Source organism: Odontesthes bonariensis, chromosome 2, assembly GCF_027942865.1.
Source record: "Odontesthes bonariensis isolate fOdoBon6 chromosome 2, fOdoBon6.hap1, whole genome shotgun sequence".
Classification (NCBI taxonomy): Eukaryota; Metazoa; Chordata; class Actinopteri; order Atheriniformes; family Atherinopsidae; genus Odontesthes; species Odontesthes bonariensis.
The window spans coordinates 45,765,231-45,837,319 of NC_134507.1; the positions used below are offsets into that span (position 1 = coordinate 45,765,231).

Genomic DNA, 72,089 nt, shown 5'->3' on the forward strand with positions numbered 1-72,089 from the left:
GATGGCTTCAAAATAACTATTATACACTGTGTTGAGTGAGTCATACAGGGAAATAAGGATCCAAGGGGTCCAGTATGGAGAAGTCTGCGGAAGTATGGAGAAGCATGGGGAAGTATGGAGAAGTATGGAGTAGTATGGGGATGTATGGAGAAGTATGGGGAAGTATGGAGAAGTATGGGGATGTATGGGGAAGTATGGAGAAGTATGGGGAAGTATGGGGATGTCTGGGGAAGTATGGAGAAGTATGGAGAGGTCTGGAGAAGTATGGAGAAGTATGGGGAAGTCTGGGGAAGTATGGGGAAGTATGGGGATGTCTGGGGAAGTATGGGGAAGTATGGAGAAGTCTGCGGAAGTATGGAGAAGTATGGGGAAGTATGGAGAAGTATGGGGATGTATGGGGAAGTATGGGGATGTCTGGGGAAGTATGGAGAAGTATGGAGAAGTATGGGGAGGTCTGGAGAAGTATGGAGAAGTATGGGGAAGTCTGGGGAAGTATGGGGAAGTATGGGGATGTCTGGGGAAGTATGGGGATGTCTGGGGAAGTATGGAGAAGTATGGAGAAGTATGGAGAAGTATGGAGAAGTATGGGGAGGTCTGGGGAAGTATGGAGAAGTCTGGGGAAGTATGGAGAAGTATGGGGAAGTCTGGGGAAGTCTGCAGAAGTATGGAGAAGTATGGGGAAGTCTGCGGAAGTATGGGGAAGTCTGGAGAAGTCTGCGGAAGTATGGAGAAGTATGGGGAAGTATGGGGAAGTATGGAGAAGTATGGGGAAGTATGGAGAAGTATGGAGATGTCTGGGGAAGTATGGAAAAGTATGGAGAAGTATGGGGAGGTCTGGAGAAGTATGGGGAAGTATGGGGATGTCTGGGGAAGTATGGGGAAGTATGGAGAAGTCTGGGGAAGTATGGAGAAGTATGGAGAAGTCTGGGGAAGTATGGGGAAGTAGCTGACAGACAATGATTAGATTCCTCATAATCAGTCAGGAAGTGCCTTGATGGCTTCAAAATAACTATTATACACTGTGTTGAGTGAGTCATACAGGGAAATAAGGATCCAAGGGGTCCAGTATGGAGAAGTCTGCGAAAGTATGGAGAAGCATGGGGAAGTATGGAGAAGTATGGGGAAGTATGGAGTAGTATGGGGATGTATGGAGAAGTATGGGGATGTATGGGGAAGTATGGAGAAGTATGGGGAAGTATGGAGAAGTATGGGGAAGTATGGGGATGTCTGGGGAAGTATGGGGATGTCTGGGGAAGTATGGAGAAGTATGGAGAAGTATGGGGAAGTATGGGGAAGTATGGGGAAGTATGGGGATGTCTGGGGAAGTATGGGGATGTCTGGGGAAGTATGGGGAAGTCTGGGGAAGTATGGGGAAGTATGGGGATGTCTGGGGAAGTATGGGGATGTCTGGGGAAGTATGGAGAAGTATGGAGAAGTATGGAGAAGTATCGGGAGGTCTGGGGAAGTATGGAGAAGTCTGGGGAAGTATGGAGAAGTATGGAGAAGTATGGGGAAGTCTGGGGAAGTCTGCGGAAGTATGGAGAAGTATGGGGAAGTCTGCGGAAGTATGGAGAAGTATGGGGAAGTATGGAGAAGTATGGAGAAGTATGGGGAAGTCTGGGGAAGTATGGAGAAGTCTGGGGAAGTCTGGGGAAGTATGGAGAAGTATGGGGAAGTATGGAGAAGTATGGGGAAGTATGGAGAAGTATGGAGAAGTATGGAGAAGTATGGAGAAGTCTGGGGAAGTATGGAGAAGTATGGAGAAGTATGGAGAAGTATGGAGAAGTCTGGGGAAGTATGGGGAAGTAGCTGACAGACAATGATTAGATTCCTCATAATCAGTCAGGAAGTGCCTTGATGGCTTCAAAATAACTATTATACACTGTGTTGAGTGAGTCATACAGGGAAATAAGGATCCAAGGGGTCCAAAGTGCAAAAGCAAGTTAGCAGCGAGGCTTCAGAGAAGACCCTATCAGCTTCTGCAAACACCCCCCATCAGTACTGTCAGGTAGCTGGAACCCTGATGGGTTGCTGTTTGCAGAGCGTAGCCTGTTGCATATTACCAGACCCCAACTGTGGTGTGTGTTCCGCTGTTAATCATCACCTGGATGCTCTCCAGCTGATAACTAATCCCACTGAGTCAAAGTGGTTTTTCATCTTTCACCTTAGCTTGGTGGTAGTTATACCACGCTACCACACCATAATCCAGCTGATCCTCTTCATCTCAGATCAGCTCTCAGGCTGCCTCTGCAGGACATGAAAACATTTGCTTCATATCATACAGTCACACACTCAAAGGGGCAATGTGGGATTCAGCATGTTGCTGACAGACATCTGACAGCTGGAGGCACTGGGGATCCAACCTCCAACCTCCTGATGACCACTGGAAATGAAATGGAACACATTATTCATTTTTCATCTGGTCTATTCTTCTTTGCCACACTGTCTGAAGGGTAACAGTTCGGATAAATCTGACTCAACAAAAGCCTCGGATTCAGAACGTTTGACAACTGACACATCAGAAATGAAGGTCAATTAGGTGATAGAAATGAAGGATTAAATCAAGCATAATGGCTGCAAACATACAGAGATATGCAGTTGGATTAAGATTTAATAGGTTGGATTTGTACATTTGTAACAGTAATGTGTGCAACAGAAGATTACAGTCGGCCTCAGAGCAGCCAATTCAAAACATAGTTTCCTTCCTTTACATACATGAAATTATGAACAATCTACCACTTTAAGTACGTGAAGATTACAGTACAGTTTCTCTCAAATTAAGCCACTAGATTAGATTGCATGTTTTACTGCCCAGTGTGACTATAATAAACACAAGTGCAGTTCCAAAAGTTCATGCCATGAGTGGTTCAGGTCATCCAAAAACAGAGAAAACAAAAGTGCAGCCACACAATGATTCCACAGCTAAAGTAGCAACACAAGGCAAAGACAGGTTTGTACAGGAGAGGAGGACAGGGCCACAGGGCCACAGGCAGGAGCTGACACAGCTTTGACCCATGTGATGAGCAGCCCTCTGGTATCACTGCAGGCCAATCATTCACTTTACTGAGAGCAAGGCCAGGCTTTCCCCTCAGCGTCTCCTGGCAGGATTAGAACCACCACAACCATCTGTATGGCATCAGAAAGTGAGAAAGCCTAACCCTTACTCTGTCTCTGCATATCCAAGATTATCCGGAATTTATTTCCACTGTTTCTCTACAAATAACTCGCCTGTGACTCCAGTGTGTGAGAGGGATGGTGGTGTTCCATGTGCGTTAAAGTGGATTCCTGCCTGTGGAAACAGATGCAGTCTGAAAGAGCCCCTTCTGTGTGACTGAAAGCAGCTCTGCACAGCTAGGAGATCTGCTGAAAGGCCCGACAACACTGAGCAGGAGATCTGCTGAAAGGCCCGAGAACACTGAGCAGGAGATCTGCTGACAGCCCCGAGAACACTGAGCAGGAGATCTGCTGAAAGCCCCGAGAACACTGAGCAGGAGATCTGCTGACAGCCCCGAGAACACTGAGCAGGAGATCTGCTGACAGCCCCGAGAACACTGAGCAGGAGATCTGCTGACAGCCCCGAGAACACTGAGCAGGAGATCTGCTGAAAGCCCCGAGAACACCGAGCAGGAGATCTGCTGAAAGCACCTGGTACCACAGGCACCTGGTACCCCAGGCACCTGGTACCCCTGTGGTACCCCTGTGGTACCAGGTGCCTGGTACCCTTGGACACTGCTCGCTCAGCACACCTTCCCACTCGTTGGACTGCTACAGTATTTGGGAGTTGTTGCATTTTTTTCTTAACAATGTTTGGATGTTTTTCTGGAGTTTGCTGACTAAAGGAAAGCCCACGAGGAGATGTTGACCCTGTCAGTGTTGTGCAAAGTCCTGGCGGATGTTCTGGCTCCACTGTTCCAGCTGTGGACATCAGCTGGCAGTCCACAGGATGGGTGGGCTTGGAACGGGGGTGCCGATGCAGGGTGCAGGATACAAAGTGTGATCAGTCGGACCTGGAAAGGAAAAGGAAAACTTGAAAGGACACAGAGTCTCATTTCCTGCTGCGGAGCCGTTTGGATTGTCGTGGCAGGTCTGAGCTCTTTCTGCTGCGTTTGAGCGAGGAGCCTCCGTCACTCTGCTGCTCTCTGGGCGAGGCTCCAGACACGCCGTCGCTCACCAGAACCACGGCCGACGTGTTGGCAGCAGACACAGCAGAAGTGCTGGATGTGGAGGGGGCAGCGGTGGCGGGCCTGGACCCCCCCATAGCAGCAGCGCTACTGTCCATGAGCTCGCGGAGCTTGTGCTCCAGCTCAGCCAGGCGGGCGTTCTGCTCCCCGATCACCTGACTCTGCTCCAGCAGCTTCTGCTCCTGGTCCTGCAGCTGCTTCTGCTGCTCCAGCTGCTTCACACGGATCTCCTGCATCTCCCTCCGCAGCACCGTCATGGAGGCACCGTTCACCTTCACCTGCTGCTGCACCTTTGTCATCTCAGAGCGGGAGGGGGTGTTCTTGGCCAGCAGGGACATGGTGGTCAAGGAGGTAGATGGACCTGCCACTGAGAGGGGACAAGACACAAGCCTTCAGAATTTCACAGCTCCACAAAAAACTCAAACAACTTGGAGACAGGAAGTAAAAGTGCATGAATGATCAGTGCTGTGGGAAGAAGAAGAAGATCCTAAATATTCACAGAATACTCCCCAACAGCCACCAACACCAACATCATTCATTCATCCGTCACTCCGAGTAAATAAAGCTTCCTCACTTTCACCAAAAAGAGTCGATGCTTATGAGGGGGGGGCACCTGCTGACGACACCACCCACTAGTTTCACTCCACTTTGAGAGGTACACTTAATCACCGTGATGAGACCGAACAGCACACTTTGTCTTCTGGTTCAAAAAGTGAGTGTCACACTGTGTGAGCACAAGCAACAGATCCAAGAATCCTCACATCTGTGACATCAGAGGCCGGAACACGGTACCCGAGACCAGGCGTGAGCCAAGTAAAAGAATGACGGTGCCGTGGGACTGGTGTCAGACAGCACCGCCTTCCTGCTAAAGCGCAGGCTTCTTTCCACACTTACGGTGCGTTCGCCCAGAGAGCAGCGAATGATCGCACCGCGTTACTCGTGCGAGTGTTGCCGCGGGTGTAATTTGAATTTACTCGCCTCATTCGCGCGAGTAAAAAACGCGGGCTATTTGGCGCCATTCCCTCCATTTCATTCTCTCATCAACCATGGCTGATATATGTACTATAGCGTACTTGTACCTGCGGTGGAAGTCCGAGAAACGCACACGCCGTCGTGTCTGGGTCAGTGACATCATCCGGAGGTGCACTCAGCTCGGAGAATTTCACCGCCTTCTCCAGGAGTTGCGTCTGGATGATGGCCGCTTCCAGCGGTATTTCAGGCTCACCAGGACCCAGTTTGATGACCTGCTCGGGAGGATCGGTGCCGTGATTTCAGGTGATCACGGCACCGTAGCTCCATTTCAGCTGCGGAGCGCCTGTAGTTGGTGTCCTGCCGAGAGATCACGGCACCGATCCTCCCGAGCAGGTCATCAAACTGGGTCCTGGTGAGCCTGAAATACCGCTGGAAGCGGCCGTCATCCAGATTTTATTTTTTTTTTTATTTAGTCAGGGACCATGTGCAAAGTACATTAATTATAAAGTAAAGAGATGACCTGCACCAGATTGTAGCTTAGAAGCTAATTTCCATCTGCAGTCCCATCTGCATGTCACAGACACGACTCCATTTCAGCTGCGGAGCGCCTGTCCATCTGTCTCCACGTCACTGTCGTCCAGAATCTCAATGCTGATAGGCTGTCTGACGCGAATATTTCGCCAAAGTTGGATTTTTTGAACTCGCGCGGATTCGCATCTTTTCACTCGCACGGCGGCATTCGCCTCACCGCGCCTCATCGCGCCGCCGGCTCGAATCCACGTCTATTCGCGTCTTTGCATTGACTTTGTATGTAATCACTCGCGCGACCGCGTCTGGTGTGACTGCACCGTTAGATGGAGCCTACAAAGCATTTTACATTTGTTATTCATTCACACACACACACACACACACACACACACACACACACACACACACACACACACACACACACACACACACACACACACACTCATGCCAATCCTGGGGAGATGTCACACAAAGTTGTGGCCCGCCACCAGGAACAATGCGTGCGAGTTGAGCTGGAACTTTGTTAACTTCAAACTAAATGGCAGCTCTGAGCCAAAAATGGGTCAGAACCATGGGCGAGCTCAGCTATGCCCAAACCAACATCACTGCAGTTTTGTGTCCGAATATTTTTAATAATTCAAACCAGGACACGAAGAACCAAAAGTCTTACCTTCAGCCAACAGATTTTCCTACTATTGCTCAGAAAATACTAAAAGTAAAGCTGAGATCGAATACTTTTTATTCCAGGAATTATGAATACACATTTATATATATTTATATTCTGGCACCCTCTATACTTTCATTACCCCCTACCCGAACCAGGGTTTGTATCCCATTCCTACTTATCTTTACCTCTTCTATTTCTACCCCCTACCCGAACCAGGGTTTGTATCCCCACCCCGCTGTGACTGGTGGGCAGTTGGTGAGAGGCTGTGGTGGCTTGTGGCTGTGGAAAGAATAAAGATGGTTGTTGTGGTGTGAGGAGCAGTGATGGCTGGCATTAGGGGGGTGACTCTGGGACGCCAGTGATCACTCTCTAGCCTCCTGGAGGTGTCGTGGGCCCAACGAGACGAAACACTGATGAAAGGAGGTTCCCACCTGATGACCCCAATGACATGTTGGTCAGCACTGCTCACTGATCTATATTATAGGGAATTATTCACTGAGTCTGGTCCATTTTTTTTTTTCTTTAGCACAAGTTTCTTGTGTTTATCTTAAAACTAGCTTTTGAGAAAAAAGCCTTAGTACATGAGATGAAAGACACAGCGACTTTCTAAGAATCCAAACCTGAGATGAAAAGGAGATCAGCAGGAGGGTTCAGAGAAGACTGTGAGTGGAGCTGCTTCATATCTGCTCAGGAGCTTGGACACAGTAGGCTGGTGAACCTCTGGTGACCCTGCCGCTTAGCAATCATCCTTCAGATCAGGCTCATAGAATTCCAGATAAAAGCAGGAACCACACCATCCAAGCCTCAGAAACGGGCAGTAAAATGGAAGATGTCACAAGTTGAACTCCTGGTGAAGGATTGGTGTAAAACGGTGAGCTCCCTGGCTGCAGCACTGTGTGTCAGTCTGGATATTTTTCCTGTTTGCTTCAGAATAAAAGGCATCTCAATAATCAGCAATAATCAAAGTTTCTAAGTATGCAGCAGACAGAGATGAGCTGATCTTGGCTGGCCTGAACCACTCTTTTATAATCTCCCGTTGGGATGAATGAGTTCTTTCTCATTTCATTTCCTTTTGTCACCTGAGCATAAAATCTGAGGGCATAGTTCCAGCTTCTTTCTTAATGTCACCAGAGGAGGCTCCCAGATGATGTTAATGCTGCTGGTGCAGGGCTCATTAAAACTTCTCTGATATGGAAACGTACACTTTGTTTATTTTAGTGAAGCAGGACACCGTAAAGGATGCATGTGTGGTGCCAGGCTTTAACTGCTCATTTAACTAAGTTTCATGTGCATGCCAATGAAAATCAGTGTCAGGGCTGAGCGGTATGTGCCTCACGGGTAGCCCTGGGGCAGTAAATCAGAAGGGTCCCTTGGAGGACTCCACAGAATAGAGGAGCCTAAGAGAAGGAAGAGCTTCAGAGTAATGGAAATAATTGTGCATAACTTTGTTTTATCTCTTGTGGAGATGGAAATAATTGTGCATAACTTTGTTTTATCTCTTGTGGAGATGGAAATAATTGTGCATAACTTTGTTTTATCTCTTGTGGAGATGGAAATAATTGTCCATAACTTTGTTTTATCTCTTGTGGAGATGGAAATAATTGTCCTTAACTTTGTTTAATCTCTTGTGGAGATGGAAATAATTGTCCTTAACTTTGTTTTATCTCTTGTGGAGATGGAAATAATTGTCCATAATTTTGTTTTATCTCTTGTGGAGATGGAAATAATTGTCCATAACTTTGTTTTATCTCTTGTGGAGATGGAAATAATTGTCCATAACTTTGTTTTATCTCTTGTGGAGATGGAAATAATTGTCCATAACTTTGTTTTATCTCTTGTGGAGATGGAAATAATTGTCCATAACTTTGTTTTATCTCTTGTGGAGATGGAAATAATTGTCCATAACTTTGTTTTATCTCTTGTGGAGATGGAAATAATTGTCCATAACTTTGTTTTATCTCTTGTGGAGATGGAAATAATTGTCCATAACTTTGTTTTATCTCTTGTGGAGATGGAAATGATTGTGCATAATTTTGTTTTCACTCTTGTGGAGATGGAAATGATTGTGCCTAACTTTGTTTTATCTCATCTGGATTACTGTAATTCCCTTTTCACTTGCCTGAGCTGTTCATCTCTGCATGGCCAACAATTGGTCCAGGCTGCAGCTGTCAGACATCCAGAAGGTCCCATAGAACACCAGTCTTGATTTCTTTACATTTGCTCCCCATCAGGTTCAGAGTCCAGTTTAAAATCCTTGTTCCAACATTGGGAGCTTTGCACGGCCAGGCCCCTGTTTATCTGTTAAACTAACTGCACCCCCACACCAACAGGGCTCTGATCAGGGTTGTTGGTTGGCCCTCGATCTCCACTCAGAACAAAGGAGACTGTGCTTTTGGGATTGTTGTCCCTAATCTTTGGAGCTCTCTCCCATTGGACTTAAGATCTGTGAACACGGTGGACACCTTTAAGAAAGGCAGCTTAAGACCCAGTTGTTTAAAACAGGCTTTTGTTCAGTTGTGTCTCATTCATCTTGTTTGATTGCTCATTTTCTTTTTTATCTCTATGAAACATTTTGTTTGTATCTTGACCCGTTTTTTTAAATCTTTCTGAAGCACTTTGTGACATCTGGTCCTATGAATACATTTGACTTACTCTTCCTGTTAAGGACATAACCGGCTTTGTTTAAAAAAAGAAATCCCTTCTTTTCAACACGAAGAAAAACGATTGATAAAACGAAGTCCACCTTCCACAGGTACAGACTACAGAGGGTTAAAACCCTCCGAACCCTCAGTTCTGGTCCAAGTAGGTCCAGAACGGTCACACCCCCGCTCCAGACTTTCAGCTGTAGAGGCTGATGAATCAGCTTCATCATTCATCTTCAACTGTCGACTGTCAAGGGATATCACTCTGGCATTAATCACATGACTCTCTGAAAATGATCACAAGTTGAATGCATTTCGTACCATGTTGAAATTTCACCCAAAAGACAGATTTAAATGCTCAAATCGGGCTGCCGTGTTGAGCAGGTGCCACATGTACAGAGGCTGAACGTCCTGGTCTTAAACCCCCCCCCCCCGTCCTGTCCGCTACTGTCCAAATAAAAGAGAAGAATAAGAAAAAGAATGCAAAAATCCAAGCAAGTGTACTATTACCTGCTGAGCTTTCCCCAAGAAGACAGAGGCCTTGTGGGTGAGCTGATTATGTTTTATCAAGTGAGGAAAATATTCAGAGAGACATGTTGACTACATCCCTCGTTATCAACCATAAGCCTATTTAAGTGTTCAGAAAGTTGCACTGCTAGAAACATGTTGTTTAGAAGTACAGAGTGACAGTGAGTGTGATTGGTTACCCCTGCAGGTTGGATCACCTGTGTCTACTAAACTATGTGGAACGGCGTTAAAGTGAGAAAGTATAAACACATGGGAACTTTATCAGAGCCAAGACGTTTGCTTTGTGAAACAGCCAGAGCTTCATGCATGGTCTACTCATAAACACTCCATTTTTACTGCATTGGTTGTTCATGTTGGAAACTAGGGACACACTTTGTATTTCTCAATGCTTAATCAGCAGCTAATTTATGCATTCAGCTCCCTGCAGGCTGCATTCTTCTTACTAACTCTTTAAGAGCACTTTTATGGGCAACATGTGGAAAATGACCTGGGGCAGAGCCAATGAGGCGGCCGGACAGATCCGTCCCTGGCAGCTTCTTCTTCAGAATGGGAACAATCTTCTCATCAAAGTACTCCATGGCCATAGAGGAGATATCCCTCAACTCCTGGAGAACCTCGTGAGCTCGCTGGGGGGCTCGGGTGGAGTTCACGTAGCGCAGCACACGGTAAATCTCATCTATCACCTGATAACACACAGAGGCACATGGAATAAGACAACCAGACAACACACAAGAGAAATACTAGCAGTGGCTTCATATTCTGGATGTCTCAATGGGGCCTCTCTTGGCCAGGTCTGAGAAATTCTGTCAGTGCCTGTCAAACTTTTCTGAAACATGTCTATGTAATAACAAAGATTGCTTTTAGTGATATACATCACACACACAAGGGATTCCAATATGCTCTTTCAGATAAGCTGTTAAAAAGCAAAAACACCAAGAAATGAATGTGCCTGACACCTCTGTGCATGTTCCAGCCACAGGAAGCGATTCTGCAGCAGCTCTTCCAGGACCTTTTCATCAGCGATAAGAAGCATCTAAAGTGGGGCGGGGTAACTGGAGAGGCCCTAGATGCCTTAGAGCTCCTTTTGTGGGAGAAGGATGTCATGACATGCTCATGACTTCTGGCCTATTTACATCCTGGGCCTTGTTGACTGGTTCATATGAATATGGGTAAAAGGTAGTATGGGCTGTTTACATTTAGGGCAGACGCTCGGCGTCGCAGAAAGAGATTGAGTCCGGATGACGCATGCATGTTATGATTAAACCAGTATAAAGTTGGTTCACAGTATGAAGACGGTGGACATTTTGTACATTCTGTATGCATATTTGCTGTGACAGTTTGTTCAATAAACTCCCCAATGGACGGCTGACCAACGCGGGATTCGACTCTAATTTCTCCACAACATAATGGTGACCCCGAATTCGTGAGAGTTTGCATCTGGATCCCGGCGGAGCGTGTCCTCCGTGCCCCGACAACCGACATCGGCTGTAACAAGCCGGCAGGTGGGATTTTGTTCCTACCATTACGCAGTTGATCTCGGTTAGTGGAGCACAGCTGACGGCTTCTTCCGGCTTCCCCAAATTTAAAAGAACACAGGAGAGAGACGGATCCTGCATTCGGTAAGCTCTTCCATTGCTTTCCTCTGCGCAGGGGGGCTGTTGAAATTGTTTGGGAAATTTTGGGCCAAGAGGAGCCATATGTGTGAATTGGGATAAAAATTGGGTAAACAGTAGCTGATGTGAGTTGTAAAGCAGACAGCTGTGGTCAGTTGGTCTGGCTTGTGTTGTTGTATTTTTGTAATTAAGGAAGACTAGTCGCTAATGCTCGGGCAGGGAATAAATCGATGAGTTTAAACTGGAATAGCGGATACGCTTTTAGAGCGGGCAGAGTGGAAATCACTCGTTCATAGTGATGTCATAGAGCCAACGGCCGACCTTTTATGCATGGGGGGTTCGGGCTACCGTGGGACTATGGTTCGCATTAGTCATTAATATATGTGAAAATTATTCTCACTAGTCAAGGAGTAGACGAATGCTGGTAATTGATTGACTTGCGAACATAAAAGTTTGAAGGTGGAATCAAAAGAGCAGTTCAAGAAAACTCCGAAAAAGTCAATTCCAGTTCTATACGGGCACATTTTAAGTATATATGTTTATATCATTTTATATATCTGCTTAGAACTCTTTGGAGTTATCCGAGACCTCAGTATAAAGACATTTTGAGAAGAAAATTCAAATTCGGTTATGTATTGACCACAGGAGATTTTTATTAAGAGGTCACAGCGAAGCTGATAAATACACGTCAGCATCTGTTGCTTTGGTCAGAGACCATATCACAAGGCTTGTAGGGAAAACACATTTTGTATTCCATATATTGCCGACACCAACATCTCCTGAAAAATTAAGTCTAAATGAAAGAAATTGATAATTTAAAAATGTGAAGATTTGAACGGTGACTGACAAAACTTTGATCGACTGACTTGGTGTGAGTGTGTGTGACCGGTCTCTGTTGTCTGTCAATGTGTGTGAAATCCTGCTGTTTTATGTGAATCTAAAAAAAAAAGAAGAAAAGGAAAAGTTCTGACTCATATCATCCCTTGACTTTTGAGTATTCGTAGTATTTTAAGTTAAACTCAGATTTGCTTCATTGTTATAATTTGCTTCATTGTTATAATTTGCTTAATTGTTATAATTGCCGCATTGATAGTTTGTTGAAATAAGGGGTTGTTACAGTGAAGAGCTGTGATTTTTAAACGCTGAGTGTTTATTTCTTTAAGACTCTGTATTTTCGTTGAGTGCATCTTGTTATTATTGAATTATTGAATACTGCTGTGATTGGTGTTAAGTTTCTAAAGTTCTATTCTCAACAGGCGAGTGAAGGTGTTTTGGCTTTCAGGGGGACAGAGAGTGCTGCGCGTTCACGAGGCTGGTGTGAAGGAGCGTGGTTTGTCCTTGACAGTTTTCTGCTGCTGCAAATGTTCGTGTGTGACCGCATTTTCTTTCCTTGTGTCTTCCAGGGGCACTTTATGGTTGAACTGTAATAATTATTAGTTTTATTTAGGTAATGTGCTAATTGCAGAGTTGTTATCAGTCGAGTAAATGTTGGTTTCGCAATTCCTAAGGGAGAGTTTCTGTCCTTAGGCCATCGATTCATCACGTCGTTCGACGTGAATGTGACATTCCTGATAAAGAAAGTTTTTCGCTTATGCATTGTTTCTGTATCTTTTGATTTGTAGTTTCCCTGTCCACAGCGTGTTAAATTGTATTTCTTTCTCTTTCTTAACAAATGCCATTTTGAGGTGAAGAATAGTGCAACTGTTATTTCTGTGTTAAATTGTATTTCTTCTCTGTCCAGCTGAAAGTTTGTATTTCCTCCTTTTTCTTAACTTGTAACAAAAAGTGTGACAAACGCCATTTTGAGTTGGGGTGTGGTTCAATTGTTATGTCTGGTTCAATTGTTATGCTTGGGAGGAGTTAATAACAGTCTAGGAAGTAGATGTAATGGTGTGTTCATATTTGGTTGGTTAGAAATTCACGTGGTTCATTGGAGGCAGGCTTAGAGGTGTGTTCATATTTTATTGGTTAGTAGTTATGTGTCTCAGACGTGTTTCATTGGAGATATATTTAGAGGTGTGTTTAGATTTCATTGGTCAAAAAAAAAAAAAAATTTTTATTTCATTGGTCAGAATTGACGTAGCTGTGACGTACATTGGATCATCTGGATTGGTGGAGGACATTGTGTGTGGATTGGATCGGCAACATCCGGATGTGAGCAAAAGTTGGGGCAACGCCTTAAGCCTGAGTCACTTCAAACAGAGTAAGCATTAACTGAGCTTTTGATTAGCAATAAATTAACATTGGGTAGCATTAGTAATACAGGAAGTATTGATTAGCAATAATTAGCATTGTTTAGCATTGATTAGCGTTGATTAGCAATCAATAGTATTGATTAGCAATAACGAGCATTGATTAGCAATCACTAGCGTTGAATAGCATAATTAGCATTCAATTAGCATTGGTCAACAAGGAAGCTAGTATTGATTAGCAATAAGTAGCATTGATTAGCAATAGTTAGCATTGGTTAGCATTAGTAGCATTTGTTAGCATTTCGTTAGCCATAATTAGCATTGATCAGAAAGACAATTAGCATTGATTAGCAATAGCAATAAGGCAAATATTGATTTAAATCTTAATTAGCAATGGGTTGGCATTTATTAGCAACAGCTGGGAAGCTAACAGCAATTGGCATTGGTTAGAAGTCAAGAAGCTAAATTAGCCTAACATTGAATTAACATTGGTTCAATTTAAAAAAAAAAAAAAACAACCTAGAGCATGAGCTTTCAGAGCTAACATAGGCTAACCTTAACATTAGCATTGACAATATCCAATCCAATAATTAGCTGCATCTAAGCTAAATTTAGCCGAGCATTAAATTAGCATGGATTAGAGTTAAATAATTAGTTAATTTAAATTGACATTCAAAAAAAAAAAAAAAAAAAAAAAAGGGGGAATACGAATAATAAATAAGGAAAATTTAGAAAATAGATAAGTAAATAAAAAGGAAAAGTCAAAAGTCGATAGAAGGGAGCTAACTAGTTGAAACAATGGATGTGACACCAACAATAACCATTAGCGCCAAACATCCTGAACATTCCAAAGATATTAAAAAGATATCTCTAAAATGGGAAAAACGAACAAAAAATAACGTCTCACCCTGGCCAAAAGGTGGCACTTTCAATGTAACTACCTGTAAGATTATGGAACAAAGGATTAAAGCCTACAAACCAAAGGACAAAAGCAAAAAGAGACAGGAAAAGAGAGAGCTTGAATTAAAAGTTTTACATTTCTTTGAAAATGCAGAGCTATATCCAACACTGCCAGGAGCAGCAAACATACAAGGAGATTCTGAAATAAAAGATCACAAAATATCTCATGAACGTCCAGAACCACAAATAGCTACATCAAGCAGTCATGGAGCTCCTGAGCCAGACGCCATCTGTAATTCAGATCAGGCAAGGGGACAGCTCCCACAATATCAAAAATCACCAGAACTGGCACCTCCAGTTCAAAAGGCATCTTCTGGAGAACATAAGAGTCCAGCAGCGTCAGCACCGAGTTTGGTAGAAATGACGCAGGGACAGTATGTGCCGTGGCAGACGCTCGACCTAGGGGGGCTGGTTGCCAGACTGCCGGACATTCACACAGGTGCAAGTAGATGGATAAGAGCTTTTGAACAAGAGACTGTGCATAAACTGTTGACTGTGGGACACATTAAGGCAGTGTGGGCACTGTGTTTTGGAACTTCTACCATGGAGGGCATTTTGAGACACAGTGAGAATGACTGGATGTTGAGCCACCGAGCTGATGGAACTGACTTTAATGCATATCGAGCTGCACTCTGGAGAGCGTTACGAGCTGAGTTTCCTGTGGGAGTGGACCTCGAAGCATTTAAGGGGGAGCCACTGTCAGGAACAGAGAGTCCGGCTGTGTACATTGCACAACAATTGAAGAAATGGAGACAAGAGTCTGAGGGAGAAATCGAGAAGAGCCCAGCTTGGGTGACATTGTTCAGAGTTTCCATCAAAGAGGCTCTGCCTGCCCCAGTTCAGGGGCGGCTGGAGGATGTGGTGGGGTTGAATTCAATGTCACATGGACAATTCCGAGACCACGTGGTGCATGCAGTAAACAAATACAGAAAAGAACTGAAACGGAAGGAGCAGGAGAAGGATATGCAAAGGGAACTTGCACGGTTGCAGTTAGAAGAACTGCAAGCGAAGCAAGAAGTACGAAATGAGGCCATAACAGCGGGGGCCGCTGAACAGCCATCACAGGGGCAAGTCCATCGTCGACCCTGTCAAGGGTCAAGAAGAGGTGCACCTGGAGGACGAAGGTCCTCGGGGGCATGTTGGGCCTGTGGCGAGAGGGGACACTTTGTTTACAGCTGTCCGAGAGCACCGAGAGGCCCGGGTGTTCGGCAGGGCCGTGGCCAGTCCCTGCGGGGCGGAGCGGGTGGCCCGGCGGGTCCGTGGCGTTCCTCTGGCAGAGGAATCCCAGTGTTGGTTTGCATTGACATATAGAGGTAAGAAGTACACTTACATCAGACGTACTCAAAAGGGTTTAAAAACCACCCTCAGGTGTGTCATCACTACAAAACAAAACAAAGTTTTTAAGTTAAATGTGTCACGACTACTAAGTTTCTAAAACTTGAATTTAAATAGGTCACTGTTACTAGGACACAACAAAACAAAGTTTCTGAATTTAAAATTTAAATGTGCCACTATTACGAAGTTCTAAAATTTGAACGGAACAAAGTTTCTAATTTAAATTTTAGCATTGATAGCCTAAATTAGAGTATCTATTTAGCCCATAGGGAATTATTGGTATCTCTCCATCCCACTTGGAGGGAGTAAGAAAAGCGCCATGTCCAAAATAAATAAATAAATAACAAATGAATAAATAAGTAAAGTTAAAATACAACAAGTATGATCTTCTTTTGGGAGGATTATGCAATAAAATGCGCTTCCTCTGGAAGGAATCATGAAAGATCCAAAGATCAAAGGTTGAAAGCACAACTGGAGAGGACAACCGAGGCTAAGTTAGCCTTTGAAAAGTTGAAACGAAATTAGCAAAAGTCATCCAAAACGGCCAACACTAGTCTAGAAGCCATTTTTCTTATATGTCTCCAATAAAAACCATAAGATTTCAGAACTAATAAATCAGAGTAGGTATGTTGTGACTCGGACAGGATGTTTGCAGGTTGTGCATCTTTTGACACGTCCAGATGTGAGAATACAGAAGTGTACTACATCGGATCCTGCAGATGTCATTCCACGTGAGTTTGAAGGAGAACCACATGAGCGTGTGTCAGAAGCTGTGAGATACATTAAACTGAGACCTGACTTAGGAGCAACTCCACTTGTTCAGGCTGATGTCACTTATGTTGTGCATGGTTCATGTTGTGAGATCATTTGGGTAATCATGCAGGTTTTGCAGTTATGAAACAGGAAGGTGGAAAACTTTGTGACGGTGAAAGCTGAGAAGTGTGAACGGCCATGTTCGGCACAGTTGGCTGAACTGAAGGCACTAACGGAAGCATGTTGACTGGTGAAAGGTAAGGTTACGAATGTATACACAGATTCTGCATATGCTCATGATATTTGCTATTTGTTGGAAGCGGTTTGGAAGCAGAGAGGGTTCAGGAGGTCAGACGGAAGTCCAGTGCGACAGGAGGTCCAAATGAAGGAGCGGATTGCAGTCATCAAAATTGAAAATTGGCAGTGATACAGTGTCAAATAATCGTAGAGGTAACAAAATGGTTGGTAAAGGTAATAACGCGGCTGATGAAGCAGCGAAAGTAGCATCAAAGTGCCAGCTTGCTGTTTTGGCACCAATGGTGTTACTGGAGCCAGATGTCGCGCCATCACAAGGATATTGGTCATACATATTGGATAAATAGTCGTAAATTTTTTTTGGTAAGAGAATTGATTCATCTGTTTGTCATTCCATCAGAGATTAGCTCAAATAATGGTTAAGTGTTTGTTTATAAAAGTGCAAGAGGCATTCTGCAGCAGCTGCGAATCAAGCAGCGCTGTGGGGCCGTTTATCATCCACAGAGTCAAGGGATGGTTGAGAGGATCAAAGGAACCTGGAAAGTGAAATTGAATTGAATCTGTGCTTCAACTGAACTAAACTAGATGCTTTGCTGCTTGCACTAATGAGATGTCCTATGCAGACTCATAGAGTCACGCACTAACACCGCATAAAATGCTAACGGGTCGACCCATGCCGGCACCTCAGCCCCCACTTGAGCAGGTGCAAACAGAGTGGACAGCGTACATGAAGCAACTAACTGCAATCCACAGAACAATCTATCTACAGGAGGAGTCCAGAGACTCAGGTCTCGAACAGCTGGTTGAGAGGCCAGTGGTGCCAGGCGACCAGGTGCACATCAAAGTGTTCCGGAGGAAGTGGCTTGAGCCAAGACGGAAAGGACCGTACACAATGGTGCGAGCAACGCCGACGGCAGTTCAAGTGGAAGGTAGCAACACATGGTACCATTTGAATCACTGCACTAAGGTTCGAACTAAAGACACAGACGGAGTTAAGTCCGAGGGAATGGATGAACAAAAGGAAGAGGTTAAGATTTCTGACACTGTGAGCATCCAGGTATGGGTGTTGGCCGACAGCATGGGCTCAGGAGAACGAAGCCTGGAGATGTTGGACGGGATCCCGCAGACAGGAGAGGCTGGAAGGGTCCCGTGATGAAGCCACCCCGCAGGGAAGTAGCCAGCCTGGGTCAGATGAGTATGATGCAACAATACACACCCACTCAGACCATGCCACGCCACAGACTTTGCCAGCAATTCACACTAGAGCTAGTCGTGAAAGAGGTATCTGCTGCTTGAATTTAAGTACGTGGGAATAAAGGGTGAGGAAGTGTGAGGAAGGATGAGTAAGTAGGGGTAAGTGTGAGGAAGTGTGGATCATGGGTCCGGAGGAGGAGACGACCAAATCACCGCCTCCGGACGCCACAACAAAGGGGCAATCTGGTAAGATCATGTCAGATCGGGTCAGAAGTAGTTGTTCACAATGGTTGTAAGAATAGAAAGATTTTTTGGGGAAGTCTAGGGGGATTTGATACCATTAGCACTACAGGATAGAATAATCATGTTAATCCAAGAACAGACGGAGTGTACATGCACAGGTGGAGTCAGGAAAACAGTGTAACTGTGGAAAATGGGTTAAGGCAGCACAGGATACGTGGTATAGATGGGCATGGTACACTACGAGAGAACTGACAGCGACAGAGTGTCTCATATGCGCAGACGCTCCAGGAGCATTGCCTGTTGTTGTTCCAGAGCCACACACCTTCAGGGACTGTGCGGTGGTCCAGCAACAGGAATGCAGAGAAGGTAGGTTCACATCGGAAGAGGATAAATGGTTATTGTTTCCTATGTGTGGTATTAAATGCAGATTGATGTTTGGGCCAAATAAATTACGGAATTGTTTTCAAAATAAGGGAGGGCCAAAAATTTGAGTCTTCTTGTGCTGAATTTAATCTGAGTACATCACAGGATGGGCCTCCCACTGATTATAGAGTAGATTACGATGGTGAGTTTGAATGCTTTTGGAACTCACGTAGGTAATACTACTGTTGAATGGAACCAATATTTATTAGGATTTATTTATTTGGATCGAATTGTGAAAATATAGAAATGATCATTTTAACTCTATATCTTTTTGGGGATCAGACACACCCAGTAGCTGAGAGTTACTGGATGTGTGGAGATCATGTTTTGTTAAATGTGCTACCCAACAGGTGGATAGGTCTTTGGGCACTGGTGAGGATGAATACATCGGTTGTGTTAGTGTATGACAAGGTAAACGAGATGCGAGGTTTGGATGTGGAAAAAGGGAGAGTTAAAAGATCTAGTGATGGCTACATCAGGGATAAGCACGTTTACTTGGATGCAATATGACAGCCGAGAGGGATTCCTTTGAGCTCAAAGCACGCAGGGAGGTTGCAGCTGGATTTGAGGCTGGTTTGCAGTGGATCACAATTAACAAAATGGGGAGTGGATTAATTACATATAACACAACCAACAGAGGATTCTTAGCTACACGAGTGAAGGGTTTGCAGGCTTTGGAGAACAACTACATGAGACGAGTATGATGGCTTGGTAGAACAGACAAGTTTTAGAATGGATATTAGAAGGGAAAATGGTGTTTGCCAGATGGTTGGGGAAAATGTTGTACATTTATACCCGGGAACACTGCAGCTGATGGAACGTTTACAACGGCCGTGAAGAAGATCAGAGAACGGAGAGAGGAGCTGACGTGTGATGCTGGTGGAGGTGAACGGTGGTGGACTGGTCTGTTTGGGATTTTGGGAGAAAGGGGAGCGATGACAGTTAAGGCGGGAATAGCAATATTGTTGATAGTGAGGATGGTTTCCCTATTGGTGTGTTGCATTATACCCATTCTGAGAAGGTGTGTGCTGCAAGTGATGTTCAAACAAACAGGGGAAGGAATCTGGAGGCAGATGACCATGCGAGACCAGGTCTGAGGACCAACGCATGGGAGAGCGGGTCAACGAATGAAGGTTATCAACGGACGGTTCACAAGTTTCTTTCCTCGAGTGTGGAACCAAGTATAGTCTGACAGGGAGAAGAGATGCTGAAGATCTCTTTGATTGGGAGTGACGTACTGGCGACCTCTCCTCCCAGAGTTAGCTTAGCAGTTCCAGACCCAGCCGGACGGATGTTCGGCCAGGAGCAGATGACACCAGAGTACGGGAGATGGGACGGGACTGGAGGAGCTGCATTACATTGCATTTTATTACTATTGTTGTGTGATAATCCATAATTTTATGTGTTGTACTCGATACAAAACGGTGATTAACTGATTTGAAGGTGGTGTATTCAGTCTATGTGTATTATCAATCAAAACTGATCACTGATATGTGCATTGCCAGTTGTGTTAGTCAACTGTTCGGAGTGCGACCTTGGTAAAGTGGTCGGTCGCCAGTGGGGGGGGCCGTAGGTGAATTTTCCCAAGATAAGAACATGAGTTACGAAAGTAGCAGCCGGTGGGTTTTTCGCACCTATGCACTGCGAACAGTGGACAAGTGTGATGTAAAACTTGTAGTGTTGTTGAATTCAATATCGTGTAATTTAATTTAATCATTTAATGTGATTCGAGTACACGCATATGTATATTCCTCTTCATTTATTCAAAATGGTCCCGTTGATTGATATTGTAGAATTATTAGAATAATTTAGTGTTGATTATGTTAATTAATTCTTAATTAACTATGTGGGATGATTTTCTTTCATTTTAGATTATTTCTTTATTAAATCACTGATAAGTGATTTCAGGGGGGACTATGTGGGAGAAGGATGTCATGACATGCTCATGACTTCTGGCCTAGTTACATCCTGGGCCTTGTTGACTGGTTCATATGAATATGGGTAAAAGGTAGTATGGGCTGTTTACATTTAGGGCAGACGCTCGGCGTCGCAGAAAGAGATTGAGTCCGGATGACGCATGCATGTTATGATTAAACCAGTATAAAGTTGGTTCACAGTATGAAGACGGTGGACATTTTGTACATTCTGTATGCACATTTGCTGTGACGGTTTGTTCAATAAACTCCCCAATGGACGGCTGACCAACGCGGGATTCGACTCTAATTTCTCCACAACACTTTCTGAAAGCCCAGAAAACTATCAGCGCTCTCTCAAATAATCCCATCATGAACAGCTGACACAACACCCAGCAGTCTCTGCATAGATCCATAGCAACATTAATAACTTTGTTTTGGTGCATTTCAAAAACATTGAAGAGTTATGCTGTTGCTTAGGGTCCATAGGAAGGCCATCCAAGTCAATACCTCATAAAACACTGGATCTTTTCTAGGGCTGTGCGTTTTTAGGAAAACATACATGTGCATTATTATTGTTGAATATTGCAATGACAATATGAATTGCATAAGATGTGAAAATAATTAAATATATGGTGTTAGTCTCAGGTGTATTAATGAGGGCTGTATTGTCCTAGTTAGTTTTAAAACCTGTGCAAAAGCAGAACTTTCTTTAAGTGGAATGCAGCTCTCATAAACATATCTGTGCTTGTTCTTTTTGTTTTAGCAATGCTGACATGGCAGCAGTGATAACTTCATTTGTTGGGAGGCCCCAATTTCTTCTTCTTTGCAATTGTAAGAGAGCTCCTCTGCCCATCGTCCATGAGGAAAATCAGACCACTGTCTGGTTCTCCTCACCTCCAGCTACACACCCACTGTGCAGCAACAACAAGAATTCCTTTACTCGTCCCACAGTGGGGAAACTGTTATGTTGCAGCAGCAAGAGATAAAAAAATAAATAAAAAGAACAAAATCATAAAAAATCTAAATAACAATATAAACAATATAGAATATAGAACATACATATGTACTGCAATACAGTTTTTTAATTTACACCATTGCACATTGGAAATATTTCTGGTTGGTATATTATTGCGCATGGATGTAATAACTCCATATTGCACATAGATTAAGATTAAGATCAGATTTATTGGTCATGCATACATGCATAGACACGAAATTTGTCCTCTGCTTTTAACCCATCCAGGTTGGCACCTGTTGACACACACATGCACAGGGTCTCACACTCAGAGACAGATGCCAACCTGGAGCGGTGGGCAGCCATTCAGCGCCCGGGGAGCATGGGGGTACGGTGCCTTGCTCAAGGGCACCTCAGCCGTGACAAGGAGGTGGACTGACACCCCTCCAGCTATCAGTTCCACCAGTCTTTTTTGAGTGGCGAGAGTGGGAATCAAACCGCCAACCTTCCGGTTATTGGACGACCGACTCTAACCACTGAGCCTTGGTGAGTGTGTGGTCTACTGGGAGCACTGCTGGTTGTGAACTCTGACAGATGCAGGCAGGAAGGACCTGCGACAGCACTTTGGGTGAAGCAGTCTGTCACTGAAGGAGCTCTCCAGAGCTGTTACAGTCTCCTGCATGGGGTGGGGGTCATTCTCCAACATGGATGACAGTTAGGCATCATCCTCCTGTCTCCTGCCACCTTAGATTAAGATTAAGATCAGATTTATTGTAATGCATACAGTCATACACATGAAATTTCTCCTCTGCTTTGAACCCATCCAGGTTGGCACCTTTTGACACACACATGCACAGGGTCTCACACTCAGAGACAGATGCCATACACTGGAGTGGTGGGCAGCCATTCAAAGCGAGGGTATGGTGCCTTGCTCATGGACACCTCCAGCTGTCAGTTTCACCAATCTTTTTGAGTGGCGAGAGTGGGAATCGAACCGCCAACATTCCAGTTATTGGACGACCGACTCCACCTCCACTGAGTCGAGGGGGCATCCCAGGACAGAGCTGGCCTTCTTGATCAGTTCATCAAGTCTCTTCCTGTCAGCCGTTGAGATGCTGCTCCCCCAGCAGACCGCTCCATAAAAGATGGCTGATGCCACCACAGAGTCATAGAAGGTCTTCAGGAGAGCCCCCTGCACTCCAAAGACCTCAGTCTCCTGAGCAGATAGTCTGCTCTGGCCTTTCTTATAGAGAGCAGTTGTGTTGTGAGTCCAGTCCAGTTTATTGTTCAGATGAACCCCCAGGTACTATAAGATGTCACCATCTCAATGTCCGTTTCCTGGATGTTCACTGGTGTCGGGGGTCTGAATGATCGCCTGCGGAAATCCACCACCAGCTCTTTAGTTTTCCCCTCGTTGATCTGGAGGCGGTTCGGCTGGCACCAGTCCACAAAGTCCTGCGTAAGTTCTCTGTACTCCTTGTCGTCCTCATTAGTGATGAGGCCAACGATTGCAGAGTCATCGGAGAACTTCTGAAGGTGACAAGTGGTGGTGTTGTAATAAAAGTCTGCACTATAAAGGGTTAAGAGGAACGGAGCCAGTTGTGTTCCCTGTGGGGCTCCTGTGCTGGAGACGGCTACATCGGACACACACTCCCGGTTCCTCACATACTGTGGACGTTCGGTGAGGTACTCCAAAATCCAGTATGTGAGGTGGTGGTCCACCTGGGGTTCTCCAGCTTGTCCCTCAGAAGTGCAGGTTGTATGGTGTTGAAAGCACTGGAGAAATCAAAGAACATGATCCTCACAGAACTTCCAGGTTTCTGCAGGTGAGAGAGAGCTCGATGTTGGAGGAAGATCACAGCGTCGTCCACTCCAATTCCAGGCTGGTAGGCAAACTGCAGTGGATCTGCTCCAGGGTCTTCATCAGGTGGGATGTTAGTGCCACCGGCCTGTAGCTGCTGAAGTCCTTGGGGTGTGGGGTCTTGGGCACAGGTACCACACAGGGTGTTTTCCACAGCTGTGGTACCCTCCCCAGCTTCAGGCTCAGGTTGAACATGTGTTCAACAATCCCACACAGCTGATCTGCGCAGGACTTGAGGAACCTGGAACCGATGCCGTCTGGACCTGTGGCTTTCCTTGCTTTGATCTTCTGGAGGGGGTTTCTCACCTGGGTTGTTGTGAAGGACAGGTTGGAGCCGGGAGGGTGTGGGTGAGGGTGGCTGTGAGCTGAGTGTTGTGGAGTGAAAGGTGGAGGTGAGGGAGGAGCAAGGGCCGTGAGCTTTGGGTGCAGAGAAGGGGGGCTGCACCATGGCGGACTGGGCCGGGGGAGGGGGGGCAGATGGGTGATCAAATATGTTGAAGAACATGTTCAGGTCATTTACCCACCTCTGGTCCCCCACCATTTAGGAGACAGGTTTCTTGAAGCCAGAGATGGTTTTCAGGCCTCTCCAGACTCCCCTTGTGTTTTCCTGCTGCAGCTGTTCCTCCATCTTCCTCTTGTAGGAGTTTTTCCCCTCTCTGATCTTCCTTCTCAACAGTCTCTACACAGCCTTCAGCTCATCCTTATTTCCTGACCTAAAGGCCCTCTTCTTCTCCTTTAGTAGAGCCTTTATGTCAGGGTTAATCCAACCCTGTCCTGGTGGGTGCAGTGTTTTCCACACAGAAGTTAATGTTGTCAGTTATACAGTTTGTTAGGCTATCATTAGCCGCTTTCGGACAACACCGTTCCAAGAACGCCGTTCTAAGAACGGTCCTTTTCGAATTTCGTTCTGATAGCTGTCCTTCCCCAGCGGAACTGTTTCAGTTTGCATTCCCACATGAGTCGGATCAGGTCGGGACTGATGCTGCGCAGCCGTCTGCGACAGCGACGTGTTACTTTAGCGCCACATTCAACAACAAAACAGAACAAAACAAAACCCGGTAAAAGTAAGGAGAGAAGAAAAAACACCACCAAGAAGCTAACATGGAGAGCGGGGAGGCCACCGTGTTCATGGTCTGCATGATGGTGATATTAATCATGGACAATCACATGGGGCGTCTAACATGGAGGCTGGAAGAGCTCACAGAGAGAGTCAGGAGACGAAGGATGGAGCGCAGGCCATACTTCTTGGTTTCATGAAGGAAGGAGAGCAGAGCGCCGCAGACAAAGGAGACCACGTGGAGGTTTAACTTATTAAACACGCCAAGGTTGTGTCCGTGTCGTATGAGGAAACATTTCAGCCTGACAACATGACAAGGGGCGGGGCTACCGACCACCCAAGGGGCGGAGCTACCGACCATCAAACACCTCCGTCAGATGTGTTCCTATGGAACCCAGAACAGACCCAGCTGAGGAGAAGGAGCTGAAATGGTTCCAGGAGATGAGGGCCGTGGTCCCAAGTTCCTGTATGTGCTAATGTGGGAGAAAACGGATCATCTTAGGATCCTCTTAGGATCCTCTTATTCAAAAGTTAAAACAAAACCAAAAAGAAACAATAATGCAAATGCTGAATGAAAGGGGGCAGAAAGAAGCAAACTTATGTTGTCTACCCCTTTTTCAATTATCATTTTACAGATTAAATTATGATAAGTGTCCAACCAAAAAAGAAATGGAAAAAGAACAACAACAACCATAAAAAAGTTTAGGTGATGGCTGCTGACCAGCCATCTGCTCAACATCAAACAAATACACACACATACATCTGTATACACCTAGGAACCCATACAAACATACATACTTTCACACATACATGTACACACACAGTCACGTGTGCACACGCATTTGAATACATACACCTACACCTGTATCTGTTGTGTAAGAAGCTGTAAAAATCACAGGTGGATGCCTGCACAGCCACCCGGATCATTGGCTGCCTTACAAACAGACGGTGGGAGGGTGGAAAGGTGGTCCCCAGCACAGGAGAGCCACAGGGAACTGCTGTGGACAATCACCTCATCTTTGGGAATCTTAGGAGTAGAGCTGTGTTCATGTGGGAGGGCAAAAGCTTTGGTTTGGACTTTTCCTTTGTTCACACATGTTCTTAACAGCCAAAGATCTGCTGCTGGGGATGAGCTCTCATTTGATTTCTGCTGTCATTTACACATGCTTGGTGTGTTCCACCTGCTTCCTGCAGAACAACACAAGCCTGTGATTGAACTAAAGATGGAAATTTGGAAGATAAATCCGCTCTTAATCCTGAACCTTCTCTCCTTAGACTCCAAAAGGATTACAACATGGGACCAAATCAGTGTTGACATGTAGCTTTTGTGGATGTAGCCTGCTGTTAGTGGTTGAGCTAACCTTTCCAGGGATGAAGCAGCAGAGGTTGGAGTCGACATATTTCATGAAGGTCATATTGAGCAGTGAAAGGCGTGTCTCCACAGCTGCCAGGATGTCGGCGTGACGGGCCAATGAATGGTTTCTCCTCTCCGACTCCCGCCTAGACAATTCACAATAACACACTTGAAGAGAACTCTCATGAGAAACAGAACCTATCCTGTCCTTTAAACAGCCTTCCTAAACCTCAGCTGTCTTTGTTTTTATTTCATTTCACCTTATCCGTAGCAAAACATATTTTTCAATCAATGGGCCTCATGCAAGAACATTTTCGTATTTTTATTCTAAAATTCTCTCACTTTTTTTGTAAGAAGGTCTCGTACGAACACGCCACGTCAGATTCAACAAGCGCTCTTAACTTCGGAAAAAGTGTGTAAACGACCTGCATAAATGATGAATCCCACTCGTGCGTATCTAAGTTCACGTGCACGAGGATAGTAGATTTGCATACTCCACGCCCAAATTATACCATATAAGGCTGTGCTTCCTCTCTCCTGTGCCAGGAAGTGTTGAGTCATGAGAATGGCATCAAGGCGCAAAAAGAACAACTTTAGGGGCTCTGAGACTGAAGTTCTGCTTTCAGAGATCCAGAAAGGGAAATCTGTCATTTAGCAGTGTCAGCAGTGGAATTACGGGACCTGCTAAAGCCAAGAAATGGGAAGTTATTACGAGTGCTGTTAATACCATGTCACCTGTAGTTCATAATGTCACCGAAATAAAAAAATAAATGGTTTGATATGAAAATGGCTTAAAAAAAACGTCTCGCCATGGCCAGGCGCTCCATGACTGCAACTAAAGCCGTGCAATCAGTTGTTGCCTCATCATGATGGCACTTTGATGGGGCGGTCCATGAGGGGGGTCTTCTGGCACCACACCTTCTGGTCTGCCTGGGCTGGTTCAGGTGGAGACCCTCGTTCATGGCAATATTGCGCCATGAACGAAGTATGGAGACACACCCACCTGGTCTTCAGCTCAGTGCGCTCCACGACAGCACGGGGGCTTTGATGCGTATATGTCTCGTGCTCCAATTACGATTGGCAGTCCAGCCACGGGATGAAAGTCCCTCTTAATCTGTACTTGTTGGACAGCGGTTTATGGGAATCTGATGTACCATGGATGATAAACTGATGAGAGTTTTGATGATAAGGGAGCGCACGACTCACAGAGGACTGGGACACCCCCGATCTGTCTCCAATGTCCCTCTGAAAGGTTCCAGTGGCCAAAAATCCAAGGGTGGTGAGGACCTGGGCGTGTGGTGGAATTGGGTTTGAGCGGCGTGTTTTTCTCTGGAGTCGTGGCTCCAGTAAGCTGCATATTTACAGCAGCACAGTCCTTAGCAATCTAAATCGCGATGTCAGCCATTCGTCTGTCTCTACATGCTCTCTTCCAAGAGCCTGACGCACTACGGCATCCGAAAGTAGCAAGACAGCCGCTGGTTACGCTTCCCATTGAGCTTGTTATATACAGATTCAAATGAACCTTCAATTAGTGCACAATTTAAGTCAAACAGAATAATGTCAGCATAATTATGGGGTATAATGTACATATTTATTTATGTTTTCTTCAAAGTAATTAAATATACAATCCATTAGTCAAGCAAACTTGATTGGAATAACAGCGGACTATTTTATGAAACTCCTACGACAGGTCTGGATCACTCGTGAATTCTGTTCATACCTGAAAGAAAACATAAAATACGAAAAGATTGGTGAATGCGCAAATTCTCTTAAATCACTCCTACGCACGATTTAAGAACAAATCTGTGCGTACAAACGGTTGTTGCATGAGGCCCATTGTTTGTGTGTCTTGAGAATGATAATCAGTCCCTTTATTTCCTTTTGGTGTGAGTAAAGTATCTAGAAGGTAAAAACCCCACCAGCTTGCACATATAACATTAGGTGTGTCCCAGCTGCACTACGCTCATAAGAAAATGGAATAAAGAAATCTACATACACAGATGTTTCAAAGCTTGTCAGTGAGTGTGTTTTCTATCATGGGAAATGTGCAGGGGTGATACCTGCAGCCACTGGGATCGCTCCTTATTCACAGGGCTGACATTAAGTTAAGGACTCACAGCTGTCTTTAGCAAATGTAACTGGAGTCAGAGACTCGGGCCTCGGACCTTAGACGGCCGATGTATCCTGAACCACTTTCTTTGAACAGGTTATCTAACACGAGGCCTATACAAAGAAAGCCTTCAGAGCGGAACACTCAAGGTGTATTTTATCATCTGCAGACCCTCTGGATGAATGATCATCACCATGTTGATTGGACTTCCTTGCATGGATGTGTTGTGCAGAGCTGAGGCTCGTGTTGTGCAGAGCTGGAGGCTGGTGGCACTGACCTGGGCAGCTGGGCTTTGACCTGCCTCTGACACAAACTGTGGTACCGCTCCACCTTTAGGAAGCCCTGGTTCAGCACACGCTGGCAGATCATGTCCATGCGTTTGCACACCTGAAGAAGACAGGAAAAATAGTCTCACATGAAAATCAACAAGTATACAAGCCCATGACCGTCTGTTTCTTTCAAAGATAGATCAGAAGTGATTCAATCACAGAGGAGAGACTCCAGCACAGAGAAGAGCAAGGTGATGGAAGTCCTTTCCAACATGTGAATGTCTTGGTGACAGGATTCAGTCAGTCACATTAATCATTCATCTGTTCATGTTCCTTTATTCAAACATGAGTGTGAAAGGGATGAAAAGAGCCACAACCCAGAAGCATTTGGGATAAAAAGCAGCCAGAAAAGTTCTTCCAGACTCCCTGTTTCTCATGACAGCATGTCCCATCACCATAATAATTCCCATCTGTGTTGGAGGTGGACAGAAGCAGCAGAAAGTCTCTCTTTTCTCTTATTGAACAGTCAGTGTTACACTGGGAAGGTTTCGAACAATAATAAAGATTGTGATGCACCTGGTGTTCACTCAGGTGTGTGAAGGCTGAACAGTCAGCAGAATGGCTGCTGGGGGGTTCATGCACTGAAGGGGGTCTCTCTACCACATCAGAAACAGGGTTGGCTGCCCCACAGCATCAAGAAGCTCTGATTACAGACCAGCCCTAAAACTCCTGATCAGGAAATGGATCCAAGCTACAGTCCAACCCCTGTAACTTCCAGTTTCTCCATGCTGAGCGCTGAACTTGCTCTCCTCAGACTTTAAACACTACAGCAGCAGCCCTTTGGGGGGCCAATAAATTCATGAATGCACTTTGTATATTGTACAATTAGATGCTCAGATAAACAGGACGTCTGCACTGAGCTGGCAGTAAAAGCTTAGCAGCAGTAATCCGCTCCGAACTTCCCTCTGTGATCATTCAAATCTGAAACTTTTACACAGTTCCCATTCAGAGTCAGGAGAGGAAGTATTTGCACAGATCCACGACATGAGTCATTTCAGTCGTTCCCTTTCCCCCTCCTTCCTATCCAAACTCCCTGCAGTGCTCTTCCTCTGCGCTCTAACTGGCGTGGAAATGCACATCAGAGGTGGTGTTGTGGAGTCAACAGCAGGCAGTGTGTGGCGATGCTTTTCACAGCAGTGGTCTGAGCAGCTCCTCTGTCACTCGTCTCCTTTTTTCATCAGGTTGTCAGCTTTCAACAGTTTCAACCCGTCTCACTGCTGGCAGGGTTAACCTGTGCAGTCAGCAAAGCAGGAACACTGATCCCTTCTTTAAATGACAAACCGCCTCCTTTTTAAGCAGAAACCACAGATAACATCAGTGAATACATTTGAATAAAATACAAATGCTTTAGCAAAGGAGAAAGGATTTGCTTTATATTTCTTACTTCAAATGCTCGGGAGACTACAGAGAATTTAAAGATGTAAATTCTCGGCCTCAGTCTGAGTGTTTTAAAGCAATACAATGTAACTTCTCAAAAAGCCCATTATGGAGCTCCCCCTACAGGCTTGGAGGTAATGTACGGTTACACTGTCGTAAATACAACACCCTTTCGCTTTCACGTTTGTTGACGAACCGGCGAGGATTCAGAAGGTGCAAGCTATGTCGACCAAGAAGGTAAGAGTAATCAAATGTACCTGGGAGCGTGAGAGGGGTCTATTTGTTTTTGCGGTAGGTGTGCCAGAAAGCAAATCGAAGTACTTCCGCTCAGCTCCCGGGCCGCTCCAGCAAAGTTACATAGCGCAGTTTTTCCAACTCAGACCCCCGAAGGGCATAGGAGACAGGCCAATCGTAATATTAAAACTCATTCTAGCCGCACAATTTTTTTCAAGCTGTTATTTTAAGGTAGAACTGTTACATAGTAGTACTTTAACAACACTTTACGTTGTCTGTGGTTTTCCAACTCTTGTGAGTTGCCTGTTAATATATATTTCATGGATATGGAGTCCTTTCAATTAGAAAACAGCAGGAAAAACCTGGTTTATTGAAGAAAGAAGCTGCTCGAGCTCCTCTGTTCACCCCATACCTGAGGAGCTGCGTCGGAAGCCCCGATGCTGCCGAGCCGGAGCAAGGCTAACGGGACAGTGGGGGTATAAATGTTATAAATTGGCTTTATTCTTATTCATATTATGTAGTTCACTAAATAATCTATGTTCCTAGTTTGTACGTGTACACTCTGCTCATACAAACGCAATGTATGTCCAAGACTTTAAGATGACGTAGCGGGATAAAATAACTGGGTCAGATAAAGCGTCTCTATTAGGACAGATAGGTCTGGTACATTAGACTGAAACAACACTCACACACACACACACACATCGCTTATCGCATCCAAAAAACATGATGAAGACGGTGGATGGCCTGCTCACATCACTAGTAAATGTTCAATGATACGTTGTCAAGTGTAGGTACAACCTCTGAGATAAAGGTGAACATAAATATGAAATGTTTCCGGATATCGGGGCTCGGTCGGATGGATTTCATGCGAGAACTCTGTCTCTCCGAGTCCAGCGTTGATACTTGACCTGTGACCACTAATACATACTTTGTTTAACTTAAGACTTCTCCAGCTTGTTCTTGGGCTTCCAATAAAAGAATCGGGCTAACATAAGCCTGCGGTTCCCTCTGTGATTATGGGGAATGTGAACTCTATGTCAAACAAGACCGACGAGCTGGCCGCCCTGGTAAGAAAAGATAGGAGCTACAGGGAGTCCAGCCTGCTGCGTTTCACTGAAACATGGCTGACCGGCAACGTAGTGGAAGCTGCCCGGTTTCCATCTGGTTAGAGCGGACCGGGACGGTAAACAAAGCGGTGAGAGGACAGGAGGGGGACTGGCACCAGGAGGGGGACTGGCACCAGGAGGGGGACTGGCACCAGGAGGAGGACTGGCACCAGGAGGGGGACTGGCACCAGGAGGAGGACTGGCACCAGGAGGGGGGTTCTGGCACCAGGAGGGGGACTGGCACCAGGAGGAGGACTGGCACCAGGAGGGGGGTTCTGGCACCAGGAGGGGGACTGGCACCAGGAGGAGGACTGGCACCAGGAGGGGGGTTCTGGCACCAGGAGGGGGACTGGCACCAGGAGGAGGACTGGCACCAGGAGGGGGGTTCTGGCACCAGGAGGAGGACTGGCACCAGGAGGGGGGTTCTGGCACCAGGAGGGGGACTGGCACCAGGAGGAGGACTGGCACCAGGAGGGGGGTTCTGGCACCAGGAGGGGGACTGGCACCAGGAGGAGGACTGGCACCAGGAGGGGGGTTCTGGCACCAGGAGGGGGACTGGCACCAGGAGGAGGACTGGCACCAGGAAATGGGGTTCTGGCACCAGGAGGAGGACTGGCACCAGGAGGGGGACTGGCACTGCATGTGAACATCAGGTGCAATCGGGCCGTGTGGCTGTGAAGGAGACGTTCTGCTTGCAGGACACTGAACTGCTAGCGGTGAGTCTCCGGCCGTGTTACATGCCGCGGGAGTTCTCCCACGCCATCGCTCTTTACGTTCCTCCGCGAGCTCACGCAGACACAGCGTGTGACGTCATTCAGTCCGTCGTGTCGAGGCTCCAAAGCCAGCACCCTGAGGCCTGGATTCTTGTGTCTGGAGACTTCAACCACGTTAAACTGGACAATACACTTCAGGATTTCCACCAGTTTGTTGCATGCCCCCAGGGCCGGTTTTTGCTATGGGCAATGTGGGCGACCGCCCAGGGCACACTATGTGAGGGCGCACGAGCGCCCTCAAAAAAAACAAAAAAACTTGCCAGTTTTCTAGACTACTGCTCATTTCCATGTCTAGTGGAGTGAGCGCTGGGGCGCCCTGTCACGTCAACTTGCTGCTGAGGGTCATACAGGTTGTGTGTGTCAGAAGAGGGAGGGGGAGGGGGGGTAGACTGGTCCCAGGCCACACAACACAAACTGCTTCCAATCCAAATAAACTGTATTTCATTCCTAAAATTAACATATGACCCATAAACCTTCATGTAATTAATTGAGAATTAATTGACGTCTTAGGATCATCTTAGGATCCTGTTTCTATGCACGTTGTCGTGCACCAGTCCATTTTTGTAACTTGGCTGTGCCGAGAACGACAAACCGGATGGACCATGTGAGACCAGGCTCAGTCAGGAGGTGCGTTTGTACAGGCAGCTGTACGACACTGCAGTGAAACAGCACAGGGAGCACGTAAACTCCCAAAACTGGTGGGCAGGGATGGGCAGAACTTTGGGGAAAGAGGGAGAGTTCTGTAAGAATGTGTGGAAGAAGCTACGGGACAGATACGTGAAGGCAAAGAAGAGGGCAGAGACTCCAAGTGGTGATGCCGGGGGCTTCAGACCTTCAACTCTTTTAACTGAATTAAAAAAATTTTAATTATCCAGATACTGGATAATTGATGACAGTATTCCTGCTCTTCATTGTTTTCTTCTCCACTTTCGTGGTTGTAGAGTAGCGGGAACCTTCAGGTAGCAGCGCCACCTCTGTGACGGAGAAATTGCAACTACTGGCACATCGACTTGCGCCACTATATGTAGCCGGCACGAAATCGTGACATCATCAACACCGCTCGCGCTAGCAGACGCGGCAACCATGCTAGAGCAACCATGCTAGAGGCTTTAAAGGACGATCTTCTTCTGGAGGGCACCTTTAAGTGCAAAGTGCCATCTTTGGACTAACCATGTGCTTCATTCCCGTTCTCTCCTCTCGGTCTCGGCGACAACGCAGATACAGGGTCAGACCCAGAGGCCGGGACCCCACTAACCTTATCCATCCTTCTCTCTCCACTCGTGCTGAGCAGGTGGTGGCAGGGGGGCTGTGGAACTGCCAGTCTGCTGTGCAGAAGGCTGAGTTTATCTCAGGCTATGCATCCATGCTCTCCCTGAACTTTCTGTTTCTAACAGATACCTGGATCACCCCAGAAAACACTGCCACGCCCACAGCTCTGTCTGATGCGTACTCTTTCTCTCACACTCCCAGAGCTGCGAGGCGGGGCGGTGGTACTGGCCTGCTGATTTCCAAGGACTGGAAATACTCTTTTTGTTCCCTCTGCCAGTTCTCTCCCTCCTCCTTTGAATTTCATGCTGTCACTGTCTCTCACCCAGTCAAGCTCACCATCGCTGTAGTTTATTGCCCACCAGGCCCTGCTGGGGACTTCCTGGAGGAGCTGGACACTCTTGTCTCTCACTTCCCTGATGATGGCTCTGGCCTCATCTCGACGACTTCAACATCCAGACGGAGAAGCGTCACCCTCTTGTTTCTTTTCTCTCCTCCTTCGACCTAGCTCTCTCCCCATCTCCTCCTACCCACAAGGCTGGCAACATACTGGACCTTATCTTCACCAGACACTGTTCTAGCGCCAACCTCTCTGTCACTCCTCTTCATCTCTCTGACCACTACTGCATGTCCTACACCCTCTCCCTCTAAGTCTTTTTTGGGGGGCATAAAATCTAGCCAAGACCGCCTGTGCATGCCCCACCAGGCTGAACAGGACAATAGACTGATTGGAGGGTACTACAGCAGCCACACGGGGAGGACATCAAGGGGGTCACACACTGCATTACGGACTACTTCGACTTCTGCAGGGACACGGTGCTTCCCAAACAACAAGCCCTGGATCACCTCCTGAGAAGACTGTGGTCCTTTAGCACCTGTAAAAAAGTGCTGCTGATATTTTACCAGTCTGCTGTGGTTTGTTGGGGGGCAGCATTAAAAGGAGGGATGGATCTGTGGTGGGCACAGAGCTGGACTCTCTGGTGTCAGTGGCAGAGAGACGGACCCTGGAGAAGACTCTGTCCATGCTGGACAACGCCCACTCCACCAAACTGTGATGAGACAGAGCAGCATGTTCAGCAGCAGGCTGCTGTCCCTGAGCTGCTGACCATGAGACTGTAACTCTGCAGTGGCTGGCCAGGGAGGATCATGATTAAACCCATATTTCATGCATATCTGTTTGCACATGAGCACATTGCCCATTTTTATATTCATTTATCTTATACACTTACATCAATGTAGCTGCTGAATGCTTTGAATTTCCCTTGGGATTAATAAATTATCCATCCATCCATCCATCCATCTATCTGTCTGTCTGTCCATCTGAAGGCTGAAACTGCTGCACACTGAGAGACTGCAAAGGAAACAGCCAGTGAAAGTGCATTTATAAAGAGCCATCCATGGATTATGTTAACAGACAGAAGCCAGGCTGCTGTGTACAAACTGAGACAGATGAGACTTGTATGTGCGAGTTCAAGACTAAGCCAGCTGTCCTTAACCAAAAAGTACTGATTGAGAAAAAGACACAAAATAGGCCAATCCGCACAGTGTACTATTCTTTAGTTGAAAAAAATTCCATTACCTACATCAAATCTGAAGATGAAATAAGTCTGGAGGAGCAGCATAAATGCTTCAATGTGTTTCTATGAACTGATGGAGAGCATACACTGTTTAATGTAGTGAGATGAGAATCTGCAGCTCCCATCAAAGAAAGAGTGGAACGGAAACCAAGCTCACAGCATCAGCAGCCGGCTGTGGATCTGTGTCAGCATCTGCAGCCGGCTGTGGATCTGTGTCAGCATCTGCAGCCGGCTGTGGATCTGTGTCAGCATCTGCAGTCGGCTGTGGATCTGTGTCAGCATCAGCAGCCGGCTGTGGATCTGTGGCAGCATCTGCAGCCGGCTGTGGATCTGTGTCAGCATCAGCAGCCGGCTGTGGATCTGTGGCAGCATCAGCAGCCGGCTGTGGATCTGTGTCAGCATCTGCAGCCGGCTGTGGATCTGTGTCAGCATCTGCAGTCGGCTGTGGATCTGTGTCAGCATCTGCAGCCGGCTGTGGATCTGTGTCAGCATCTGCAGCCGGCTGTGGATCTGTCAGCATCTGCAGCGGGCTGTGGATCTGTGGCAGCATCAGCAGCCGGCTGTGGATCTGTGTCAGCATCTGCAGCCGGCTGTGGATCTGTGTCAGCATCTGCAGCCGGCTGTGGATCTGTGGCAGCATCTGCAGCGGGCTGTGGATCTGTGGCAGCATCAGCAGCCGGCTGTGGATCTGTGGCAGCATCTGCAGCCGGCTGTGGATCTGTGGCAGCATCTGCAGCCGGCTGTGGATCTGTGTCAGCATCTGCAGCCGGCTGTGGATCTGTGTCAGCATCTGCAGCGGGCTGTGGATCTGTGTCAGCATCTGCAGCGGGCTGTGGATCTGTGGCAGCATCAGCAGCCGGCTGTGGATCTGTGGCAGCATCAGCAGCCGGCTGTGGATCTGTGGCAGCATCTGCAGCCGGCTGTGGATCTGTGTCAGCATCTGCAGCCGGCTGTGGATCTGTGTCAGCATCTGCAGCCGGCTGTGGATCTGTGGCAGCATCTGCAGCCGGCTGTGGATCTGTGGCAGCATCAGCAGCCGGCTGTGGATCTGTGGCAGCATCAGCAGCCGGCTGTGGATCTGTGGCAGCATCTGCAGCCGGCTGTGGATCTGTGGCAGCATCTGCAGCCGGCTGTGGATCTGTGTCAGCATCTGCAGCCGGCTGTGGATCTGTGGCAGCATCAGCAGCCGGCTGTGGATCTGTGGCAGCATCAGCAGCCGGCTGTGGATCTGTGGCAGCATCAGCAGCCGGCTGTGGATCTGTGGCAGCATCTGCAGCCGGCTGTGGATCTGTGGCAGCATCTGCAGCCGGCTGTGGATCTGTGGCAGCACTCTGCTGCAGGTCTCATACCAGCTCGCCTTCAGGTGCTCCCTGTCCTCAGTGCCAAGGGGGGCCAGGTGGTCTCAGGACTCTTTGGATAGGTTACATTCTAGTTTGTGCTGACATTCAATCTTTTTGCAGCTGTACTTAACATCTGGAATTCCTAAAGGCAGAAGTAGATTTTTGTTTTGTTTTTTTCCCCATTTTCCTCAAACTGTGCTGCTTAAAAAGCTTTGACTCACTTTGTCTTCACTGATAAACTCCAGGAATCCTGCCAACCATGGTAAAACTGCAGGGCCACCACAGTCTGAGTGAGACCAGATCCAGATGTGCTTCAAGTAGCCCTGGCTGCAGACTACCACTCCACATCTGCCTCATAACAACATGCCTGGCAACTTGTCTGGCAACATTCCTGGCAACATGCCTGGCAACATGTCTGACAACACGCCTGGCAACACGTTTGGCAACATGTCTGGCAACATAACATGTCTGGCAACAAGTCTGACAAAGAGTCAGACAAGTCTGGCAACATGTCTGACAGCACGCCTGGCAACATGTCTGACAAAATAACAAGTCTGGTAACAAGTCTGGCAACATAACAAGTCTGGTATGGGGTAAGAAATCGGTCAAAAAGAAACGTGCATCCGTGCAAGTAATCCGCGCATATTTGGGAAATGTGTGCGTCTTTGGTTGTAGTTGAGCATAAAATAAATATGTGCAATCTCTAAAAATGAGTCCATCTGTGTTTATAATGGGTTGTGTTTTGATATTTGTCAAAATACGAATTGAAAAGTTACGACATCAAAAAATACATACACAAATCGAAAAGTTACGAATCAAAAACTTACGAATTCAAAAGTTACGAATACGAATTTCTCAAGTGCAGGAAAGGGGACAAAAATACGTCATCGCTGACGTCATCACGTCACAGGCATCACCAGCAGAAGAAAATTCGATCACCCCATCAGCACGGCCGGTGATACTAGAACATATTTTGACTTTGACCACAGTGCGGACTCTATATTACTCTATTGCCCCTTTTCCACCGCCAAGCTAGCCCTACTCTACTCGGTTCGATATAGCCCGACACTACACCACACCACACGGGACCAGTACCACGACCTCTTCCACCCAAACCGTGACCTGGAAGTGGGCGGAGTCGGCCCGTTCACCACTAACGTGACGTCGGTTTCAGGCGACTACAAAGTGTCACGCCGCGGTTAGTCAAAAGTAAACACAACGATGGAGTGTAATGTGTAATGCAGTTGACAATTCATATTGTTTAGTTAAACCAAGCTCTTTATTAAAAAAGACCGTACAAAAGTAAACAGCAGGAGTTGTCTATACAGGCGTCGACGCCAGTGTTGGTGCCGGTGGAATGCAGATAGCAGCTGTTGCCTCAGCTGCAGATTGCGATGCCAGTGTCGGTTCTGAAGCCTGCGGGATTGGAGGATCTTCGCTGACCTCAGCAACCGAACACTCATCGGTTGCACAAACCGAGTCTTGAGGGAAAAAAAATAAAAAGTGTGAACATATGAAACGCATACACGTAACCGCATAGGTGAGACACTGTGCTAGCCTTCCAAAACAGCGTTGTTTGCTAGCTCACTCAGAACAACTTACATGAGACACCTGTGTAACTTTTTACACAAGTTAAAGACTGAACATGTATTTGTTACGATATAAAACATGCATTTGTTAAGATATAAGCGTTGCACCAAGGGGATAAGAACAACACTTACCATTTTCCATCGCCTCCAACAAAGACGTCGCCGTATCCACGCCACTCTCTCGGTTCGCCGGGCGGTGCCCGTAAATGCCGTCCATTTGGTCGAACCACTTCCAAGATTTTCTGGTTGACCCACTCCGGCTGTTGTGGTCCTTTACCTGCCGGTAATCACTCTTCAGCTTCTCTCGGCACTGCTGAGAATTCCGGTGATAGCCATGGCTAGCCATCAGCTTGGCTATATCCTGGAACACCTTCTCATTTCGTATCGCTCCGTCCAGTTCCTTCTGTATGCGGTCCTCGGCCACCACACACAGAAAGGTCTACACCTCGCTCATCGTCCATGGGTTGGCTTTCCTTCTCTGGTCTTCCATCTTCGCAATTCTGTTTATTCTCTGTTGCTCTCGCAGGTGTGTTTTCATACATGGCGGGTGATATTTAAAGCTCCCCGAGCTTCGTCGCGTGTATGACGTAATTTCACCTGACCAATCAGTGGACAGCACTGATCACGTGAGGTTTTAGCACCGACTAGTACCGACTAGACCCACCTCTGAAGCAGGTGCTAGCCGGTGCTAAAAATTGTAACGGGTCCCACCTTCAACCCGCGGTGGAAAATCTCCCAATCAGGGTAGAGTGGTACCGTGTAGAGCTGTACTGGTACAAAAATGTTCGGTGGAAAAGGGGCATATAACTATATATTATTTTTATATAATATTTACTATACTATATCTATCTATCTATATATATATATATATATATATTTCACAGCGCATTTCCTACACAAAAAAATAATGGGAAAATATCTTTAACTTACAGGTTCATCCGCTGCTGAAGCCCCTTGTTGTGTCATGCTTTAAAGATGCACTGAAACGAATGTTCATCTATCATTCAAATGAAATTTTTGTCTTTTTCTAAAACCATCAATCCAACTTGAACTAAATTTTCCGGGCATAACTTGTTAAAACAGCCATTTAAAAGTATGAATTATGTGGCCTTTGGTGCGAAATTGGTCACATGACCGTGACGTCATAGGGTTGACTCCCTTATTTGCTAGTATGGCTGGCAGTGAAAACAACATACATTTGATGGACCTATATCTCATAAAGGAACCAAAATTCTGATACAAACATCAGCAGGTCGAAAGAACACACCTCTAACATTATGTGGAAAAACTTTCGTTGAATTTAAGCCACACAAATCGATTTAATATCTATATTGAAGAGGCTCTCTGCACCTCCGTATGGGTAATGGAAATGAAAGAAAGTTACCATTTTCAGCACAGGATCGGCGGGCACAAAACAGCCATCGCTCCTACTACACGCTGATTATTATTAAGATGTTATCAATCAAATGACACAATAGTGTATGTTTGCTGTGGTAAACTGGAAAAGATTTGAACATGCCGGTTTGGCAGATATGGCATTCTGCTGCGCTGTCTTTGACACGTTGAAACCTAACGAAGGGGCACTTTGAAATCCAGCCACTTAAAAAAAACGTATGTGATAATAACATGGTTTTAATGTAAGCTTAATAAACAATGGCATGGATTAACGGGTCGGAGATCCTCCAGTGCGCGGCCCCATCTGCGGATCCTCACGGGTCGGCGGCAGGGAGATGGGCACCCGGCCTCGGCACGACTGACAGCAGCCATCGGTAGGACTGATCCACGGAGCCTCGGATGTCGTAGCCGGCGCAATCACCGGAGAGACCAGACAGCAATTCTAGCTGGATATGTGTGTGGACCGAAGAGAAAAGCGAGCAGTCCCCTGCTTCCGAGCAGCAATTCAGGTCCAGCTATCGGCAGGCGGCAGCACGCAGTGACACGATCCACCGTGCTCTCAGCCAATAGCAGTGGTCGACACTTGCCTCTCAGAAGCGAACAGTAAGCGAACATTATTATATATAAAAAAAACAAGTCCAGTAATGTCCGATCTGGAAATTTCAGACTCACCTGTCTTCGCGCCCGAGCAGTAGTTCGAGCAGGGACAGTCTCCGTCGGCACACCAGGTCCAGCGATGTCAATAGTTGGAACAGCTTCAGCTAAAAGACGTCTCCTATTCCCAACCATTCCCGCGATCTCCACATTTTTAGTGAAACCGTTGTGATGGAAATGTACGGAGCACAACACGGATGTTGAGGACACTTCAAAATCACGACGATGCCTCCGTACAAACTGTATCCACCGTGCTCTTGTCTTTGCCTTCTCCTTGTCAGCCTCAGTTCCAGTATTTTTTAGTTTGGGAAACATGTGCAGAGAGATGCCTTCAGTGAAGCTGCTATTTTTGCAACTAACCTCCAGCAACACAATATTTTCCACCGTGCTTTGATGTCTTAGCCATAGACGCCACCATTACAGTTAGACTACGAGAACTTCTGTGTCAACCCTATGACGTCACGCATTAAAAAAAGAATTCTCACAAAAAGACAAAATGTGGCTCCTTTTGAGCCCGTTTTAACATGACTTCCCGGATAAATTATTATCCAGACAATATCTCATTTTAATCGCAAGGCTTGGAACCTTTAGAATCAGCAGCAAAAACTGTGAAATTCCAACAATTAAAATTCGTTTCATAAGCACTTTAAATCACAAACACAATCCAGTAAATATTTACTAGTATAGTATAGTATAGTATAGTATAGTAAAGTAAATATAGAGTAATATAGAGTCCGCACTGTGGTCGAAGTCAAAATATTGTAACGACCCAGAATTAAGGTAAAAGCACACGGACTGGCTTGTTTCCTCCTCTCCGTCAATCACTGGACCGCAGGTCATGTCACTCAGGTGTGGGCTGGTGATTGGGGGAGAGGAATGGGCGTGGGCCAGTCTGTGTGCAGGTTTGGTGCTCTCCTGGGGTTGGTTGCGGAGCAGGACTGAGAGTCACCCCTGTTCTGTGATTGTACTGCTAGTGTAAAACTTAAAGGAGAACTCCGGTATTTTCAACATTAAGCCTCTTTTCTGAGTCGTCTGCAATGTTTTAGAACCCCCCTCACCGCTTTTTTTAATTTTACTGCTGTCTCCGGTATTTGCCTAATTTTGATTCTTCTCAACCTGCTTCAGAATGGCAAGGATGGTGCATGTCCTAAAAGGTCTGTAAAAGCACCATAAACGTCCGTTTTCAAAATAATCAACTCACCGGAGTGGTTACTTTTATTTTATTTATTTGACCTTTATTTATCCAGGAAGGTCCCATTGAGGTGTGAAACCTCTTCTCACAGGGAGTCCTGGCCAAGACGGCATATGCACATGCATAAGACATAAAGACAAACAAACATTAGACAAAGGCTAGTAAGCCAGACAGGCAAGCACTAAAAAAAGGAAAAAAAGTGAAAAGAAAAGCAAACACACAACAGACAGGAATACAGGGGACCACAAAAGACACAGAATGACATAAAAAAACAAACAGTAAAACTGATAACCTAAAAACAGTGACACTCCTCTACCAAAGTTGTATTTAAAAGATTTTTAAAAGCATCTATAGAGGGGACAGATTCCAAGTTTAAGATGTTTTGGAGGTTATTCCAAGCATATGGGGCATATGAACTAAAAGAAGTCTTGCCTAGTACAGTACGTACAGTAGGAATATTTAACATTATTTTATTTCCTGACCTAGTGCCATAGGAACTGGTTTGGCGTGACAACAGACAGTTGATGTATGATGGGAGTTTACCAACCAATGCCTTCGCAATAAAAATGAGTGAATGGATTTTTCTCCTGAGTGGTAGTGAAGTCCATGATACCATTTCATATAGTGTGCAGTGATGTGTTCTCATGTTTGCATTAGTGATGAAACGCAGCGCTGCATGGTAAACTACATCCAGCTTTTTTAAAAGAGAGGTGGAGGCATGCATATACAATATGTCACCATAGTCTAGGATGGGTAAAAATGTACTCTGTACCAATCTTAATCTGGCAGCAATAGGAAAGCACTTTTTCAAGCGGAAATAAAAACTCAATTTTGGTCAAAGCTTTTTAAGAAGATGGGCAATATGTGTTTCATAATTTAACTTCTCATCAAGCCAAATCCCTAAATACTTATATGTTTTAACCCTTTCTAACAAGGTCCCATTTGTAGTGGACACTTCAACATTAGGTAATGATGAGCGGGTACGCGTGAAAACCATGTACTTTGTTTTCTTTTCATTTAGAGCCAGTCGCAGACTAAGCAAAGACGCCTGCAAAATGCTAAAAGCAGATTGAAGATTATCAACTGCTGTCTTTACTGAGGGGGCAGATGTATATAAAACAGTGTCGTCAGCATAGAGATGCTCCCTTGCTGAATCAAGACCAACACAAAGGTTATTTATATAAATGGTGAACAAAATAGGCCCCAAAATCGACCCTTGAGGCACACCCATTTTGACCTCCACTAGGTCTGAACTACTGCTGTCAACAGCTACACATTGGGTTCTCCCAGATAAATAGTTTAAAAACCACTTCAGTGTTATGTCACTAAAACCAATATGTTGAAGACGTTGCAAAAGAAGATCATGGTTCACACAGTCAAAAGCCTTAGAAAGGTCAACAAAACGAGCAGCACAGGACTTCTTGTTATCCAGGGCAGAGATGATGTCATTGGCAACTAAAGTAGTGGCAGTGATCGTGCTATGATGTTGTCTGAATCCTGATTGTGTAGATGTTAAAATTCCATTATCAGACAAGTAATGTTTAACCTGCTCATTCACTAAAGACTCAAATATTTTAGCAGTTACTGATAATCTGGAAATGGGGCGATAGTTGTCTGGCATTGAGGGATCCCCGCCTTTCAGCAGTGGGAGAACCATGGCTGACTCCCATGACCTAGGGATTTCCCCACTGGAGAGGCTAAGATTAAATATTGAGGCTATAGGACTGGCAATCACACTTGCTGCTGCCTTCAAAAACAGGGGCTCAATTTTATCTACACCAGTAGATTTTCTAATGTCTAATTTAGACAAAGCTTGATACACTTGGAAGGGTGTAATAATAGCAAAATTGAAACAGCTGGATGACATCACACCTTGAGGCAATGTAAGGTTTTCTGACACTGGAAGGTGAGATGTAACTTTTTCTGCAGCCATATTAAAATGACCATTAAACGCATTAATAATATTATCTTTCCCTTTTACCTCACCTTGAGATGTTTTTAACACTTCAGGCAGCGTAGGTATTTCCACAGTCCCCTCAGTGGACTTAACCAGCTTCCAAAATGTACAGGGGTCATTTAGGTTTTCGTTTATCAATTGCAAATAATGGTTACTTTTGGCAGCCTTAACTAACTTTGTACACTTATTACGCAGTGCCCTATAATTATTCCAGGATACAGGATCGCCTTGTCGCTTGGCCAGAGACCAAGCCTTATCCCTCAGCCTGATATGATTTGCCAGGTTATCATCAAACCATGGATTATCTTTGCCACTGACCCGATATCTCCTCATGGGGGCGTGCTTATCAATTAATTGAATAAAAACAGTTTTAAAATATTCCGAGGCTAATTCAACATCAACCATTTCACCGATACGGTGCAGGTCACCGTCATAAAGATCATGCAAAAAGGCTTGCTCATTAAAGTGCTTATAGTTTCTTTTATAAATGAAGCGTGGTTTGGGTTTCACAGTTTTACATTTTCTGACGCAAGCAATAGCACAGTGATCACTAATATCATTGCAAAACACTCCGGTTGCACAATATTTAAAAGCACAGTTTGTAAGAATAACATCAATAAGAGTGGATTTTTCCATATGCTTTGGATTTAAACGAGTAGGAGAGTTTATCAATTGCGACAGTTGCAAGACATCGCATATTTCCTGCAGCTTCCCCGGCATGGAGGGCAGGCAGTCCCAATTTAGATCACCCATCAAAATAAACTCTTTGTCGGATAATTTATTTAAGTGGTCCATAAGCGCAGTTGCAGCCTCGCAAACTGCTGACGGTGGACGATAGCACCCCACGATACTGAGGTCAGCGCCATTGGGTAGCTCCAGTTTAACTGTCAATAGTTCAAAATATTTAGCTCTGGTGCACGATTCGATGCAAGAACAGTTCAAATGTGATTTGACATAGATAGCAACGCCACCTCCTTTGTTTACGCGGTCAGACCTGAAGATGTTGTATCCTTTGATGTGTATGGATGTTTTGGTTATTGAGGGTTTAAGCCACGTCTCTGAGAGAACCATAACATCGCAGTCAGCCAATTTTGCCCATATGCGAACAGAGTCTATCTTGTTTAATAGACTGCGCACGTTAAGATGAACAAAACGTAGCCCCTTGCTACTTGCCAGATCAGATGGAGTTTCGAGCTGGGTCCGTTCAGGCCCCGGGTTAGGGTGGATATTACCCGAGAGTAGCAACAGGAAAGTAATCCACAATGCCTTGATCGTTCTCCGCTGGTGGCTACCAGCCACCACGACTGTGCGAGAGCGCAGCACCTCCATCAACACCTGCTCTCGTAGCGGCCACAGGCCGCCCTCACACCCAGGTGAACCAAAGAGGTGCTCTGCAGTAATCCACCGAGAAAATTGTGCCGGTTCCGAACCCGACATGGTTGTGCATCGGGAGGTAATCCAATAAAAAGTAGGTGTAGAACTAACATCCATTCCATTTTGTCCTGATTTAACATTCAGTACAAAATGTCAAGTAAAACACGACAGAAGCAACTTTTCGCAATGAAATTTGATATGGATTACCAGTGCACACCAGTAACCACTCCGGTGAGTTGATGATTTTGAAAACGGACGTTTATGGTGCTTTTACGGACCTTTTAGGACATGCACCATTCTTGCCATTCTGAAGCAGGTTGAGAAGAATCAAAATTAGGCAAATACCGGAGACAGCAGTAAACATCAAAAAAGCGGTGAGGGGGGTTCTAAAACATTGCAGACGACTCATAAATGAGGCTTAAAGTGATACTCCGGAGTAGATTCAACCTGGGGTCATTTGAACCATGACATCCAGCCAAGTAGCCCACCCGCAGTTTTTTCGATATTGGCTGAACGTCAGCTGAGTTACTGAGTTATCCCGAATAGCTTCGTACAAGGGTTAATGGATCCTGGTCCGTATCTCCAAAATTACCACACTAAAATCACATGCCATGACACCAAACTTCTACAGTAGTACAAATATGTATTTACGTACAAATTTGTGTATGTATTTTTTGATGTCGTAACTTTTCAATTCGTATTTTGACAAATATCAAAACACAACCCATTATAAACACAGATGGACTCATTTTTAGAGATTGTTATGTTGCCTGGCAACACGCCTGGCAACATAGCATGTCTGGCAACAAGTCTGGCAACATGTCTGGCAACATAACAAGTCTGGCAACATGTCTGGCAACACGTCTGGCAACACGGGTGGCAACATGCCTGGCAACATGTCTGACAACATAACAAGTCTGGCAACATGTCTGGCAACACGTCTGGCAACACGGGTGGCAACATGCCTGGCAACATTTCTGACAACATAACAAGTCTGGCAACATGTCTGGCAACATGCCTGGCAACAGGAACACATTCTGAGCAGGCGTCTGCGCAGGCACATAAACTCTCCACTTCACCTTGACACCAGTTAAAGGGGAACAGAGGAAAACTGGGTCGTTTGTTCAGCTCATTTCAACATAGTGTTGCGGTGCACGCGCTAAACGTGGGATGTGAACAATGAGGGCGCGTGCCTGTAGACACGTCCTGTGTTGTGTCTGATGAGAGGTGAAGATGAGGCTGCCAGCTGGTCTGAGATCAGGTCGCTGCTCCTCTCACACTCATTCCGGGTGTGTGTTTGCGGGGTGACGGTGTGTGTGTGTGTGCGTGTGCGCTGCCTCGGCTCAAACACATTAATGAGATAAGCGCACACGGAGCACAGCGGCCCCGGCTGCCCGGCTGCTCCGCCCGGTCTGATGGGCTCTGTTCCGGCTGCTTACCGACCGCAGCAGGCTGATCTCATCGTAAGAGAGGAAGTTGAGGATGGTCTCGATGGCCACGATGGGCAGCCCCAGCAGCGGGTTGTTCTGGTGCGGCTGCTCCGGCGGAGGGCTGGACTGTCTCAGTGACACCGCGTCTGAGTCCAACGATCCAACACATCCATCTACTCTTTCTACGACGGTCGCCATCTTGTTTTGCTGTGGAGGAGGCGGAAGTGACGTGTGCATGAGAAACGCGTGCCATGTTTCTATAACTTAGCAGCATTTCCTTGGAGATGGCAGGGCGCTGACGTGCTGTAGAAAAACCACTCATGAGATCTTTAACAGTAACTAAAGGCCGACATTCATTCATGAAAAGGAATTGTTCATTATTTCTCATTCATTTCGACATAGAAAATAAAGAAATCTGAAATGGACTTTATCATTGAAATATTTTGTTAGTCATTAATCCATTTGTGTATATTTTCCCACATAGCAGGTCACTTCTGAAGAACATTAGATTTTTTGCAGATTCTGTTCTTTGCAGCACTTGTACCAGTTTATTAGAAGAATTATGTGACTTTATCCTCTGCATTTCCTTCATGGACTGTACAAAACATCTGAGAGACTAACTTAAACTAGAGATGCAGAGTTCTTAATGTAAAATAAAGACAGAAATAATTAGAAGCTTTTCCTCCGATATATTTAAAGCTGGGCTGCACGGTGGTGTGGTGGTTAGCACCATCACTTCACAGTAAGAGGGTTGCAGGTTCAATTCCCAGCTGGTTCTTCCTGTGTATGTGTGGGTTCTCTCTGGGTACTCCAGCTTCCTCCCACTGTCCAAAAGCATGCATGTTAGGTTGGACTGGAGACCTGTCCAGGGCGAACCCTGCGTCTCACCCAATGACAGCTGGGATAGGCTGCAGCCCTAAAATTGGATTAAGCGGGTATAGAAAATGGATGGATGGATATTTTAAGCTTAGTTTTGTTTTGTAATTCCCACACTCAGACAGGATGTGTTATCACTTGTGTTCCACCTCACGCATGCAGCTCTATAGTCGTCATGTGTCAGCAGTGACATATCATATCAGAGCCATGCTGTTCACCAATGTAGAAATCTGAAAGTGAGACCTGGTTTATAGGCAACAAACCAAAACTAACCCTGGCTTTGAGAGCAAAGTGATCACGGAGGTGTGCATGCAGCAGAGAGCAGCTCCTGGCAGATGATATGCCCATAAACTCAACAGGAAGGGGAGAAAAACAAATGCAAGTTTCTAAGGGGCTCTTTGCCTGGAACAGAAGGTTCTGATCCTGTCCAGTAAAAAGATGACTGGGATCTCAAATGCACAACTCTGAGCCACTTGTGTCTTTGGAAGCCCACAGAGAACACTTTGATGGATGCAACATCTGTGGATACTCACCTGGAAACCTGGAAGCATTCACTGTGCAGAACAGCGTTGGGCTCTGCTCCCCTCTCCAACACTGGAACCCGTTCCAGCCACTGTCCCACTCTAAGCTGCAGTTACAGGTTCATACCAGCAGGGGAAGTTGAGCCGGTTGGGACATTCTAACATATTGATCCCAAAGACACAAACTTCCCCACTATGCTGATGACATTGTCCAATTAAGAGTAGCAGAAACAACTCGGTGGGCTCATTCAGAAATACTGCAGCTTACATTTTTGACAAGACTCTACTAAAACTCTCAATTATCAAATGTTTCATTGTTGATTTTTTTCTCCATTATTAAGGCAACAAAAATGTACAAATGATAGAAATATGTTGAGAGGTTTTACAGAAATGTTTTCATTTAAAAGATGCATTAACGTTTGGTGCAGATAAACCCAGCCGTGCAAAGTATGGCTCACACCTGGCTGCCTGAACGCTGGCATAGTTTACGGTAAAGCTTCAGGTAACAACGCATCAGAGGATCTGAGAGAAGGAACAGCTGGGCTCACGTGCATGAGTGATGCTGCATAATGGAACACAGAAACAGAGCATTTTTCAGCTTCTTCAGTATTATGGCATTTATTTGGGATTTGGTTTCACATCACATGTCAGTGTACTGAGGACAGTCCCAGCTGGTGGTGAGTCAGAACTGCAGCTGTACATCACATGGAACGGCTGTGGAAGACATCTGTACCCAGACTTTAAAAAGGAAACTGAACAGCTCTGATTTTCCAGTGTTGTAAAACACCTCGTCTGCTTAAGAAAACTGCAAACATCCCATGATGCATCTGTACATCCTGATGCTTTCCACACAGCTGCATACTGTACGGGCTGAACGTCCACCCGAGCTGCTGGTCCTGGTGTGATGTGGGAGCTGATGCTGCTGCTCTATAATGCCACCATTTCATTTGACCTGGGCATGGACCTTAGAAAGCTACTTGTTACTCTTTTGAAATGATTTTTGTTCTGTTCCTGATTACAGAGATGAGACACCAAATTCAACTGATTTCCTTTTTCTTTCACGGACTATAAAACTCTGCTTCTTCCTTACTGTTGCTTTCATTGTCATATTGGTTTAGTTGTGGTGCAAAGATGTCTTGATATGGAAATGACTGATTAGGGGAATGTTTGTATCCATTCATGGCTAAAACTGGGAGTGGAAGTGAGGTTTTTGCAGGTGTGTTCTGTTTGACAATGATTGAGATCTATGAAAGAGAATGTTAGGTACACACAGCTTTATGGATTTGTGTTGTGGGCATCTGATTCCTGGTGTCACCAGCTGCAGCCTGAGGACGTGGGCTGTACAACGAAGAAATCTTAGATGAAATGAAACGAAGGGGGGCTGCACGGACAGAAAGGCCCCAGCAGTTGAACCAGGAACCCTCTCACTGTGAGGCGACGGTGCGGACCACCACACCACCGTGCAGCCTGGTATAAAACAGACTGGACACATTTACTAAAGCTGACGGGAATTCAGAGCTTTAAAGGCGAGTCGTGTTGAAGTTTTACTGTAACTTCCATTCTCAAAGAGGTAAAAGTGTCAGTAACAACCTGCTGCTTCCCCTCAGCCATTTCACTCACATCACCACAAAGTTCCAAACATCATACAGATTTGACTTCAAATATTTGATACATTCTTCAATGCTCGAATCCTTTATCAGACAGGAATGGGACAACATTCCTCTCATTCCCAGAGGTCCAGCAGCTGGCCTCCTCAGCTCCAGATGCTTACAGATGTTGTTAAAAGAAGAGGGGATGCTACACAGTGGGAATCATGGACCTGTCCCAACGTTTTTGAGCCGTGTTGCTGCCATCAAATTCAACATGAGCCAATACTTTTTATGAAATAGTAAAATGTCTCGCTGTCGATATTTGATGGTTCTATTTTTTTTATGAGACTTGCAAGTCATTGTATTCTGTTTTGATTCCCACTTTAAAAAGCGTCCCAACTTTTATGGATTTTGGGTTGTAGATGGACCAAAGTTCTGGAGTCTATGCAGATGACCTCCGGTTGTCCAGCGGTAGTTTGATCAGAATTTGTTAACTCGCTTCTAAAATGTTGTTATTGTAAATCAGTCGTTCCAGAAGTGTTCATAAAGTCTGTCGTTGGACTGCAGGTTCTTGTGACCTTTCATTAAAGGGCTGTAGTGAATTCGATAGAGGAGAATCGCCGAACCGGTGTAGAAATGAGTGATGAAGGAGTCTGCTGACAAGAACTCAGTCGAACAAAAGAAATCTTTATTTCTGTCGTCAGGTTCGTGTCCAATTTACAGAAAGATGCATCTTCTGGAGAAAGTCTGTCCAATAGCCCTATGAAATCCTTTCTGCCTTGTAGAGAGAAGAGCCAGCCTTTTCAAGGGATCCACTCCCCAGCCTCTGTCATGTCCGGGCATCTAGCCAAGGGTTGGTGTATGTATATTCAAGGCCATTCGTACCAGTAGCCGATGAAGTCTTCTACCTCAAATCTTTCCTTATTTGGGTGTTTTTCTCAATCTTATGTCCGTGTCTTACACGGGGCGCGCGGAGGTGCGCGCAAAAATTATGCACTTGATGAAACTAACCAGCTGCGAACTCAAATGAACCTGACAGATTTCCTCATGTGCCTTGGGCCCCATTTTGCCTGTGGGTCCATACACCTCAGGGCCCAGAGGAGCCATAGAAAGGCTGTGGCCTCGTGCAGCAACTCTTTCAGGTGGAGTTTGAGCTGTGTTGAGTGTCTTCATCTCCTTTTATCCTCAGTTCCTCAGTCAGAACAGTTGTGCGTACCACAGGCTGCAACACAAGCCCGACACATGTTGGGAGCTTCTCTTTTTAGTCCATCAGTGCGGGCCTTGTTTACATGCTTCGTTGGAAACTTTTGCTGCTGAGTTTTGTGGAGATGACGCAGAGAAGTTGGATTCTGATGACTCCTTCATGTAGTGATGTAGGTGCAGGTGTTGGCAGAACAGGTCTTTTTGGTTTTAGTCACAGTATGTTACATGAAGGGCCATTTCTTGGTTGAACTTCAATATGAAACTCTTAACCATCTTTTCATTTGTATGTGATATAAATAAAAATGGTATTCTGAGGAACTTTGATCCAAAGATGCTGCATTTTTGTCACTACAGTAAATCAGAGGAGATAAACCAAAAGACTGGCTCTACAAGGGCCCATCACAGTTGTTCCTTCCCAAACTTTGAGCTAAATGTGGTGCTTAAGTACTAAAACCCTCTGACTGAAGGCTGCTCCTTAACATTTTTCCCCACCAATCTGAAAAATAAACAAAAATAATACTCAATCTTGACTTTGGTACTTTGGAGATCAGCCCATCTTCTCTTGACAACTCTGAGCACTAAGAGGTTTAGAGCAGCGACGCTGAGGTGAAAGATACCGATTAATGAGAATGATTATCAGATGGAGCTGCACAGTGGTGTGGTGGTCAGCTCTGTCTCCTCACAGCGAGAGGTTCCTGGTTCTGATCCTGGCTGGTTCTTTCTGTGTGGAGTCTGCATGTTCTCCCCGTGTATGCGTGGGTTCTCCCCGGGTACTCCGGCTTCCTCCCACTGTCCAAAAACATGCATGTTAGGTTCATCTGTGAGTCTAAATTGTCCCTAGGAGTGAGTGTGAGGTTGTTGGTCTCTCCAAATATTTTCAATAATGACCTGTCCAGGGTGGAACCAGGCTCTTGCCCAACAGCAACTGGGATAGGCTGCAGACCCTAACCCTTTACCCTGAATTGGATTTAGTAGGGTTAGAAAATGGATGCATGGATAGATGGATAATCAACTGAAGCTTTTGTTCTATAATAAAGAGAACACACTGATTATACTTAAATACAACATTTGTTTCAAATGATCTTTTCATGAGAAAGAATCCATACAAGTTAATACCAATGACGGTGGTCTTTTTTTTTGTTAAATTCAGAATATTTCAGGAAAACTGAGGTATACCAAATGCTTAAGGGTGTAACATCCATAACAAAATCTGCTTTTAGTCAATTCTGAGCTGGTTTTCTCAGCCATCTAACTACAGCACTATATGAACTGAGGAATGATCATACTCAGTCATCAGTTTACTCCAGGCCAGTGGAGTTCAGTTCATTGAGAAATGTCTGGCATTTGGCCATTAGAACTTTGATGGCCTCTGTCACCAAGACATCTGGAGGCAGGATGCCGGTCGACTCCACTGTGACTGTGAGAGACAAAAAAAAAAAAAAAAAAAAAAAAAAAGAGATCAATATCAACCACTGCAGAAAGAATGCAGCACTGTGGACACAAAGTAAACACATTCCCATTTTATCCCAGCTGATATTCTTTAAGGGATTGCCCAAAGAGTCTTACCACAGATTATAAATTAGACAAAAATCACTATAACAACAGTTTTCTGAAGCTTCTAGTTCAGCATTCAGCCATCACTACCAGCCTTTCTCCACCGAACAAATGGCAACGGGGACCAAATTTGACATCATGATTCCTGGCACTTTGTGGTATTATTTTGGCCTCTCATGTACTTCCAAGTTTTTGTTGCAGGCTGCACGAGTGGTGCACACTAAAAACACACAGTGGTGGAGGGAAGAGTGTGCAAGCAGGACTGTCTTACAGACGTCTAAACAAGCAGTTACAATTATTTCATGTTCCAAAAATATGAAAAGCACTCAGAAGCTAGTGGCCTTCACTGATATTCTTCCCCATCAATGGATTACATTTTTATATTACATTACATTTATGCTTTTATCAAAAGCGACTTACAAAGAAAAAGGAGAAAGAACTATATATTTGAAAGAACAAATTACAATAAACAGTTACAACATCAAGAGGCAGCAAGAGGGAGAGTGCAAATGTTTCGGATAGTTAACTGCAGTTCAAGAGATAGTGCAGCGCGGAGGGAGGGTGTAGTTAGTAGTTATTTTGTTATGAGAGGAGGTACTCTTGGAAAATAACCCTGCTCTGGGGTGATTTTTGTGGGGGTGGCAGCGCCAGATGATGTTCCTTGACGACCTCGAAATCACTTTGTGGGTTAGCATTCGTGATTTGAATTTGATGCGATCAGCTACAGATAGCCAATGTAACTCAATGAATAGAAGGGGGATATGTGCCCTTTTCGGGACATCGAAACCAGACGCGCATCCGCGTTCTGGACCATCTGTAGGGGTGTTATTACACGAGCCAGGAGGCCCATTAGGAGGGTGTTGCAGTACTCAAGATGAGTAATGACCATGGTTTGTACCAGGAGCTGGTTGTTGTGTCAGGAACGGCCTGATCTTTCTTATGTTGAATAGTGTATAGCAGCACAACTGGGAAACAGAAGCCAAGGTCAATTGGTCGTCAATTATGGAATCCAAGTTCCTTCCAACCTGAGAAGGAACGCTTTATAATGACTCGATTTTGACAGCGATGTTGGGGTATATGGTATTTGGCAGAGATTAGCCAGACACCTGTTGGCAGTTTGATGCTATCTGTACAAAGCAGAGATAACAGGAAATGGATAGAGGCACATGGCTTTGGCAAAGGGATAGCTTTGTCTTGTTCGTCAGCCTTGCTCGGTGGACTTGCACGTCTTAACCCAATAAGGTCTTCACACAGGAAGGGCTGAAAATGAGGACTGATTCTACAGCAGTCACCCTAAGAGTTATAGATGGCCTTATCATACACGACTGCGCCCAGCTGAGACCACCCACCGCGACACAGACAGCAGTTCACACCTGATTGTTTTTGGATGACCCAACCTGGTAACAAGTGCTCCGGATAACGAGGTTCAGGTGATTTGATTCTAGGACAAGTCAGAAACTCACAAGCACGTTTCAATAGCACGCAAGTTAAAGCTTGAGAAAACTTACACTGACAGAGTCTCCTTAAGGCCCTTTGTGGAACTTTGTTAGTTTTTGTCCACAGTCAGTTAGACCCAATGACCTGCTGGATTCATTGGTTGCCTGGCAACTCACTGTGAAAACCCCACACCAGCTAATCATTGAGCAAAACACATATGTTGTTGCTTTTACATTTCAGTCCATCCAAGCATTCAACAAAGGCAGACATGTTTCCAGGGCCAGGCTAGTGAATCCACCCTGTTAGTGAGCATGCTCAGCTGCATCCTGAACACAAAGTGGCATCAATCTTCTCATTTCATTCTTAGCAAGAAGGAAATAAAACATTAAAGGCTGTGACCCTACGTTTCATTATCAGTTATGTGTCCTGGGTGTCTGTGCTCAGTGAGTTAGTGAGTTTGGTGGTTGTCTTCAGAGAAAGAGTAGGACTTTGCATAAACCTACAGATGAAATGGTCTCGCACTCTCCCGAGCTTCACCACATTCTTCAGATCACTGTGTCGGAGGACTTCCCTGCTGCATGTGTCTAGGCGACTGTTAACCACTTTGGCGACCTTCTTCCCTGAGATGGACAACACAAACGAGAACATTTATTGGCTGAGAGAGTTACTGCTAGGCATGGGCCGGCATGAGATTCTGACGGTATGATAACCTGAGGCAAAAATATCACGCTTTCAGAGTATTATGATTACAGCTCGAAAATGTGTATTTTGAATGTCTGTATTTAAAAACAAGAAAAATAAAAAACGTTTCCATTGAACAGTCTTTTATTTTTAAACAATAGAACATGCTGGATATTAGTAAATATGTATTTAAACTAAATTTATTTTTAAAAAATGACTGAAAAAATTATGAAAAACAAATAAATAAATGCAGTCTGTCCTTTAACTAAAGCTAAACCTGTTTATGAATTATGAATTATTTTTAGTGAAAAAAAAAAAAAAAAAAAAAAAAAAACACAAAATGCAAATAAATGCAGACTTAATCTGCGGCTGAAGATCAGAACAGAAATGACTGAAAAAAGTAAAAACACTTAAAACATCTAACTACACCACAAAGACGAAAGTGGAGAAGGAAACAATGCCCCCGTCAAGGGCAGGAAGAGTAGCACCGTCATCAATGATCACCATTCTCAGCCATTACTGGCAGAACAGCTGATGAGCCTGCATTATGTTCCATGTGTAACTTGTCACCATGAAAGTCTGTTATAGGACTCAGAATATTGTTATAGGACTGTTAAGTGTATAGTGTTACCTTTTCTTTCTTTTTTATGAAATAGTGTGCTTCAGTGGACACATCTTGGAATTATCTTATACCTTTCAGGATGCAATAATAATAGATCAGTTTTATTTAGCACTTTTCATAATACTCAAAGCCACTTCCAGTGAATGAAACAACAGCAAATCCCCCAAAGTTCTGCCCCTCTCCGTCAGTGAGTTCTGGTGAGCTGAGGTGGTCCCCATGCTGTTTCAGTTCAGGGTCCTACAGGGGCCTGTACTGTTAGTGCACAAAGACGACACTTGTTTTAAATGAACTTCAAACTTTACTGAGCCATATTCACAAAACCACCATTACAAACTCTCGGTAGGAACGACTACCCCCCCCGGGCGCACATGCGCATTAACAGTTAACAAACTCCGCCTTTTTCTTTAAAGAAAATAAACTCAAGTATAGTACTGTTCAAAGCACAAAAAGAAAAAAAATACTGCCTTCATATTTTGAGTCCATTAAATTTTTTCTTGTTCTTTTATTCCTTGAGGTGCCATACACCTTCGCTGAAGGCCTTTAGGAGGAGGAGAGCTGACGCTCCTTTCTTTGTCAAGCAGTCAGCAAGCTGGTCTTTGGTCGCTGACCACATGATGTGTCGAATGATTCCGGACTGGATGAGCTCCTTGACATTGCTAATTTCAAGCCGCAGTCTCTTCTCTGTGACTGATTTGGTAGACTTTACAGCATCCAGGAGTGAGTGATTGTCAGTTATACATATTATGGGTAAGCCTCTGTGCTTGCAGTCACCTACAGTAAGTTCTGAGTAGAGTGTGGCCAGAAATATAGCATTATCAATGCCATCTGTAGGCATGATCAGATGACCACCCTGGGTGCCACCATCAGGAAGGTTTCCCATTGACGAATCACTGAACACGACAAGCTGTAGGGAACTGTCTTTGCCAAGGTGCTGGAATTTCAAGGTCACTTCATCAGATTTGAGTTTCTGGATCAGTTTGTTTATAGAGTGCAGACTTTGAACAGTAGCAGCTTTCATACTGGATGCTAAGATGGACACATCACACATTGCATCTGGCCTTGTTTGTCTTGCCACCCACAATATTTGGCCAATTTTTGATCTAAGCATGTCAATTTCTTGATTTGTTAGGGGAGCATCTCGCTCAGCAGCTCTAGCCGGGTTCACAGGAATGGGCTGAAGATTCTTGATGTACATGCTCTGCTGTACCTGTACTGTGTCATTCAGAGAAGAGAACTCCATTCCAATATAGCTGAAGGTGTTGTGCTCTTCCCGTCCAACTTGGAAAGCTGTTTTTAACTGTGGTATGACTTTTGTGGCGAACCTTTCAGAACCTCCCCAGATAAAATCATCCACATGACAGCCGAGTACTCCCATGACATTGGAGGAGTCATCTAGCCAGTAGAAGACTGCTGGATCAACTTGTGACACGACTGCTCCCAACTGCTGCATTGTGTCCTTCACTTTATTATACCAATAAAGAGAGGCATCTGCTAGTCCATAGACACACTTCTTCAGTCTCCACAGAACGCCTCGGCTCTGAGCCTCTGGTGGTGGGCGAATGTAGATGCTTCGAGTCAATTCTTTGCCTTGCAAAAAAGCTGCTTTTATTTCCATAGAATTCAATTGCCATTTCTTTTGACATATGACGGCCATGATCATTCTTAGTGACTCTGAGGCACATGTTGGGGAATCTTTTGGAAGTTCTTGAATATGCATTTCCTCAAAACCTCTGGCGACTAGTCTAGCTTTAGGTGTGACACCATCAGCGGTTTCCTTCAGTGTACACACCCACCTTGTGGAGATGCATTTCTGTCCTTCGTCATTCACTTCCTCAAAGACATCATTCTTCTTCCAGTTGCATAACTCTGCTTGTTTTGCAGCATCAAAGATCCCGTCATCGACCATCAGAGTGTCCTCTATACTGCTTTCCTCACATAAGACAGTGTGCTCTGCTGGTACTGTTTGAACATTGTCCATTTCACCCAGATTTATTGAGCCTGTGGAACCAGCAAGGTCCCCAGATCCACTGAACTGTACATTGTACCAGTTTCTGTGTTTTCCATTGGCCTTTCCTGCACGACTTAGAATCGTTCCTGTTAATGTTTGTCCACTTCTCTATCTGTATATGTCACTGTTTGTCCAGCTTTTAGTCGCACATCTCCATGTTTTGTGAGTGTGTCAGTCTGTACTGTGTCAGCATTCGGTCTGTTTTCAGGAGCAAGTGGAGCGGCTTCAGCATGATTTTCTGATTCTGGTGGATCATGAGTATTGGTCTCTTCTCCGCTGTCAGTATTGTCATCCTCGTGGTTAAGTCCAGAATCCGGCAATGTTTGTTTGTCAGTCACCTTTTGCTGAATGTCCATATCTTCTAGCACTGTTTGTTGGGCATCAATCTTTCTCAGTCTGGTGTGATGCACACGAACATAGTTGCCCCCGTGCCTGACAAAGACTACCACACCATCTTGGCCGATGACCACCCCTGGACCTTTCCACTGTGGGAAGTCAGCTCGTTTGTAGTATACTTTGTCCCCAGTTTCGTATCGATCATCATTGGCTCTCAGTTGTTTGCGAAGGGCTCGTTTGATCCTTTCAGAGCACTCCGCTTCTGTGAATGCTTGGCGTGCTGCATGTAGAGTTGTAATATGCTGAGCCATCCAGGTATTCATTCTAGGACTTTCAAGTGCTGGTGGTTTATCAGTTAGAACTGACGGCATGTTGGGATTTTGTCCAAACACCAGTTGGTGTGGGCTGTAGCCATGCACATTGTGCAATGAGTTCTTTGCCATCAGGGCCCAGTCTAGAGCCATTGACCAGCTGCATTCATTTTCCTTTTTCACCTTCAACAGGATGTCGGTGAGGGTGTGGTTATGCCTTTCCAAAAGGCCATTGCTCCATGGGCTATAGGCTGCAGTGGTTTTTAGTTCAATGTTGAATTTTTCAGCCATATCTCTCATTTCTTCATTGTTAAATTCACCACCGTTGTCACTAAACAGCTTATGTGGGGGTCCATGCACACTTATCCAGCAGTGGATGAGATGCTTCACGATGTCTTTGGGTTTCTTGGTTGTCACAATACTCCCTGCACTGAAACGTGTGAAGTGATCAATGACATGGAGATACCATACCCCTGGTTCCAACTCATGTAAGTCTACAGCCACTGTCTCATTGTAGGTTGAGGCCATGGGTAGGCCTACTGCAGGCTTTGGCTTTGGCTTGCTGTATCGTATGCATGTGTCACATTTGCTTACAATGTCATTGAGAATTGCAAGGCAGTCGTCATCATGGTTGCCTGCGCAGTCCAGCAATTTTTTCAGCTTTTCTACAGAGGCATGTCCAAATTGTTTATGTAGTTTTAACAGAACCTTCTGTTTTTCCTGTTTTGTCATATTTTCAGTCACAGTCAGAACTTCTTCATCATTCTGGATGTCATTGTCTACTGAATTATCGTTTGCTTTTATGTTAACACAATAGTGCCCTGAGGAGGTCAGCTCAAGTTTCACTGGCTGCTTGAACATAGTGGCTTTATCATTCTCAATGTCCAGGACTGCACCTGCTCTTTTCAGTGATGTTTTGCTCAAAAGCAAGGGAATGTCGACTGGCACAACTTCTGTTTCTATATGGCATTTAGTCTGACCGATCACAGCGGGAATTGTCACACGCTTTGTGGAATGAACAACTCTACCATCTCCAAATCGGAATGCTTTGGTACTGGTGTGGGTCTCAAGCTCACTCTGCTTCAGTCCATCAACATAGTTGTCAAGCCATTTTTCTCCACAAACCGTTCTGGTGCAGGCAGTGTCAATGACAGCTGATCCTAAAGCCTCCACCATGAATATCTCTGTTTCAGACAACGTTTCCTTTGACAACAAAGTGATGTGACACTCATCAGTATTTTCTGTGTGGCTCTCAACATTTTCTGTTAATTTTGCCTGTTCGTTTTTGTGAGGACAGTCCTTTGCCCAGTGGTAAGTGCTCTGACAGATAGCACAATGTGATCTTCTTCCATATTTGTCTAATGGGTTTGACCCAGGTGGCACAGGAATTTGACTTTGAGAACTTGACTTTTTTCCAGTAAATCTGGTGAAGTACGCACAGTCAGGATCACTTGATGCACTAGCACCATCTAGCGGTGAATTATCGCCAAATATCCTTTTCAAAGCTGATTTCATGGCACTGAATGTTACATTGGAGCAAGCGGTAAGAGCCAATTGTTTGTCTTTAACTGAAAGTCCAGCGGTATCGAGTAATCTAAATGCGAGAACAGCATCAGGTAGTTTCATGTTCAACTTACTCATTTTGTTGTATATTCGTTCGAATGCAACGATGTAATCCAACATGGTAACATTGCTCTCTCTTTTGATTTTGTCGAACTCCGTGTAGGCATCGTACTGACGGTCTTTTTCCTCTTTCAAATACACCGTGTCCAATTTCTCCAAAAGCGTTGTTAATCCCTGATCTTTGTTCAAGTCATCCGCGGATATTTCCAGTGCTATACTCCTCACTCTTCCAGTTAGCGATAGGGCTACCGCTAGCGCCTGTTTCTTCTGGTCCAACTCGGTAACTAGCTTCCAGATCTTGATTTCATTCTTCCAACTTTCATAATCCGACTTGTTTTCGTCAAACGGAGGCGGCACTTTGTAGCTATGTGCCGACATCCTCTGCTACCAATCTTAGTGCACAAAGATGACACTCGTTTTAAATGAACTTCAAACTTTACTGAGCCATATTCACAAAACCACCATTACAAACTCTCGGTAGGAACGACTACCCCCCCCCGGGCGCACATGCGCATTAACAGTTAACATGTACCGCACTTCTTCAAAGAGTCTGGAGTCCAATTGGTCCGTCCTGTTTGTCGTTCTCCACACAAATTTTGACTGGTGCACGACTACGTGGCAACCAAAAAAAAGACGGGGGGGGGGAAAGTTCGTGGGGCTCGCCTCCTTCAGCCATCATACAGCCTGCAGAGCTGCCTGCTGTCACTCACAGCAGGCGGAGGTGCGCGGGGAGGGGGGGGCACTACGCTGCAGTTGCACACGGCCTGAGGGACCTCCACTCTCTCTGACGAGACGCCACATAAAAAAAATGAATAAAAAAATGCGGTATGACAGAAAACTTCAGTGCTTTTGGAACCTTGACTTTTTCATACCGTGGGATACCTTCAAACCGGTCACCGGCCCATGCCTAGTTACTGCAGACCAAGAAACAACAAAAGCATTTGATTTCAGATAAGACTGCCGTTTCATTCATACCATGAATATCTTCCAGGTCGATAACTCCTCTTGAGAAGCAGCGTTTGAGGCGCTCCGCCTTCTCCCCCTCCACCGGCTCCAGCAGGGTGATCTCCGGGAGGAGGCGGTAGCTGGCTGTCGCCACTGGGGAGAACTTGGCGTGGTCCTGGCCTGAGCACAGAGCACAGCTGATTTCAGCATCTGAAAGCACTGTTGAGCACACTGTAGTCACGGAAACATGCAGCCTTCACAGATATATCAATATGAGTGCTGCACAGAGTCAGTTCACCTGCTGCACAGAACTGTACTGAGCCAGAAACCTGAGTACCAGCTGAGGTGCATACTGAATCACAACTTCTGTGGGTGTGTCCACCCTGACCCTGAAAATACTTCACAGAGGTCAGGGCAACACTTTGGGAGCAGAGGCCCCTCCTGTTGGCTCCATGTGTGAGCTGCTTACCCACTCCTTTGACACAGTGCATGATGATGTCCAGCTCCTGTCCTGGTCGTAGCTGAGCTATCAGGATGTCATCGTGCACCGGACCAATGCACGAGTCTGCAAACACATCGGCTTGATTCCCAATGGGGACCCACTTTATGTCCCTGGAATAGACTGATGAGCAGTGGACAGAGAGAAAAGCAGATGTTATCCCAGCTGCAGTTCTGCAGGCAGGCCTGTCACAGTCAGCAGGGCTGAACTCTTCAAAACAAAAAGCAGAAAACATGAGTGGAAGAATGACAGCCACGAGAAGCTGTGCCTCGTTTCCTGTCCATGCAGTGTAATGTCACCAGATCCCCCGGGCAGATGCTCTGGGGAGTGTGCGTGCACACAAATGGGAATATAATGACATTAATACAAACTGTACACACACCTTCACATAAATTCCCTGAAATCACCCCACTGGGAAATGTGTGTGTGTGGATTCCCCTTCTACACGCCCACATCGAGGCCAGGCACCTCATTAACGCTGATGAGTGGTAACAAGTCTGCTGAGCGGCCCTATACCCTGCATCTATAGGATTACTGCATCAGTCTGTGGGACCCCCTCTACATGGGTGGGCATGTGCAGAGCGCAGTGTGACGGGCCAACACAGCATTGACTTATACAGGCATCCATTCAGATTCAGACTCTTAATGCAGATATGGAGAGCAGTGCATCCCCAGACTGTTGCTTTAACAGTGTGTGTGTGTGTGTGTGTGTAGTAGCACACAGCAACTGTTTATTGCATCAACTTTATACTAAAATAAAGTTGTAAATTTTTGAATTTCCCCCACTGGGGGATAAATAAAGTATTTTTCTATTCTATTCTAAAAAGAGAAAAGTGTTGGTTCACATGTGGAAAGGGGCTCTGTATATTCCAGCCTGGCGTGTTCCTGAGTTCAGCAGCTCCACATGTGGCCACAGAGTCAGTCTGCTTTGGAATAAAAGGCTCAGTGGTCCCAGCTTCATATACTCTCATTAGACATGAGGAGATTTAACCTCCACAGCCTGCCTTCAGCTCACCACCTGACCATCCCAAAGATATGCACATTCTGCCACGAGGCTAGTTTTTAGAAATCCTAACTTTGTAGCAAATGCTTTGGAGGCCCGTTTTGTGCAGATACTCTTATTAGAAATGAGGCAACTACATACTTCAGTGTTCACAAGTGTCCAAAAAAATGGATTAAAAAAATGAGCGGAACAACTGAAAGTTTGCAACACTTGCCATCAATACACACTAACTGAAGCACAATTACACAAAAGTATAGCTTAGAGTTTTTGAAGTTTTAGTCAGCAGCAGTATCCATCTGCTGCCACCTGGTACCTACCCATGTGGTTGACATATAGCTCTCGTGGGTCAGAGGTGTCTTTGCTGGCTCTGGGGTTCCTGCTGCATTTAATCTTCAGCTGAAGCTGAATTGTGTCAATTTCTGAAGCCTCCTCTGCTGACTCTTCAGCTGGAATTTACAAAGGAACACCACACAGGTCCATTTTTACATCCTGCAGCCCTCCTCTGTGAGGACAAGCTTGAAAGAATTTACGAGATTTGACAAAGTAAGATATTTTTATCATACAGTAGACGATGCAGACTTATAAGAACAGCTGGTAAAGAGAAACTCGTCACTACAAGGAATTTTATATTCTAATGTCTGTTCTCTCCGTTAGCTTCAGTTAAGACCAAAGCCAGAATCTAACCAAAAACTTTCAGATCGAATGCGTACTTTTCAATCAGCCTGTCCTGACATGCCGTGAGCGATGTCGATCTGTCCAGCGATGACGGCGACCGCAATTTATTCATTCATTAATTAAAAATAAATTTTTAAATTGTAAAAAAAATTTAAAAACATTTTTTTTTAAATAAATAATCTGGACGAAATTTCGCAGCGGCGTCCCGCCCCTAAACACTTCTTATTGGTGATTTGATTTCTTATCGATGATTTGATTGGTTTGGATTCTGAACCAATAGAAAATCGTCACACTGCATATCAGGACACCCTCACGCGACATTTCATCATAGTTTCCTGCATGTCAGGACGGGGCGGTAATCTGCTGCATGTCAGGACGGGGCGGTAATCTGCTGCATGTCAGGACGGGGCGGTAATCTGCTGCATGTCAGGACGGGGCGTTAATCTGCTGCATGTCAGGACGGGGCGTTAATCTGCTGCATGTCAGGACGGGGCGGTAATCTGCTGCATGTCAGGACGGGGCGGTAATCTGCTGCATGTCAGGACGGGGCGGTAATCTGCTGCATGTCAGGACGGGGCGTTAATCTGCTGCATGTCAGGACGGGGCGTTAATCTGCTGCATGTCAGGACGGGGCGTTAATCTGCTGCATGTCAGGACGGGGCGGTAATCTGCTGCATGTCAGGACGGGGCGGTAATCTGCTGCATGTCAGGACGGGGCGGTAATCTGCTGCATGTCAGGACGGGGCGTTAATCTGCTGCATGTCAGGACGGGGCGTTAATCTGCTGCATGTCAGGACGGGGCGGTAATCTGCTGCATGTCAGGACGGGGCGGTAATCTGCTGCATGTCAGGACGGGGTGTAATGCGCGCTGCTCTAGCCACAATCAACAGTGACTGCACACTGTGACAGAAAAACAAAGTGCACTTGTTCCTAATTAAACTTTTAATGAACTAATTACTTTACCTGGGTTCTTGTACTCAAACAGACGAGGGTCAGCTTTGATGGGGATGAGCCCTAATCTGTGAGCTAGGACTTCATCCTGGACAATGGATGTGTTGTTGTAGATGAACACTTTCTCTATAGCCATTGTAGGCACCTGCAAGTAATAAATACACACACACATATATATACATATATATATATATATATATACACACACACACATATATATACACACATATATATATACATATACATATATATACACACATATATATATACATATACATATATATACACACATATATATACACATATACATATATATACACACACACACACACACAGTGGGGAAAAAAAGTATTTAGTCAGTCACCAATTGTGCAAGTTCTCCCACTTAATAAGATGAGAGGCCTGTAATTGACATCCTAGGTAGACCTCAACTATGAGAGAAAATGAGAAAAAAAAATTCCGAAAATCACATTGTCTGATTTTTAAAGAATTTATTTGCAAATAAGGGTGGAAAATAAGTATTGACAGCGAGTGCCTGCTGTGCGCTTGTTTTCACTTAAACCTGGCTTAATGACAACATCCCCGACTCCGCTGTACAACTGGAGCAGCTAGCATGCTATGGAGCGGACTCGTGAACGGAGGAAAGACTCGTGGCGGTGGGGTCTGCGTTTACATCCTTGATGCGTGGTGCCGGGACGGTGTGGTGGTATGCAAACACTGTTCACCACTGGCGGAGTTTATGATCGTGAGGTGCCGTCCTTTCTATCTGCCCAGGGAGTTTACTGCGGTTTTACTGGTCGCGGTTTACATCCCACCCACCAACAACAGCAGTGATAGAAATTCGGCACTTTGTGAACTGTACCAGGCCATCAGTTTCATCATCCTCGCTGGAGATTTCAACCACACCGATCTCAAGACTGTCCACCTAAAACTTCACCAGCATGTCGATTTCCCAACCAGGGGAGACAACATTCTGGACCAGGTTTACACCACACACACACACACACACACACAAAAAGGAGCCTACAAAGCCACGTCCCTCCCCCACATCGGACTCTCTGACCACATCACTGTTGCTAATGCTAATGCCAGCATACAGACAGAGAGTGAAAGTCACCAAACCTGTTCAGAAGCAGGCCAGAGTGTGGCCAGTGAGGGCCTCCTCTGCTCTTCAAGACTGCTTCGACACAACAGATTGGGAAATGTTTAAGCAGGCAGCCACCGACAACAACAACCATACAGACATTGAGGAGTACACAGACACCGTGACCTCCTACATCAGCAAATGCATCGATGATGTGACCCACATAAAAACCATCATCACCCGGGCTAACCGGAAGCCATGGCTGACAGGGGACGTTCACAGGCTGCTGAGGGCCAGAGACAACGCCTTCAGAGCTGGGGACCAATCTGGCCTGAGAACAGCAAGAGCCAACCTGTCCAGTAGCATCAGGAAAGCAAAAAAGGACTACACACAAAAAACAACCTCCCACTTCAGGGACAGCAGAGACGCACAGAGCCTATGGCAGGGCATTCAGGCCATCATGGACTACAAGCCTGCGCCACAGAGCTGCCATAGCAACACCTCTCTGCTCAACAACCTGAACAGCTTCTTGGCACGCTTTGAAACACAGAACAACACTTGCCCACAGAAGACACCCCCCCCTCCTCACCATCAGACCCTGCGCCTGTCTGCTGCCAGCGTAAAGAGGACACTCACCTCTATCAAGACCTGCAAGGCCACAGGTCCAGACAACATCCCCGGTCGTGTGCTGAAGGACTGTGCAGAGGAGCTCAAGGATGTCTTCACAGACATTTTTAACACTTCTCTGAGGCGAGTTGTCGTTCCATTGTGCTTCAAGGCCGCCACCATCATACCTGTGCCGAAGAAACCTGCTCCATCCTGTTTCAACGACTACCGTCCTGTGGCACTGACTACCATCATCATGAAGTGCTTCGAACGGCTAGTCATGTCACATGTCACACATCACGCCCCCCCCCCCCCCCACACACACACACACACACACACACACACACACACACACACACACACACACCCTGGACCCCTACCAGTTTGCATACCGAGCCAAACGCTCCACAGAGGATGCAATCTGCTCTGCCCTCCACCCAGCCCTCACCCACCTGGACAAAAAAGACTTGTATGTGATCCGCGTCGTCGGGTTTCTTGCCCACTCTGTGCGCTCGCTCCAACACTGGAGCAGATTCAAACAGCGCATTGCTGCCGATGATCTCCATGAACATGTTCGCCACGAAGTTAACAGTATTTCCAACACCCTCGCTGCCTTCTGGAACATTTATAATCCTCAAGTTATTGCGGCGTGACCTGTTTTCTAAATCTTCGATACGGTCCAAAAGTGCCGCATTTTGGGCTTTCAGAGCTGCAACGGCAGAATCAGTTGCACATATCTTCTCAAAATTATCACCTGCAAGTGATTCTGCCGCCGCCACTCGTTGTTGCACAGAGTCCACCGTTTCAGTCAAAACATTCACTGAAGTTTGTAACGGTACCAGTGATTCTTGAATGAGGATAGAGATGTCTTCTTTTAAACTTTCTCGCTGCTTGGTTAACTCTTGCACCAGCTGAGTCATGGTTATTCCGTCGCTTTCGGAAGGGCTAGCGTCAGAGGCCATGGTAGATAGCTTACTAGCAATGGTGTTTCGCGTGGTCATCACAGAAGTTTGTTTTTGTTTGGAGGTAGCCATTAGCTGTTCAAGGTCGTATAATACTATAACATGCGTAAGTTACACCACTCCTATAGTAAAGGTATTAAATTTGGTCACTTAAGTTATAAGTTAGGTCGGCGCTCTTCACACTTGCTGCCTACTCCTTCATACCCCAAACCGGATCACCCCCCGCGCCCCTTTATGGTGTGTTTCCAAAGGCACCAAGAGAAGGAACGATTACTGCAATGGGCAAGGCAGACCACTATCACCTATCAGGGCGTGAAATTGAGAATATATCCAGACTACAGCGCTGCCCTGTCAAGGAAACGCGCTGGGTTTAACGGCGTGAAACAAGCATTCTACAAGAAGGATATAAAATTCCGCTTGCGTTATCCAGCTGTCCTACGAGTCTTCCATGAGGGAAAGACCTTCGATTTCAACTCACCGGAGGAGGCACGGGCTTACTATGATCAACAGGTAGTTGGCGAAGGAGACTGAGGTGACCTGGTCAGTTCAGTTCATGCACGCTTGAAGGGAGAAAGACGCTTTTCTGCTTGGAGGACGTTTTGACATGTCGTTGAATTGGAACTCTCGTCGACGTCTACTTTGGTCAATCGACTTGGTTATGAGGACTATGGGTAATCAACGGACCATTTCCCATTAGTTTTTTCTTTCACTTCCCCATGGTAAGTGCCTTTACCTGTTTTTCTTTCTGTTTTGGAGATAATGGTCGACTGATAGCCTACCTGTTGGAGGTCGCCCTGCTAATGTTTGATGGTGGTCGGATTTTTTATTTTTTTTTCTAAAATTTTTTTTTTTTCAATTCCATTTTGTTTAGGTTATACATTGAATGTGTTGATGTGACTGAAGGACCGTCAGCAGCATATTTAACGGCGTGCTTTTCATTTAAACTTTAATATGAAAGTGTTGTCAACTAATACAAGTCATCACTGCTAAATGGTCACAGGCTCTTCACAGTCTAGAAGGAGAGGATGTATCGGAAGGTTCAGGAGTTAGATGAGAGCCTGCAGTCTGCCCATGTTTTAGGGGCGGGCATGGGATTTGTTATGTTTGGGGTTAAAGTGGGGCTTATTCCTAGGGAAGTGTTATGTTGTTTTTTTATTGAACAGAGATCCTATACTGCTTTTTTATATTATTTAGTATGTTTTTGTTTGTTATTGACAGACGATTTGGAGTGCAAAACCTGCTTTTCATTTCTAATCATGTCACATGTCACATGAAATAAATAAAGTCAGGGCAGATATAGGGGTGAGGCTAACTCGTTTTATTACCTGGAATGTGAAAGGAATGAATGGGCCTAATAAGCGAGCAAAGATTTTTTCTCATTTAAAGAGGTTAAATGCAGAAATAATATTTTTTACAAGAAACGCATTTGAAAATAGCAGATCATATCAGGCTTAGGAAGAACTGGATTGGACAGAGTTTCCATTCTAACTTCAATAATAAGACACGGGGGGCAGCCATCCTGATCCATAAAAAGATATCGTTTACACCATCTCAAACCATCTCAGACCCTCAGGGACGATTTGTGATAGTGTCTGGGTTGCTATTTAGCACTCCAGTAATACTAGCAAGTGTTTATGCCCCAAACTGGGATGATGTTAGCTTTATACATAAACTCACCTCTCTTTTCCCAAACTTAAACAGACATAGTCTTATTCTATCTGGTGACTTTAACATGGTTATGGACCCAGCTATGGACCGTTCTAGCCCTAGAACTTTGGCACGCTCTAAAATGTCTCTTGCTCTTGGTGAGTTTGCTGACAAGGCAGGCTGTGTTGATCCTTGGAGGTTCTTTAATCCTCACAAAAAGGAATTTTCTTACTTTTCACACGTTCATCACACATATAGTCGGATTGATTTTTTCCTCATTGATAAGACACTTCTCCCTTATACAAAAAAAACTGAATATACTGCAATTGTCGAATCTGATCATGCACCAGTTTCCCTGGATATCTCATTCTCTCAAAATGTCACACAGCCAAGAGTCTGGAGATTAGACACATCCCTACTATCAGACAGTCACTTCTGTGAAGTCATTGGTAAAGCAATAGACGAGTTCATATACTTTAACAGGTCTGACTCCATATCCCCATCTACATTATGGGAAACGCTTAAAGTTGTTATAAGAGGGAAAATTATCTCTTATTCTATTTCACGCAGTAAGGAGAGAAAACAAAAAGAAAAAGAACTCCTGGAATCAATAAGACACATCGACCAACAATATTCTATCACCCCAACACCTGAGTTATATAAAGAAAGGGTTGCACTGATGACCCAATATGACCTACTGTCAACAGAAAGAACAGAAAAACACCAGCTTTGGTTAAAAGGACATTATTATGAACATGGTGATAAAGCAGGTCATCTTCTGGCTTACCAGCTTAAATGTAAATCTGTATCTCGTTTAATTCCTCAGATACGCAATACATCACAACTTTTGACCGTAGACCCAATAGAGATAAACAATACTTTTAGAGATTTCTATTCCAAATTATACACATCTTCTTCCCCACAAGATAAATCAAATATGATGACTTTTTTAGACAACATTAATATCCCACAAGTAGATACAGAGGCCAAAGACAGCCTTGAAGAAACCATAACGTTACAGGAGATTATTGACTCCATTCACAAAATGCAGAGTGGCAAATCACCTGGGCTGGACGGCTATACTGTTGAATTTTATAAAAAGTTCTCCCCTCAACTTGCTCCCTTGATACTTGAAATGTTTAATCACTCCTTCAAGCAGAGCCATTTACCACAAACTTTAACAGAGGCTTCATCTCACTTCTTTTAAAGCCAGGCAAGGACCCAAATGATTGTGGGTCATATCGACCTATATCCTTGCTTAATGTTGATGTTAAAATTTTAGCCAAACTGCTAGCTTCAAGACTAGAGAATGTTACCACCAATATCATCTCAACAGAACAAACTGGTTTCATAAAGGGTCGTCAGTCCTTCACAAATATTCGTAAACTTTTAAATGTTGTTCACTCTCCTGCGTCCAGGGAGACTCCAGAGGTTGTTGTCTCCCTGGACGCGGAAAAAGCGTTTGACAGAGTGGAATTTAGCTACTTATTTACTGTACTGGGGAAATTTGGCTTCGGCTCAAACTTTATGTCCTGGATACGTTTACTATATACAATTCCTAAAGCATCAGTAATTACAAACAAGATATCTTCCCAACTATTTTCTCTCTCAAGGGGTACACGTCAGGGCTGTCCCCTTAGCCCACTTTTATTTGCATTAGCTATTGAGCCTTTATCAATTAAATTTAGGACAACCCCCAATATCTTTGGTATTCACAGGTTTGAAACTGAACATAAAATCTCTCTATATGCTGATGACTTACTTTTGTATATTTCTGACCCAGTATCATGTATTCCTAATATTGTCAATATCCTTAATGACTTTGGGCTTTTCTCTGGTTACAAATTAAACTTCTCCAAGAGTGAATGCTTTCCAATTAATAATCTGGCCCTTCAGTTACCAGACAATGTGTTCCCTTTCCATATATCAAAGTCTGGATTTAAATATTTAGGCATACACATCACCCAAGTTTTTTCTGATCTCTATGAAAAGAACTTCAAACCCCTCTTGCTCAAATTGGAAGCTGATTTTAAGAGATGGTCTGGTCTCTATTTATCTCTTCCAGGTAAAGTTAGTTGTATAAAAATGAATGTCTTACCCCGTTTTTTGTATCTGTTTCAATGTCTCCCAATATTTTTATCTAATTCGTTTTTCCAATCTTTAAATAAATTAATCTCCTCTTTTCTTTGGGCAAATAAAAATGCTAGAATACGCAGAGAGTTTTTAGAAAGGCCTAGGGATAAGGGTGGCCTGGCACTACCTAATATGAGAAATTACTACTGGGCATCTAATATTCAAAAAGTTATATATTGGTACAAAAGTCCACAGCTGGATTGGTGTAAGATTGAGGCAAACTCCTGCACCTCTACTTCACTTCCTGCTTTGGTCACTTCCGGATTAACACTTTCGCCTTCTAAATTCACTTCTAGCCCTGTGGTATCTTCTACTCTTAGGATATGGACACAATTCAGACAACATTTCAAACTAAAAGATTTTTCTGTATACAGCCCTATTTGTAATAATCACCTTTTTCCTGCTGCCAGAATAGACCACATCTTTACCCTATGGAGGAGGAAAGGTTTGGATACATGCGAACGTTTCTATTTAGATGGTATTTTCGCCAACTTCACTGACCTCTCTGCTAAATTCCACTTACAAAAATCTGACCAATTTAGATATTTTCAGGTCCGTCATTTTATTCAAAGCCAGAGTACAACGTTTCCTGCCTTTCCAGCAGACTCAGGACTTGAGAAGATTTTGCGTAACCCTATGCATTTGATGAGGCATATCGCAAACATCTCAAATATAATTATCTCTCTTCAAGAAACGTCATTAGATGGGCTTAGAACGGCATGGTCTGAAGAACTTGGCTCTGAAATTCCTGGATACTTCTGGGAACGTGCTCAGGAAAGAATTAACGGAACATCATCCTGTGCCCGGCTTAGCCTGATACAGTTCAAAGTCTTTCATAGAATCTACTATACTAAATCTAAACTCTCAAGAATTTTCGACGACATTGATGACAGGTGTGAGCGTTGCAATTCTGCTCCAGCAAATATGACCCATATGTTTTGGAATTGCCCTAAGTTAACTGAATTTTGGCCAGCTATCTGTAAAATATTAAATGATGCATTTAACACCAAAGTCAAACCGTCAGCAGATATGGCCATCTTTGGAGTGTTGGTTGATGAGCACAAGCTACCCATTGATAAGATGAACGTGTTTGCCTTTGCTTCTTTGATAGCCCGTAGAAATTTAGTTTTACATTGGAAATCCCCTGATCCACCCAAAGTGTCTGTCTGGCTCACTGAATTAATGTTTTTTTTTAAATTAGAGAAAATTAAATGCTTTTCGAGAGGCTCAACAAAACAATTTTACAAAATGTGGGAACCTCTAATTGAATACTTTAAAAATCTTAAGGCCCTTCCATAAGCCTATGAAGCCCTGAGATAGATATTTATTTGACCTTGCCTAATTATTGATATGTACATGGATATACAATGCCCCCTTTGTCTGTCATTATTTTTATTTTCATTATTATTAGTGTTTGTTTATTTATTCTCTTCTTAATTTTGTCATTACATTATGGACACTTTAATTCTTACTAGCATAACTACTATCATTATTAATGTTATTTTCTTTTATCTATTTATTTAATTTATGGCGTTGTTCATTTATTTAACTTTGCTATTTATGCTTATGAAATTATTTTTTTTTATTTTTTTGTTTTTTTTTCTTCCCCTTTTCCTTTACAGCAGTATATGGGTGTTGTGGGTGGGTTCTATTTAGTTAAAAAGAAAACAAAACAATTCAAGATATTGTATTTAAAGTATCTTACTTTGTGCTTTCTTGAATAAAAAAAAGAAAAAAAAAAAAAAAAAAAAAAAGACTTGTATGTGACAATGCTGTTCATAGACTTTAGTTCAGCATTTAACACCACAATCCCACAATACCTCATCCACAAACTGGACAATCTGGGGCTCAGCACCTCACAATGCAACTGGCTACTGGATTTCCTCACTCAGAGGCCGCGAGCAGTACGTGTCGGCAACAACATCTCGAGCAGCATCACACTGAACACAGGGGCCCCCCCAAGGCTGTGTACTCAGCCCCCTGCTCTTCACCCTGCTGACATAAAATCATCTCTTTCACTGTATTCAAGCTCATATTGCTCTTTGACAGTAGCAGTTACAGAGATTCTGACTGTTGTCGGTGAAAATTCAGAGTGTTCTCTTTCAAAAGAGACATCAACCAGCCCTCTACTCCAAGTGGTTCAAGTACAGCTTTCAATTTACTTTGGGTATGCTTTTTTTTTTTAGGAGTTGCAGGCAAAAATTACCCGCCTGTGTGTGATGTTACAGTTTATGGATCTGCAACCTGCCTCGAAAGCCCCCTTATCTAAAATGAGCAGAATGCTAAAACATCTATCCACAGTTAGGTCTTGTGGATGTATGGAGGAGCAAATTTCCAAAGAAGTAAAGATTTTACTTTCTATTCAAGTTGGCACATGTCCTATTCAAGGATTGATTATTTTTTCACACCTAAGAGTGAGTCATAGGATAGAAGATATTGAGATATTACCTATTACAATCTCAGACCATGCACCCACCGCGTTTAAGTGGAATATAGGCCACAGACCAACCTATTCAGCGATACCATGAGTATGGCAATAGGCCGAGTATATTATTAGCATTTAGTTTAAGAAAACAGCAAGCATCTAACAAGGTGCAGAGAGTAAAGTTACAGGACAGCTTTGTTACAAAACCTGATTAAATAGCAGAATCCTTTGCAGAGTTTTATAAAGGTTTATATAAGAAAACAGACACTTGCTCAGATGACACGAAACTGAAAAAAAATTGCCTGAACTGACAGAGTCTGCAGCAGAAGAGTTAGATAGGCCAATTGACGAATGGGAAATCAAGCAGGTGATTTTATCTCTCAAAAACAATAAAAGCCCAGGTCCAGATGGATATATTAATGAATTTTACAAGACATTCAAATATTTGCTGCCACCGTTGTTACTAAAGGCATGCACTTGAATCAAAAATTATGGCACCATCCTGGAATGAGGCAACTATAGAGGTGATACATAAGGAGGATAAAGGTCCCACTAAATGTCAATCCTACAGATCAATATCACTGCTGAATGGGGACCTGTGTATATTAACGGCAGTCCTGGCCAGGCGAGTTAATCAGATAATCACTCAAATAATCCATCCTGACCAGACTGGATTCATCACTGGGAGATATTGCGGAGATAATGTACGCCGCTTACTAAACATAATATCTCATCAGCAAGATAGGAAATTAGTATCAGTAATCATATCCTTCGATGCCCAAAAGGCATTTGGCCGTGTATCATGGCAGTATTTATTTCAAACATTACAACAATTTAGATTCGGCCCTAACTTTATAACTTGGATACAAAGATTGTACTCATCACCACAGGCTGCTGTCAAAGTTAATGGCTGAACATCAGAGAGATTCACTTTGGAACATGGATGCTGACAAGGCAGTTCTTTATCACCTTTACTATAAGTATCGAACCGCTGGCCCAACTCATCAGAGATGATAATGATATAAAAGGAACACAAATTATCGCTTTATACTGGAATTCTGTA

At 44.8% G+C, this 72,089-nt stretch overlaps 2 protein-coding genes across 3 annotated transcripts in view; both read right to left on the bottom strand.

The window, feature by feature from the left end:
• Positions 1–2,597: 2,597 nt before the first annotated feature.
• Positions 2,598–45,552, bottom strand: fbxo28 (F-box protein 28). Of its 2 annotated transcripts, XR_012772807.1 has the most exons (6): positions 45,345–45,552; positions 28,017–28,126; positions 25,637–25,775; positions 10,006–10,201; positions 3,731–4,548; positions 2,598–3,677 (listed from the first exon to the last, which is right to left on the bottom strand). XR_012772807.1 is itself a non-coding variant. In XM_075482539.1 (5 exons), the coding sequence occupies exons 1-5, from the start codon at positions 45,531–45,533 to the stop codon at positions 4,046–4,048; spliced, it is 1,137 nt and encodes a 378-aa protein (XP_075338654.1). In that variant the 5' UTR covers positions 45,534–45,552; the 3' UTR covers positions 2,598–4,045. The 2 variants fall into 2 exon arrangements, 1 of the variants encoding a protein (XP_075338654.1); XM_075482539.1 differs by having other exon boundaries at positions 2,598–4,548.
• Positions 45,553–47,334: 1,782 nt separating this feature from the next.
• The window catches only part of polr1c (RNA polymerase I and III subunit C), a 36,327-nt gene continuing 11,572 nt past the window's right edge, over positions 47,335–72,089 (bottom strand). Inside the window, exons 4-9 of the mRNA XM_075482553.1 lie at positions 62,182–62,314; positions 60,861–60,989; positions 59,511–59,663; positions 59,072–59,221; positions 53,019–53,135; positions 47,335–50,941 (exon numbers count right to left, since the gene is read on the bottom strand). Of these exons, the coding sequence (XP_075338668.1) occupies positions 50,823–50,941; positions 53,019–53,135; positions 59,072–59,221; positions 59,511–59,663; positions 60,861–60,989; positions 62,182–62,314 (801 nt within the window). The 3' untranslated portion in view covers positions 47,335–50,822. The remainder of the gene's footprint in view (positions 50,942–53,018; positions 53,136–59,071; positions 59,222–59,510; positions 59,664–60,860; positions 60,990–62,181; positions 62,315–72,089) is intronic.

Excerpts from the sequence above, each read along its gene's own strand:
- fbxo28 (XM_075482539.1), bottom strand. The coding sequence starts at position 45,533 with ATGGCGACCGTCGTAGAAAGAGTAGATGGATGTGTTGGATCGTTGGAC. Across the intron at positions 10,202-25,636 it reads GCTGCTTCATCCCTGGAAAG|GTGATAGATGAGATTTACCG; the intron begins GTTAGCTCAACC and ends GTGTGTTATCAG. Across the intron at positions 4,549-10,005 it reads CCTCATTGGCTCTGCCCCAG|TGGCAGGTCCATCTACCTCC; the intron begins GTCATTTTCCAC and ends GTCCCCTCTCAG.